At 36.2% G+C, this 72,089-nt stretch overlaps 3 protein-coding genes and 1 long non-coding RNA gene across 7 annotated transcripts in view; 3 read left to right on the plus strand and 1 right to left on the minus strand.

Annotated features, from left to right (window-relative positions):
• The window catches only part of mst1ra (macrophage stimulating 1 receptor a), a 17,196-nt gene extending 14,815 nt beyond the window's left edge, over positions 1–2,381 (plus strand). For all 3 annotated transcript variants that reach the window (XM_051897835.1, XM_051897836.1, XM_051897838.1), the window contains exons 18-21: positions 451–560; positions 748–913; positions 1,126–1,262; positions 1,594–2,381. In XM_051897835.1, coding sequence (XP_051753795.1) covers positions 451–560; positions 748–913; positions 1,126–1,262; positions 1,594–1,804 — 624 coding nt within the window. In that variant the 3' untranslated portion in view covers positions 1,805–2,381. The remainder of the gene's footprint in view (positions 1–450; positions 561–747; positions 914–1,125; positions 1,263–1,593) is intronic.
• Positions 2,382–19,053: 16,672 nt separating this feature from the next.
• On the plus strand, positions 19,054–42,343 carry camkva (CaM kinase-like vesicle-associated a). 2 transcript variants are annotated; one of them, XM_051898051.1, is made up of 11 exons: positions 19,054–19,307; positions 36,314–36,421; positions 36,652–36,783; positions 37,010–37,084; positions 37,563–37,701; positions 37,970–38,090; positions 38,590–38,665; positions 39,013–39,149; positions 39,243–39,321; positions 39,407–39,494; positions 40,155–42,343. In XM_051898051.1, exons 2-11 carry the CDS (start codon positions 36,327–36,329, stop codon positions 40,404–40,406), a joined length of 1,194 nt encoding a protein of 397 aa, XP_051754011.1. In that variant the 5' UTR covers positions 19,054–19,307; positions 36,314–36,326; the 3' UTR covers positions 40,407–42,343. The 2 variants fall into 2 exon arrangements, with proteins under 2 accessions (XP_051754011.1, XP_051754012.1); XM_051898052.1 differs by lacking the exon at positions 19,054–19,307 and adding an exon at positions 26,679–26,868.
• LOC127514834 (uncharacterized) lies at positions 37,653–38,663 on the minus strand. Its single transcript, XR_007930712.1, has 3 exons — positions 38,517–38,663; positions 37,962–38,086; positions 37,653–37,799 (listed from the first exon to the last, which is right to left on the minus strand). It is a non-coding gene; the product is annotated as an uncharacterized LOC127514834 (long non-coding RNA).
• A 1,734-nt stretch (positions 42,344–44,077) lies between the features above and the next one.
• Positions 44,078–58,988, plus strand: LOC127514232 (RNA-binding protein 5). Its single transcript, XM_051896878.1, is given in 24 exon segments — positions 44,078–44,166; positions 44,855–44,883; positions 44,886–44,964; positions 45,616–47,161; positions 47,508–47,597; positions 47,775–47,844; positions 49,194–49,267; positions 51,761–51,832; positions 51,963–52,251; positions 52,369–52,526; positions 52,639–52,739; positions 52,893–52,956; positions 53,251–53,335; positions 53,426–53,490; positions 53,601–53,724; positions 54,344–54,441; positions 54,532–54,828; positions 54,927–55,073; positions 57,074–57,145; positions 57,400–57,636; positions 57,864–57,938; positions 58,137–58,213; positions 58,316–58,367; positions 58,459–58,988. Coding segments are annotated over 24 exon segments (4,068 nt in total). The 5' UTR covers positions 44,078–44,092; the 3' UTR covers positions 58,552–58,988.
• The last annotated feature ends 13,101 nt before the right edge of the window (positions 58,989–72,089 follow it).

Genomic DNA, 72,089 nt, shown 5'->3' on the forward strand with positions numbered 1-72,089 from the left:
AAGCACATTCATTTTATACAACAAGTCAATGTCTGGAACAACATACCATATATTAAAGGGTTAGTTCACCCAAAAATGAACATTTCTTTCATTATTGGCCGGCTCCTGCGTCAGCATCACACGCATGTGTCGGCCAATACTGAGCCGGTATTCAGGCGTAAACACGGAAGCCTTCACTGTGCTTACTGCATCAACTGCGTAAGGATAATGACAGGGAAGAGATTTGTTTTTGCACACAAAAAGTATTCTCGTCACTTCATAAAATTAAGGTTGAACCACTGCAGTCACGTCGACTGTTTTAACAATGTCTGATTGGTCGATAGAAATGTTTCTCCAGAACCAACAAGGATGGTTATCCAGAAACATTTTAATCTTTATAAAATCAGGTCACCTTACTAAAATGTTGCACTAAAAAATGTTGCCCCATACAAATATATCCTTCATGTTCAGAGTCCTACAGTGAAGGACCTAATTGGCTTTGGGCTTCAAGTTGCCAAAGGAATGGAATATCTTGCAAACAAGAAATTTGTGCACAGAGACCTTGCTGCACGCAACTGCATGTAAGTAACCAGCAACCTTAATTACCTTAATATCATAATGTATCTAGTATGTGTGTGTGTGTGTATATATATATATATATATATATACACCAAATTGTAATCAATAGCTTTTTTTGTTGTTCTAACAAAGTACAATGAGTACGGACAAATAAATTGCTAACGGATATAATGAAACTGCTTTCCCTAGGCTGGATGAGTCATTTACAGTGAAGGTGGCTGACTTTGGCATGGCACGTGATGTCTATGATAAGGAATACTACAGCATCCAGGACAGCAAGAAAGCAAAGCTGCCAGTCAAATGGATGGCTTTAGAAAGTCTACAGACACAGAAATTCACCACTAAATCAGATGTGGTAAGTTTAAACGTGGAAAATCTTTTTACCATTTCAAGAATCCGGTTTTTAAAATCACATGAATAATTGCCTCACTTCCTGCAAGGAGAGAATTAGGGTAAAAATGTTTATGTAAATGTATCAAATAGAGGAATTTCTGTTTCAGCAAGATGGTATGACACTACATTCTTTTTATAACATACATAAATATTTATGCATTTTATTCCCTCTAGTGGTCTTTTGGAGTGTTGATGTGGGAGATGATGACAAGAGGGGCCAGTCCGTATCCTGATGTGGACCCTTATGACATTACAGCATATCTGATGCAAGGCCGTCGACTGCCACAGCCACAATACTGCTTTGATTCCCTGTATGATTTTACGTGTATTTACCTGCCATTCATTTTCATTTCATGTAGAATCAAAAATGTATTGAGATTCACTGATCACAACTTGTTGATGTCAGACAGCCACAAAACTGCCTACATTTACATGTCAACAACACCCATTTTGCATTCAGAAAATTGCCCAAACACATTGAAATGAGAAAGCATGATAAATAGGCTATTGTTAATCATAAACACCAGAAGACCTAATGTTAAAAGTAAAATGTCAAAAATAGTAATAAAAAAGTAAATTATTTAGAAATTATTATATACTATATTTTGGTATGTCATATATATATATACTTTTGTATTGTAGGTGGTCCATCCTAATACAGTGCTGGCATCCTGAGCCTGAGAAGAGACCAGGTTTCCCTACGCTCGTGCAAGCTATTCAAGAGATCCACTCCAACCTAGAGGGGGAGCATTACATCAACCTCCAGATCACCTATGTGAATCTAGACCAGCCCCGGCCATACTCCTCACTCTCCCCGGCCCCACCCGCACACTCAGACCACTCTTCCACCTGACCCTGGTCCCAAATGAAGTCTGAGCTGCCTTCATCCTGTGGATTCAAAGGCTCATATAGTCCTGTGAAGTTTCAGAACCAAAGAGCATGCACTGAAGATGATCTGCTGTATTTGGAGAATCCTAATGTGTGTCCAGCCGAAGACAATGCACATTCTATGTGTGCCTCTATAATAGTCATGCTTTTATGAACTAGTTGCACAGCAGAATTGGTGTCTTGTCTTTGGGATTTTAGCAATTTCTGGGCAAGTGCACTTTTCAAATGAATGCAAGTCTTTTGCCGTGTTATGTTGATTGTCAGGTTTTTTATACTTTTTTTTAAAGCACATGGAATTGTTTAACAACTGAATCATCTGCTATTCATATAGTGCAACACTGTTCTATCCATACAAAATGCGATAAGATTCCAGCAACAAGCCATTTTTATGTCCACACTGCCAGTAAAAATTATAAGAGCTATATGATTACTTGAAATACGGTTCCATCAGTTTCATTCTACTACTTTTTTTGTGATAATTTGTTCATTGTAAATAAAGAGTAATGTTTTTGACATTAAATTACAAAGTATTTTAAACAACATTCTTGCATTATTATTATAAATGCAGTCTTAATGATCTTACAAAAGTTGTATAAAATTCTTGCCATTCCTCAAGACTGTACCAAACTAACAGGGAACGTTCTCAGAACTTTGACTAATGTTCTGTTCAAAGTTATGATTTTTTTTTTCAGTAACGTTAATAGAATGTTAATTCTAAGTTGGTCTTTAATAATGCTCTCAAAACGTTAGAAGAAAAACATTTATACATCGTTCATGGAACATTTTTTCTGCAGTATTTTAGTTTGGATGTTTGTCTAACTTCTTTTTTTTTTTTTAAATGTAACTACTTGTTTCAGAATATGTAGAAAACATTCAAAAGTAACATCACCATAATGTTTGAAGAATGATAAAATTGAATGTTCCCTTAATGTTCGCATAACCAAGACAAATGTTGTTAAAACTGGACGTTTTGAACATTCAGAGAACATTGAGAAATGAAATGTTTACATTACTTAATGGGAACAATAGAAAAATATTAAAACATATTTTGTCTAAGCTGGGTATAACGGAAGCTAAAATGTGATTAAAATGGTAGACAACTTGACAATTTACTCCATTTAAATAAAGAAAATTGTTAGCTCTCAAGTCTTTAACGAAAATGGTTGATTCTACTTAAAATACATCAGTTAAGTTGTGCAGGCTATTGAATAATGTTAACCAAGATGCAAATAGCTAAGCAACATTGTTTTTAGCAAAGTAATAGCTAATAGCTCAGTGACCTACAGTAGCTGTGACAAATGTTCTGATAATAAATTATTCTATAGGGATTTAGGGCATGTACTTGGAGGGATTCACGTTCCTCGTCACTGGAGGTCAGTATATACCTACTGTAGGTTAATTTCCACATATAATGTTAGTATCATTAGCATCAGTAGGTTGTGTTGAGGTTTGTCCTCGTACTGGACTGCAGTGAGTCATAGTTGTCACATTGGGAAGAAATGCAACACTTAAATGCCAGTGTCATGAAATGCTGAGTCATTTCTGTCTCTTCAGTCTAACTGCTTGCCTTGATCTCTTTAAAATCCATTTAAATTTAAATCATATAGTAGAAAGTTATTCACAAGTGAGAATTAATGTCAACATGATATGAAAATTGACTCTAGTGCACAATCCATAAGTGAATTGTTTTAAAATGCAGTAATTTAGTGCTGAGATTTTGTGATGAAATAATAGCAACAATAGATTCAAATTAAAAATATGCAGGCTCCATGTCTGGCTCCATTCTGTTATGAAACATTTACTTTTCAAGATCCAAACAACCTCTGATGAATAAATTCAAGTCATGTCCTACTTTTTTTGTCATTGAATATACTTTTTTTTGCTCATAAATGCATCATGTTGCAAAGTAATATGGGTTGTAAATGCCATTCCATGTTCCAACAAACTGAAACATTATTTCAAGCACAGTTCAACTTCCTCAATAAGGAAAATTACTTGATGCAGGCATTGAAACATACACCTAGAACTCTATATACGTCTCTAACTTCCCTTAAACAATTTGATTGCATAGCTACCAGCAACTGTCCTTCATCTCAACTCACTTTGAAGAGACTGTGTATTTAACTCTCATTGATTCCATCACTCAGCCTTTGTTAGAGACCAAGCAGAGTTTGAGCAGACCTTGGCAAATGAGGGAGAAGGAGAGAGATAAGGGCTGGAACTGAATGATGGAGGGTTGCTACTGTTCACTGAGCTTGTTAGTGGAGAGATTCTGGAACAGTCACGCATGGCGGAGCTACATGTACTGCCGGCTCTCCAGAATCCCTCAGACATAGACGTTTCTTTAAGCATTAATCCAGTTTACATGGTTTGTCCTCTCTGAAAGAGAGGGATGAGAGAGTGAAAAAGTCTGGCAATGATTTTTATGGGTGATTTGAGATTAACAATATTTTTAAAAGCACTACTAATTTTTCTACCCCAAACTTGGTGTCTCATAGTGTTTGAGCAACATGAATGATACCAACTTATTAAGAGAAGTGTGCTATCGCTTTTCTAAGCAATCAAACCTTAGAAATGTTAACCTTAAAAATGTTTTCTTAGTCTTTGTGTTTTCATGTCTCCTTAATTGGTGTGCTTTTATTTTGAAGTTTGGTGTCTCTTGTCTTGTCTGTGCATGATTCCTCCATCCATTGATAGTTCAGGTGTTGTTGGTCTATGTTTATTCATACCCTGTGTCTAAAACTTGGAAACATCAGAGATATACAGAGGTAGGATAAATATGAACACCAAATGTAGACTTTGAGAGTTCTACTTTGACTTATTAGGTTATCAGTCACAATTTTGTCTAAATGAATGGCTACAGCAGATTAGAAGATTCCATGAAATTAAAATATACATAAATCCTGACCAGTGAGCAGTTTAAACTCTCTTCTCTTTCTACAGGTGTGCTTTATTTATGTCTTGTTTTCAATCCTCCTCGAAACCAGAGTATTGTTTGTGTTTTTTTCAGTGAAGTGCTGGTGTCTTTAGGAAGCTCATGATGGTGAGGATGTTTCAGATGTCAGAGCCACAGCAGGCACCTGTCATCTATTGGACAGTGTGTTCTTCCTCAGCAGCTTTGAAGCTTATCTGTACGTGTACGGTATGTGTGTGCTTGTACTTTGCCAAAATGTGCTACACACATAAAATCACAAAAAATGGACAACAGAGCCACTGTAAAAATGTTTTTATTTTTATTAAAGAACAGCTTTCTGTTATATGTTTATTTGTGTGTGTGTGTGTGTGTGTGTGTGTGTGTGTGTGTGTGTGTGTGTGTGTGTATGCGAGCTTGTTTGTGTGTGTGTGTGTGGGGTGTGTGTGTGTGGAGTGTGGGTTCAGTAAGATTTTTTTTTTGAAAAAATAAATACTTTTATTCAGCAAAGATGATTTAATTGCTCAAAAGTGACAGTAAAGACATTTATAATGTTACAAACGTTTTTAATAAATGCTAATAAATTTCAGTTCAAACAATTCTGTAAAATGTATAACAGTTTCCACAAAAATATTAAGCAGTACAACTGTTTTAAACATTAATAATCATCAGAAATGTTTCTTGAGCACCAAATCGGCATATTAGAATGATTTCTGAAGGATCATGTGACACTAAAGACTAAAGTAATGATGCTGAAAATTCAGCTTTGCCATCACAGGAATAAATTACATTTTAAAATATATTAAAACAGAAAACAGTCATTTAAAATTGTCATTTAAAGCATAAGATATAATATTTACAAACAGTTTGTGTGATATATATGTAATTGTTAAACTGTATTTTTGGTTATATTTTTATTTTATTATATTTTGTTGTTGATTTTAATGCCTTCCTGTTTTAGTATATGTATCTCGACTATCCAAGCTCTACCATTAACCGAAAAGTCACGATTTTGTGCATTCGTGCTTCTTTACCCTGACATCTTATTTTCTGTATTCAGTTTGAAGTTTAGCCTTGAGTCTGTGTGTTTCCAGCAAACAGAACTGCAGTGCATTCTTCCATCCTCCTGCCACTGCTCCTCTGCATTGTCGCAAAACATCTAGAGAGATTATGTAAAGTCTTTCTGAGGTCACGAGGGTACAGATTGGTATTCACATGAATGCTGTTGGGTTGAATATGTCTGTGGATGGGAATTAATTGAAAAATGGTTACCATGCCATGAAAAACATTTTTTTACCCACAGACCCAAGGCTACATGCGGCATTGGAGTGATTGCTAAAGTAAGCCATTTTGATCTCTGCAGATCACATTGAGTGTGACAGAATGTTCTGTCATGAAAGAAAGTTTGAGGTCTTTTGTTAATGTTTCACCTATTACTATCATATCAAAATAAGAAAATTATTTTACTTTAGCATATTCGCAAAGAAATATTTATTCCAAATGGTTGTAAATGGTACAAGTTTGCTAATTTTGAAGTGCCATGTAAAGCTGGATATCTGGCAGTTTGTTATTTTATTGGAGCTTGATTGTCTGAGAGTTACACCAGACATTTATTGCAACAGCTCCTTAGTAAAGGAGCAAAACAAATGGTAAATGCAGTCATTAAATAGACTCATTGGATGTTGCGTGATACATTACATCGCAGAGAGCTTGTATGTTTCAGGAAATGCATTCTTAATTAAAGGTGCAATGTGTAAAATTTGGGAGGATCTATTGACAGAAATGTAATATAATATACATAAGCGTGTTTTCAGTAGTGCATAAAGACCTTACATAATGAACCATTATGTCTTTATTACCTTAGAATGAGCCATTTCTAGCCCATACACCACGGGTCCCCCCTCTGTCAAGTCGGCATTAAGTTGGCATTTTTCTACAGCAGCCCTAAATGGACATACACTCTACAGAGCGCGTTTAATCACTATGTTGTTCTTCTTCTAAGCCGTTCGTGTTTTTAGAGGCAGCTTGCATCGTCATTATGTTTAATATGCACAAAGTAGTAGTAGTAGTAGTAGTAGTAGTAGTAGTCATCTGGTTTATTAGAATCAGAAACCGTTCTTTGTAGAAGTAAGAAGAAACCTCATTGCTTCACACAGGCTACTCTGCTGTCTCAGATGACGACATCTTTGTGTTGTGTCAGCCAGACGGCCACCGTAGCTTCTCTGAAAGGGAGGGGTGCGAGGGGTGTGCACCGTTAGTTGCAGTTCGCAACCTTACCACTGAAATTTACACATTGCACCTTTAACTGTTATATGTATTTTGGAAAATAAACTATTTAAACCTGGATATATATATATACAGAATTGACATTAATATGAATATAATCTTGTTTAATTATGTCTATGATTTTCTGTGGTTTGTTTGTTGCCATTTTTTACTTGAAAACACTAAGGATGATGAAGTGTACATTAAGGGGAAGTTTGAAATTAACTTATGTTATATCAGCTGCTTTTATTAAAGGGGGGGTATCACACACAGTTTCTGCCAGTCTCATGTTAATCTTGAGTACTGATAGAATAGTATAGCATCTTTCATATCGCCGAAAAGTCTTTCGTTTTATCATATTTATAAAAGATACATACGCTGTACCGAGTCTTTCCGAAAACAGCTGAGTGCCTGAAGGCGTGTCGTGTGAGCGGAGCTAAAGAGTGACGAGCACGTGCAGCTTTTGTTTTCAGCAAAACGACTGTATTTAAACACATACAATACACCATCACATTATCCATGGATAACTTTTGAATCACTATAATGAATATAGCGTATAGTGAATGATGAATTTATGAATTCACTACGTTCGTGTTGTTTACATTATATGCACTTAGGCGCCTATTGCCAACAAAACAGACATTTGATGCAGTTTTACAATGTAATGCGTGAGCACAAATCTCTCAGCTCCACTGAACACTGGGTTCTTTGGGAAGCAAGGTTGTCTTTCCCTCACAACCAAAAACACACTTCTTTGGTGACATTGTTGATTTCAGGGTCTAAAAACAAGTGACAAATCTTTCTCAAGCAAGTCCTGTGCAGGGCTGCTGATGACTTCCGTAAACCCGAACGCACGTTGATAGGTGTGCTCTTGCTCTTTTGCTCTGGTCGACGTGTGCACGCTCTTCGGGGAAAAGTGCCCATACAAGGAATTCCGACCTTTCTGATGTCACACAGGCACATACTCGAAAAAAAGATCCCGAAATTTGGAAGAGTATTTTTGGCACGGAAATACTCTGTCACACATCCTACTCGTGTTTTGAGAATCCAACTCTTTAACAGTGTAAATAAGTCAGAATGCATGAAATAGCATTATACCCCCCCTTTAAGTGAACTCTCCATATTAGTCCAGTGGGTATTTATTTAGTGGTATTATTTAAAAGAAAAATTTTAGGCCATTATCTCTCCATTTCTTCCAGATATTTGATATAGACTACTTCAGGTCTTATTAAGCCAAATTGTTCTAATGGGCCCATATCATGAGAAATCAAATTTCCCTTGATCCTTTGAGATAAAAGAGCTTGATGTGCTATAAAAAATATTCTAAAGTATGTTTTCAAATCTTGAGCTAAAGAAGCAAAATTGGGCTATCCCTTGTTGTCAGAGTTCATTGATGTTTGATCTTGACAAACATTTTTTTGAGATTTTTGTTATTCCCTATTTACATAGATAGCTGTACCTCTATACTTTTTACTTAAGTACAAAATAGCTGATGGCTGCTGATGAACGGACTTTTAATCTGACTTTAAATGAAAATGGTCATGAAAAAACTAAAGTATGACTTTGCTATGATATGACCCCTTTAAAATTTTACTTGAAAATTCATACTGACATTATGCTGACCTTTGGGTTTGATGAGTTGCGACACGGCCAGCACTTCACTTTCCTCATATTGCTTGTGCAGCTCAATTAACATGCCTGGGTATGAAATATGCATCAAGTCGCTTCATCTATAATATATAAAAGCACATATTCACATGCTCTGCTATCTGTAGCCATGTACTTTTCAGCGTGTGTACTGCGAGTTTGCTGACGTAGACAAACTATACACCAATGATCTGCTCGCAATTAGCAGATATATCTGACGAAAAATGTGCTCCAAAGGTTTTGATGAGGTGTATTTGTTTGACCAATAGATTATGCAACAGTGGTGTTCCCTGTGTATTTGGATGTCTTGTTGCTCATTTTACAGTTTCATTCCTTTTCATTTTTCTGGCTGGGGCTGGTTGTCACCCAGGGAAAGGCAGAAAATAGCATGGTTTATGAATTGTACTGTTTGGTTTTATTTGTTTGCATTTTGCTATTTTAACAGGCTATTTAATGGAAGACAATGAATATATAGGCCTATATATATATGTATGTATGTATGTATGTATGTATATATACATTACCAACCCCAAGAATTTTTATGAAGTGACGAGAATACTTTTTGTGCGCCAAAAAAAAACAAAAGAACGACTTTATTCAACAAGGTGATGAGCGATTTCAAAACACTGCTTCATGAAGCTTCAAAGCTTTACGAATCGTTTCGAATCAGTGGTTCGGAGCGTGTATCAAACTGCCAAAGTCACATGATTTCAGTAAACGAGGCTTCGTTACATCATAAGTGTTTTGAAATTTCAATAGTTCACCACTGGGGGGGCGTGACTTTGGCAGTTTGATACACGCTCTGAGCCACTGATTCGAAATATTGTTGAATAAAGTCATTATTTTGTTTTTTTTGGCACACAAAAAGTATTCTCGTCGCTTCATAACATTAAGGTTAAACCACTGTAGTCACATGAACTGTTTTAAATGTGTCTTTAGTAGCTTTCTGGGCATCTGAAAGTGTTAATTGTATTGCTGGCAATGCAGGCCTCACTGAGCCATCGGATTTCATCAAAAACATCTTAATTTGTGTTCCGAAGATGAACGAAGGTCTTATAGGTGTGGAACAACATGAGGGTGAGTAATTAATGACAGAATTTTAATTTTTGGGTGAACTAACCCTTTAATTTAAAATCTTACTAAAAAAATACATAATATATATATAGCTTATATGTTGCTTACATTTTTACATTCCTGTTGTTTCTTCTATATACCTCTAGCTATTCCAAAAGAATTAAATACTAAGACAAAAGTGACTTTGACAGTGTATCTCTCTCCTTTTCTGTATTGGCTGTCTCCATTTGCTCTGTGTTTATAAAATCTCTTCAGTTGCACCCACCCCGGGCTCTTGATTTTTTTTTTTTTTTTTTTTTTTTTTTGCTCAAAGCTGATATATTGCAGAGTTCTATGCAATACACCTGAGTTAAGCTTAGGAGACAGCTGTGCTTTTCTATTTCTTCTTGACAGAGGTAGTCATAGAAACCCTTTACTCTTACTTCAGAGGGCTGCTACTAGCAGCTGTGAAACTCTATGTGAATCGTCGTTATTAATACAACTTGATTTACCATCTGCAACTCCTAATACAACAGACCAAAGGATCCTGTAACATTGTAGATGCTCTGTGTTATTTTTTTCCAGATTCAGCCCACAAAAGTGCATTCATTCTTTAGATTCGGTGTGTGTGATGACTTAACGTCGCTCTTAGGCTTTCATATGTTACCTCAAGGCCATTATTGTTGGTTCTTTGTTTATTGTTTATTCACCCAAGAATCAGCTTGATTGTGCTAAGCTCATTCTGTACCACTTTATTGTGCTCTGTTGGCTATAAATTTAGATGGGATTTGTGTATCATAATATACATGCATCTATTATTTTGTCAGTTTATCAGCAGAGTGGAAGCTTCCAGAATGCATTTCGGACTAAAAGAATAAGCTAACAGTGCTATTTTTTAGTGAAACCAGTCATTGTTTTGTGTGACGAAGAGGGAGAGAAAAAGCAGGCGGTGATATATGATCTTTCCGAGTGTTTTGCAAAGATGAAGGCAAAGGTCAAACCTAAACCTAAAATTACAATTATGCAAAAATGTTTTTTTGCATAATTTTTAGCTGTCATCTTACAAAAGGTCAATCTGCCTCCAAATATTTCAATAAGAGAATATTATTAGTTTAAATAACCATATGCTTGCCTTTTAAATATGAAGAATGTGCTATAAAAAGCCTTTCAGTTAACATTTTGAGCAATTTCATGAAAACATTGTGCTTACTGTAATGGTACCTTTTTTCTCTTGTTTTGTGCTGTAATTATTTCAACAGTCTCTGTTTTTTTATATCTAATGTCATAAACTACATGCTGAGACAAGCTAACAAATGTGACATGCAGTTAAACAGATAACAGATAGCAAGGCGCAGCATGTTTTAAACGAATCAATTTATATTTCTTGCTACTGTGCATATCCAAAATAGATATCTGCTGAAGTACATTAACTATTGCTGGGAAATCTGTTTGCCCAATAACTGTTAACAGAGCAAGCATGCTAAGTTTGCTAGTTTATAATGTAATGTTTTTAATTATCTTAATTAGGGGTTTTTCTCAGCAAATATAAGTATATGTAATTCATTTTATTAAGCAATAAGAATATTTTGCAATTAATTATAGTACAATATTAAACTGATTGACAGTTTGAGTATTTCTATTGCAGATTTTAACATTAACCACCATTATTTAAAGGTGCAGTAGGTATTCTGGGAAAATGCTAACTTTAGCCTGCTAGCATTAAAAGCGTGTGTCCCACCCTCCCTGCAAATTGCAGTCCAAAGCCACGCCGCCTCAAAAACACATGAACGTGCACAGACCAGAGGCGAGAAACAACGTTATTGGATTACATCATTCACTGGTGAGAAAAATTTACAGTATAGTGAGTATCAGCACTGCAATAACAAACGTAAACAACTTTTTAAAAACAGAATTAGATGCAGTAAATGGATATATTGGACATTTCTGACAGCTTTGAGCACAAAATAAACAACATCACTGTCTTTATAACCAGAAAGGTGATAATATTTCAGCAAAAATACAATGTAAACACCGTGAGAATATTTTAAGTGAACACAAACTATCTTTTGTGCTAAGGACGGCATGCACAACACCCGCAGGGACGCTGAGGGTATGTTCATTGGAGGAGTAAACAAAAATGTTTTACTCATTGTTTGTAGTAAGACTCAGAAACAATGGTCGAAACATCTGGTGGTGGTGGCCTTACGAATCCATGCAGCAAAGGTGTGGATGTTGTAGTTTGCTTGTAACTTTGAAAACATAAATTTAGTTCCCTATTAGATGGGTGCTGCTGTTGTGGAGCTCATTAGTACACAAACTGCATAAGCTACATTATGTGTTACTATCAAAACATATCAAAATCGAATCATACCATGTACCTACCTGTTCAAAAGTAATACTGCAACCATGGCATCATCTTTTAGACCCTTTGACTCCCGCAGTTGTCTCCAGCATGGAAAAGCAACACCGATATAAAGTTGGGGATTTAGCTCTTTAATGATCCAGCCTTTTTTCATTTTAGCCCTTTTTTAAGACTATCTTTCTTTTGGTCAATACTTTTCCAGTGCCACTTGTTGTCGGTTCAGAAGGAAATTTAGGAGGTTGTTTGTCTGTCACTCTGACTCTGCACAGCGAAGAACTGCACTGACGACGTATAATGCCTGTGTGAACAGGCTGCGAGTGGTATGCAAACACACGTTGACCAACAGGAACACATGCTTTCACTTCTTTCGGACCGAACGCAATGATTGAACGAACATTTTATGGTCCTACGCCTTCCACAACAGACGATATATGTGATTGCTATCAGGATATGAGGATACTTTCAACTAGCATAACAAAAATGTTTTTGAAGAGAATCATCAATTGCACCTTTAATATATTTATTTTTAGTATATTTTTATTAATGAAAAACACTAAACACTAAAATCAGCAAAGTGAAGTGAACAAACTGATGCAGGTACTAATCAAGCTTAAAGTCACATGTAATCAAAATATTATTTTATTTTATTTACTTATCTTATTTTTTATGGAATATTGCAGTATTTGTTATAAATGAATTATCTGCACATCTTTTTTTTTTTTTTTTTTTTTAATTCATGTGCCCTCATAATCTTTAATCAAAATAACTTCCCCTCCCCCTTGCAGCAACATCTCTTCTCTGATGACATGCTTACTTATGCGAGGGCGGGACAACCTGTCACTCACATGAGATGAGCAAGTCAAGTCAAGTCACCTTTATTTATATAGCACTTTTTACAATGTAGATTGTGTCAAAGCAGCTTTACATTGATAACTGGTACATTATTTGGCTGCACAGCAGCTCTTAAAAGAATAGTGTCAATGCAGGCAGATCAAAGCACTGTTGAATATCAAATGTCAAGTCAAATGTCAAGCAATAGCAGACCACAACCATACAACCATCAAATCAATTCCTGATGAAAAAAATCAAGTCCCACCCAGCATTATTCTTGTTTGAGAAGCCGTTTCACTCAAGAAAGAAAGAAAGAAAGCATTTACTCAACTTCATGTCATCCAAAGCTTTATGAATTTGGTTTTTTTTTTCTGAGAAACAAAAACAAATATTTTGATGAATGTTTTTCCATACAATGGAAGTCAGTGGTCACCAAAACATTCTTCCAGAAATCATATTTTGAGTTCCATAGTCATACAGGTTTAGAATGTCTTTAAAGGTTGATGAGAACATGCTGCTCACCGGTGTCTTTGTTGTTCATCGGCCTTGACTCCTTTTAAAACCCATAGCTGAGATTTCCATTGAGCACAAACACGTCTAAGACTTGAACAGTGTGCTCACCATCCGCACATCATCCACACTCTCAGTGTGTACTGTATATCATTTAAATGTTTGAATGATTAGAATGTTTCCGTTAATTAATGTATCTAAACTAATATAAATAATGGGGCTTCTTGTCAAATATATAATGCTTTTAAACAAATAGTTCTTGCACAATCTATTTGTGCCATGAACAATATCTGGTAGCACTTTATTTGGTTACACTTTATTTTACAGTATGTGTACTTACAGTGTAGTTACCCAAGAAAGTACTGGTAATATAAGGTAACTACATGGGTTAAGGTTAGGTTTAGGGTTATTATCTAGTTATAACTCAGTTATTGTAATTGTACATAGTATAGTGTACATAGTGTACAAGTACATAGTATCATACAGAACAGGGTTATAAAATAAAGTGCTACCCTTTATTTTACAGACCTGTTCCACATGTAGAGACTGTCTTATTATAGTGATTACAATAACTGTGTAATAACTAGGTAATAACCCTGAACCTACCCTTAAAACCCATGTAGTTGTCTTATATTACCAGTACTTTCTTAGGTAAAAACGCTTTAAGTACACAGCAAAATCCCCAGAGTTAAATCAACTCTGCGCAGAGTACATATGGTCCCTCTCTAAATAGTGTTAAAGTAACACTGAAGCAGAGTTAACGTTAATGAGATAAATAAGCAATTAATTAAGTGATGATTGAGCATTAGTGATGAACACCTGCTGTTAACAAGAATCACAGAAGAAAAGAGAAACACAAAAACTACAACTGACTTTAACTCTGTTTCAGTGTTACTTTAACACTATTTAGAGAGGGACCATGTTCTCTAAGCAGAGTTGATTTAACTCTAGGGATTTTGCTGTGTACATGTAAGTGCACGTACTGTAAAATAAAGTGCAACCCAATATCTAATACACTTTTTGTACTATAAGTAGATTATATGTAAAGTATACAGATTGAGTCATAGTTAAACCTCGAAGACCTACAGTACCAATGGATGATCAGGGCAGAGCAAATGGTTAATTCCATTACTTATACTCCATGTCTGTGCTTCCAGACACACACACACACACACACACACACACACACAACACTCATCTTCCAAGGACCCTGATTTGGTTTCTGTGCTTATCACCATGGCAACCTAGCTTTGACGCTGAATATGTTGGATGGCCAACAGAATTCTTTAGAAAATCACGTTGCTGTATCAATTGATTTCAAATTTGTGCAGAAAACATATATTTGCTCTATTGTGAGTTTGTGCTGAGGAGAAGTGAACCGTCACCGCTGGGAATCAAAATGCCAGCTAACTCTCAACGCTAACTGGAACTGACAAATCACAAGGTAATCGTCTTATAGGCAAACCAAAATATGTGATATTACATTCAAACACGTTTAAAGCAAAATATTTTGTGTTAGTATTCCACAGAAAAGAAATAGTGCTCTTTAGTGGCCTTTTGATCTGGTTTGAGGGTCTGGTGTGAGTGTGCTAAGGTAGGTAGTGCTGTAAGAAACAACATTATTAAACATTTACAGTCTGCAGAGAGACCAGCTGCATTGCACAGACAGGACAGAAGCACTTATAAACGAGAAATCTCTCAATGTCCGTCATATGTTGCTTTCACTCATTCAGTGAGCAAATCCTTCATTCATTCCTTCCCCTTGGTGCATTTCATCTACACTTAGGAGGACGCAATTCAGCGAGCCTTTCTGATTGGCTCTCCACAATCAAAGAGCCATGCCTGAAAATGCATCAATAAAGTCATATTATCAAACAAACATGTCTGAATTTTATATCTGAACTCGTAAAATAACCATCTGAATCTGTTCACAGATCATTCTGGTCTAAGAGTCAAATAAATTTCAAAATATTTATGCAACGTTAATGTTAACATTCAGAAAGATGTGTCTTCTGCTGTGATGGAGAATGTGCCACTCTTCATGGCACTGGACGTAACTGGGGCATCTGTGTTGTGGTAACCATGACAACGTGAGAGTTTGTCATCTACAGTGGCAAAGCTCTGAGGGGATTGAGCTCATGATTCTGAGTCTGTACCACACACCCGCCCACACAAACACACACGTATGTGCACATGCAACATACTACAGTTCTGGTTTAAGCCATGGTAAAAGCATCTGATTCTTATGGGCTGTTATTCAGAAAGGTTGCAAGTTCGAATCTCACCACATGTCTGCTTTAGAAGGCCCTTTTCAAGAAGACTGTCCCTAGAATAAGTTTCAGTTTGGATTAATATGTCTGCTAAATATCTACTTGACTGTGTATTTAGGTAAAAAGTAAACTTTTTTTCCTAATAGTAAATATGCAAAATATTTCATGATAATATCATTTTATTCTTTTCTACTATTCTCATTCTACTAGTCTGCTAGATAGAAGAAGGACTCTCTGTCAGGCCTCTAATTCTTTATCACTTTATTGCAAATGCGTCTCCCTCCCAAACGATTTTTATTCACAAAACTGTGATAGAGGCGGTTTGTTCCTAGCAAGCCGAGGCTTGTTAGTTGATACGTTTCGCTCTCTCCTCTGCGCTCTGTCATGATGCTTGTAGAAAAACGAGACTAGACAATCGTTGTCAAGGTAACCAATCATCTTTAAAGAACTCATAATGCAAATAGCATTTGAAAACTAGGGTCAATGATGTTGGAGTTAGCTGAGACCCTTTTCTAAAAATATTTAGGAAAGAAAAACATGTTGCATCTCTTTCTGATTCTGAACGTGCTATTTATAGATGTCACCAAAATATTGGTTTGGAATGAATTAAATGTTCAGGATCCTGAAACATAATCTAAAATCAGATATTTAAACAGTACATAATTAAGTTCGAATGTTATTAGATTTGTATTTTACATTCTGCATATTTACAGTTTTCGACCCCAGTAACATCAGGCAAAGGAAATTCACTTCATTTACATTTATCTGAATGTTGATTATTGCGCACTGTCCCTTTTGAAATAGATAGAGAGATAATAGATGATAAATAAACTAAATACATAAATATTATCAGCATTAATATGATCATGAATAGGAAGTGTGATGCAAGAATGTGATTCAGACTTACTAAGACTCAATCCACACAAAGCTTGTAACCTCAAAACCTCAAACTAACCTTTTAAGCAACTTCTTTCCATTCAAAGTTTGTCATTTCTCTAGGCTGACATTCACTTTTTTACGCTGTCGCGCTGTGCTAAGTGACAGTCCAGATGATTAAATTAAACAAATGTCATAATTAGCAAAGTGGGGCAGAGACACAGCGAGAGAGAAAGAATGACAAAATGTCAGGTAAAAAAAAAAAAGAAAGAACAGGCAATTAAATCACAATTAATATCACTATTATAAAATCACTATTATTTTATTAGCCTAGAATAGGCTTTTTTAAAAGAGTGGGTTGGAATCTTTAAATATTAAACACTGATATTTGATTTTTTGTGTGTTTAACTACTGAATGTGCCTGTGTGTCTCTCTGTCTCCCTTGTTCACACACACATACCGACACAAGGCCGTCTGTGAGGATGGCGTCACTAATGAAACAACTTTGGTGCGCCACATCAGAGTCCACCCACGTTGTTGGAATATGGCGCAGGTGTCCAGCCCCCAACAGGCTATACGAACCAGCTGACTCACAAAGACTCCCTCACTAGCTCTGTGTCTGGCATAATCAATTATTTCCAGAGGTAAAGCATTTAGCAATCCACAATCTTTGAAGTTACCAAACCTGAGCATTCACCTGTCAACTTCCAGCAACTGTCATGAGGTAAAAACTATGTGATATGTTTAATTAAAAAAAGTTTTAAAATAAATGAATACTTCTGTTTAGCAAGGAAGCATTAGTGACAGTAAAGACTTCTACAGTGTAAAAAAAAAAATCTTTTTCAAATAAATGCTGTTCTTTTGAACTTTCTATTCCTCAAAGAATCCTGAAAACAATGTATCACAGTTTCCACAAATATTACTGTTTTTACTGTAATTTTGATCAAATAAACGCAGCATTGGTGAGCATGAGATTTCTTTCAAAGAAAACAAAAAATACAAAATAAAAGCATTTTCAGCAGGCAAAAGCAGGAATTAATCCCAAACTCTGTGGAAGCATGCATAAACATTATTAAAACTACTGAAAGCATTGGCACACCCCAGCTATCACCAAATTTATGAAAAAAAGATGATGACACTAGTAATTATTTGCCATTTAACACAGGTTTGACTGAAGGTTCACTGTTTTTAATGGTCTAAAAACTGAGAATTATAAGAACACTGAGCAAGATTAACACATTATTTATAATAAGTTATGTGTGAGAAGAGCTACAATCATACTAAGCCAAAAGAGCAGAAACAGATGCCACATACACCACAATTACACCCATGCAGTTACAAAGTTAATTTTAGATAGGCCTACATGCCTTTTTGCAGAAATAACTGTAATTGCAAGAGGCGTTGTTGAAAAAAAAAGAGTATTATGCAGCTGTTTCTTTTTGCACTTGGGTCATTCCTGTTATGCGGCACCTTTGAAACTCTGTGACTTGATTATTTGTAAATATGATTATTCTTGTGTTGAAATAAAGAAAGCTTTTATATAAAATCATACATAAGATTTTCAGAAATATGCTCTGGTCAGACTCAGGCCCTTAAACTTTATTAAATAGGTATAGCTTGATTTATCTACTACACAATAGTGACGTGACGTGTCAAGTATGGTGTCTCATACTCTAAATTTGTGCTCTGCATTTCACCCATCCAAGTGCACACACACAGCAGCGAGTATTGAACAGACACACACACACTGTGAACACACACCCAGAGCAGTGGGCAGCCACTTTTGCTGCGGCGCCAGGGGAGTGATTAGGGGTTAGGTGCCTTGCTTAACCACACCTCAGTTGTGGGTAATGAGAGTGGAAGAGAGCGCTGTTCATTCACTAGTCCATGCACCTCGACTTGTTCGAGACTCAAACCCACGACCTTCAGGCTACAAGTCCAACTCTCTACCATTAGGCTGCAACTGCCCAAGAAAGTGCAAAATAGCAAGAAAGTGAAGTGGATAGAAAAATAGATTTTAAGGTTTTTTGCCTTTATTTTACAGGACAGTAACAGTATGAGTGAGAGAGAGAGAGGGGTGTCCCAGATTGGACTCTTTATAAATTGCTAGTTCGCTTCAACCAAAGTAGTAAAATAAAATGTGTGCCCTTTTTACTTTTTATAAGATATTATGACAAATTCTAATCTTTTAAAGCGTAATATTTCATCCAATATATTAAGACATGCATGAAACAGAGACATGAAAATGTATTGCATAACAGGGATGACCCAATCAATGGGAGAATTTTACTCTTATCGTTTAACCCGCAGCTGTTTTCGACCATTTTACCGTTTTGAGGACTTGCGTAGGCTATACTCATAAATAATCAAACCTATAATGTTAATGAATGTTAAAACTTTACGTTTTGATACAAAAAGATTGTATCCCCCACTGTTTTATCACCATGTTCTAGGGGTTTATAGTTGTGTTAAACCAGCATAGCGCAGTTTCATCTGCAGCGCTAAACTCTATACTGCACCGCTACCTGAGAGAAAGAGAGAGCAAATGAAAGAGAGAGAGCAAGCGAGCGCGCGCTCCAAGTGCAGGTTTCTGGGTTGGCAGCAGAGCGCGCGAATAGAGCGTGGCACGCGGAATATTGGCCAAAATTACCACGAACTCAAACATCAGGAGACTCTCTGGGGGGAAGCGATCAAGAACGCCATCCTTCATAAACCTATTTCTCCTAAACGCTCAAATTATCCGGTAAGTCTTCGTGGTTACATTAATTCAACATATAAGGTTGGCGCTGAATGCGTATATTTTGTTTCCCCTTACTGATTTTACCCAACGCTTTCGTAGTAGAATGTGTCAGTTAGGTTTAACAGACTGGGTCGCTATTTTTCTTTTCTGAAGCAAATTCACCTGTGACACCGCCTGTAACTAAAACTAGCGGATAGCACAAACTCTTTCAACAACTTTAAGAGGTTCCGCGCCCAGTCATGATGCTCGTATTTACATGTATTTGCGGTTTGAACTTCCGTCAGGTGAATTTTGTCAGTTAAGTGTTAATAGGACGTAAAGAAGTATGCTTACATCAAACCTAAATCAATGCGTATGTTGTGGTCAAGTGGACACTGCAATTTCCTTCGTTATTTCATGACAGAAAAAGTTCTGTAATTCATCAGTTCGTCCTCAGTTGATTTCTTTAATGAATGTTGATGTTGAACCTTTTTGCTAGATGATAAAAGTGCAGTTTTGGAATGTGCAGAAGTGTATTTTTGTGTGGTATTGCTCAACAATGTGATATGTAGCCTAATTTGTTATACCAGGTAAATACTTACAGGTAATAGACGTTGTGAAGGATGCTCACACTCTTGCGGTTAATAGATTTGAAATGTAGCTTTTATTTTTGCAGTGACAGTCCATGACACCAACCGTAATGACATTTTGAGGGTTTTGTTTCAGCCTCTGTAACAACATCTGTGTTTTTGTTCTATATATCTCAAACTTTAATATAAGTGTCATATTTATGCTCAGATTAAAGTTGTTAATAAATATACTACTCATATTTACGCTCACAAAATTGTGTAAATTAGTGTCAAGGCTACTGCTGTTACAACCTAGCACACTACTACTTTTTACTTTATTGTGGTGATCAAATTTAGTTCATTAATAAAAGATGTAAGATCATCATAAAATTAACTTTATTCATAAATGTGAACAAATAGGAGACATTTTAATAATATAAACCAAATATATAACCTAGTAACTCTAAAACAGTGTGTTTGTATGTATGGTGCATAACCAATATGCTATTTTGTCTTGTCTGGGAGTAAAAAAAAAATGTGTCCAGTAGACACAAAAGTGTTTTAACATGTAGATGCAAAGCTTTTGTAGATGTTATATATTAAATTAAAGATAACTTGCTTATTCAAATGATACTAGTTCTGTCATTTAACATGAACATGAATACAAGAATCCAGGCATTTAATTTTATTTTCATACCAGTTCAACATTGTTTAATTATAAAAGCCTTTATATTTTGGTGGTCATGAATATTTCATCCTAGTAGCTAAATTGTGTAAATTAAACAGATTGTGATGTATATATATCCATATAACCCCCCCCCCCCCCCCCCCCCCCCCCCCAGTAATGGAGCTTAACTTGTATTTAACCTAGGATATTTCTTTTAAATACTCTCAGCCTGTAATTTAGTGGTCACAGTATTGTTTCAGAGGCAATTATTTCTTATGTAACAGTGATTGTTGCACTAGTTTACAACAACACATTTTAGTTGTTTAGTTGTTGCATTCTGCTATTTTCTTACTCATGAAAGAGGAGGAAAATAGTATGAATATTGTTTTAGTTATCAAATTCGGTCAGTTTGTATTGTTTTTGTCCACCTCTTAATTTTTTGTCTTTGTTGTTATCTGACATAATTTCGCCATTATATATCCATCTGCTCAAAGGAGTCCATCTGCTAGAGTTGATGATGTTATGGCATCAATAGATAGAATAGCGGAACTGACCTTGCTCTCTGTGGCTCCCATAGAAGACGCACAAAGAAGCCCGGACACTGTCTTTGTGTCAGTGTCTGTACAATATGTGTGTGTGAATGCAACCCACGGGCTAAAACACCACCCACCACCTCTGTTCAAAACACCATCCTGTTCTCCAGAGCTCTTAGCAGGGCCCGTCATCCCTTTATATAACATAACACCTGGCCCACCTCCACCCCCAGCCAACACCCGCACTGCACCAAAGGTGATGAACAAGAGCACCCTCCCCCTCCCCACTGCAGTTTTCCCTAAACTGAATCAAAACAATACACTTCTATAATGGCGGACCACTGGCCACAGTAGTTAGAGGTTTTTTTTCAACAACCTGTTGATCAGTGATTCAGACAGAGGTGGCCAAAAAAATATAATATATAATATAATGTTGCAGAAATATTAGTGCTTAGAGTTTTGGCTATTTCTGACTGATGTTTGTTTGTTTGTTTGTTTGTTTGTTTTTGTTTCATAAACTACTATTCAAAAGTTTGGGGTATAAATATAAATAAATGTATTTTTATTCACCAAGGATGTGTAAAATTGATCAAAAGTGACACAAAAGACGTTTATAATATTAGTAAATATTTCGATTTCCAACAAATGTAATTCTTTTGAACTTTGTTCATCCTAAAACAAAAAAGGTCTTCAAAATTAATAATAATAAGAATGTTTCTTGAGCACCAAATCAGCATATTAATGATGACACACTGAAGACTGGAGAAATTACTGCTGAAAATTCAGCTTTGCTATTACAATAATAAATTACATTTTAAAATATATCAAATTAGAAAGCAGTTATTTTAAATTGTAATCTTTTTTTCACATTCATATTTTTGATCAAATAAATGTAACCTTGGTGAGCATAATAGTCTTCTTTCAAAAACATAAAAAAATCGTACAAACGCCAAACTTTTGAACGTGTATAATTTGTAATTTTGTGGAAAACAGAAAATCATTGGCTGCATCTGAAATTGCCTAATATAATATAGGCGAAAACAGTATGTGACAAAATAGGCATGTTCGAATTCACAGTACTCATAAAAGACTAGGCAAAAGTACCCAGATGACCTACTACTTCTGGATTCTGAGATTCTGAAGTGTGCATATGATGGACACTTTACTATCCCATGAGGCCACGGGAGAGGATTTTTGAATGGTAGTGAAGCGTCACATGATAATGACAACATGCCGAATGTAGTACGTCCAGATTACTTTCATACTATACACAAGTAATAACTTATTTAAAATAAGTACGTACTCAAGAGAGTATGTGATTTCAGAGGCAGCAATTGTTTAAAGGTGCAATATGTAATATTGACAGCTAGTGACAGCTAGGGCTGGGCAATTTTTCAGATTTTTTCGATTTTTTCGATTAATTCGAATTTAATGTTTTGCCTCTATTTTAATATCTTTTAAATCGAGAAATCACGATTTTTAATAAAAATGTTAGCAAGCATTACAATTTGACATGTTGACAATACAGCAATGATAACCGTATTAGGAGAAGAAAATGATCCGACCACATGATGGCGCCGGCGCGCCTGATTAACCGCTCTTATGTGACGCTCTATAAACGTAGAACACATCACTATTCTTAAGCGGCTGTTCATTCAGAAATGCGTTATTGCGTTATAAAAATGAGACGCAGGCAGTGGAATGAGGAAAAAAAAGGCAAAGTTATTAAACCCGAGTTGAGCTTTTTTTTTTAACTTGACCGCCGTGTTTTTAGAATGCCGTTTCATGGGTGAGACGCTGCAAAAGACGCGAGACACGAGTAAAACACCCAAACATGTCCGTTTGTAAATTTATATAGTGATTATCATTTTAAAAAGCTCTAAAATATTTCATTGACTAAAAATTGTCATAAGTGCAGTCTTTATAATTTTTGAAACCTTTAATAAATACATTAAATCTTGGACATTGGTATTTTTTCATAGGTTTAGACTTCATGTAAAAGCATAGGTTGTATTGAAAATATATTTATATGAATAGTGCCAAATACCTTTCCAGAATGCATCAGTCAGTCTGCTATTTTACAACATATTAAAGCAATATATTTTCTACTAGCTACAGTATGCTTGCATTAGAAGTAATAATTATGTAGAATATGTGATAGAAATAAAGTTTTAATTGTGAATGATAGACAGATATATACAAAAAAAAATCTAGCTTTGTCTTTAAGCAGCAGAACTGTTATACCCTGATTTATTCTTAATCACCTACTCAACCCATGACCATATCTATAAAATAAATGCTTAACACAGTGTCACTCTTGCCATAGCCAAGACATTTGAGAACATGAGATCTCATCTGTTTTATTTCTGTCTAAATAGAAACCTCCAGTTGACACTACATTCCCTGGAGCTGCTTCTAAGGATATAAAATAAGAGGACGAGTATCAGTGTGTCTGTGCATGTGTGTGAATGAGAGATGAGAGATTGGAGTAAAAAATGACAGAAACAGAACTGAATCTAGTTTCTGAGTTTTATGGGGGCCCATAAAACTCAGCATCACACATGACACATGCCCTCATGACCTAGATTCATGCCCCCAAGAGTGTCTCAATCTGTCCTGTCTCCTGACAGAAAATACAGTGATTTAAAAACTGATGACTTTATTTAGCATGAATATCAGATGCAATCAATGGTGCCTGTCAATTTTACATTTACATGTTATTTTATGTGAAAACTACATATAAAATACAATAACTTTCACTTCTCTGGTTAAGGACAGTATTACTCGGCTAGCTTCAGGGAGTGACTGTGATTTGACTGTCTGTCCAATGTCAGATACTGTATAAATGGGAATTTAAAATGGAGATGTTAATTAATATTTCACCCACCCACTCATTTCACATAGTCAACATTTCCATTACCAGCTGGGAATGCATTAGCCCATGCAGGTCTAATGGAGCTGGACTTATGGACCTGGTTAGTGGATTTGTTGGAGTCATTAGTTTCACACAAGTTCGAGGGATATGAAAGCACCATAGCTGCATAATATTTCCAGTAGCAGTAGATAATGGTTCTCTTAGAAAGTCTATTTATTTTAGTTTTAACTTTAGCTTGAGTCCAATTTAATTAAATGCTCAGTAGGATTTCATTGATCACAATATATTTCTTTTTTTTAATTGAGGGTTGGTCTTCATTCTGTCAAGAAGATTGAGGGTCTCTGTCTTTGTAAACTCATTTTTCTAATTTAGATTTTAGATTTAATTGTGCCTCTTTTTAGGTTTAGCTGTTACTGTTATTTGAAAACAATGGTTTGGGTTAGCAGTGAGAATATGGAAGCCCAGTGTTATAATGTGGAAAGCTCAGAGGGATATGTTTTATTATATTACCAGCATTCAGAAAATATTGCTTGCTGCTAAACATACCCATCACTGATTCCCAAAACTATCTCCAACTCTGCAAGAGAGCAGTCTGATGTAAGACTTCCAAGTGAAAGCTTGAGAATTTGAGACTTCTCTTGAGAAGTGTTGTGGTTCTCTCACTGCAAGCTAATACTTGAAAAGCAGCCATGGAATAAAATAGAGCAACATCTTTGCTTTTATAGTCTGTTGGAATCCAGAAGCTATTGCTTTTCCCTCCTTTTTTGTTGCCTGGGAAACGGTGTTATCATGAGGCGGGTGCTTGTTGTTAAGTGATCCACCCTCAATGTTTTTCGGTGGAAGCATGCCCAGAACAGGCAGGAAATGAAGTTAACTGAGCAGCACTCTTTGTTCAGTGCAGTGGCATAACACATTTTTCTGCAGTCTGTGAAAAACATTTTCTGAAAGTTATGGGTTAAGAAAATCAAATATCATTGTCTTCCTACTGACGTCACAAAACAAAACCCTTTTATTTTTTCAACTTCTCCACTCCAGCTACCTGTAATATAGAGAGCATTTTTCATGATCCATTCAATTGCTGATGAATAACCATTTAATTTAATTTATTTATTTAGTTGGTTACTTAGTTAATTACTTACAGATTTATTTGGAGGAAATGTTGTGTTGCTCATTGCTTCATTTCATTTCTTCAACCAATAGTTGCATTATCTTTAGTCTCAGCCTCAGACGTCACAACCACGGACCAGTGGCTGAATGTCTGATGCGTATGGCACACAAAATGGGAAACACTTCTGGAATTTCAAAGTCGTGATCTGATTGGTTGAATTCTCCAGGTTTTCCGGGAGACGTGTGTTGTGTTCTTTAACGGTCCGCCAAACAAAACCATCGTGACCCCCTTATGAAAGAAGAAAGTCATCGTATTTACAACTTTTACAACTGTGACAATGACCGCTTATCAGAGTCAACTAAACTCTGGGTTTTCAAAAGTATGTGAAGTTCACAACGCCTTTGTTGCAGTAAACTTGCACGACACTCTTGAATTTATTGCACGCTGGTCTGTTATTGTAGGGACATCGACTTTACATTTTCACTCCCTAAACATGACACTGTGGTTGTTTGCTTTACATGTCGGTCTGACATCCTCTTATGAGCAGTCCTTGACCAATAAAAGCTGCTATGGAGTCCAGACCTTCTGACTTCTGGAGGTCTGGCTACACGAGACTACATTATCTTTATTACATGAATATTTGATGACAGGCATTTTATGACAGCAAATTTGCCCTTAAAGGATTAGTTCACCCAAAAACGGAAATTTTCATCAATTACTCGCCCTCAAATTTGGTAAACGGAAGCTCAAGCATGCTTGATTCTCGCGTGTCACACCAGCATGTTTGAGCTTCTGCAAGAACCAATGAGGTTTGTTCTCGCGCGCCAAGCAAGTATGGTTGAACTTTCATTTACCATATTTGAGTGCTCTATGTATGTTCGCTGATCTATGTTTATATGTGAATAAAAGCTAAATTAAATCTGTATATATAAAAAGCGATCGTGACTTGGATTAAATCGCTTATTTCATATGGATTTATTTTATGAACATTTTGAACTGTCAGAGTTTTGGGTGAATAGACTTTCAATAGAGGGACAGAAATCTCTCAGATTTCATCAAAAATATCTTCATTTCTGTTTCGAAGATGAACGAAAGTCTTATAGGTTTGGAACGAGTGAGTAATTTATGACAGAATTTTCATTTTTAGAAGAACTAAGTGTTTTGTCTCCTGCATATGAAAAAAGGCAAAGACAAAATGCAGAAACCACGCCAACACTGAAACTAAGAAAAATGGCTCCAAATATTTTCGATTGATTTGATATCAGTCGCACCGTTTTCTCTGAATCTGAGCACAGTTAATCCAAACCCATCTGTCACAGGACAGATCATAATCTAGAGACTTGATGTTGTAACTGCGTTTTGCCTTTGCACGGCAGAATAGTACAGTGGGATTTATCCAACACTCTTAAAAGTCATCTCCCACCGGTCAAGGACACAAATCTGAAAGTTTTGGTCATATTCCAAAGATACCTTAGGGACAGATTTTCGTGAGTCCTTAAATGTAGAATTGTTTGCTTGTGTTTGTGTTGTGCAGTGCTGCGCAATGACCAGCTCCCCTCCCCTTGAATCCACCAGCCCAACTACTGCTGGCTGTACTCTAAAGCAGCCGCACTGTACTGTACCACTGCATTTATGTATGACTGTAACCAAGGCAACAAACAACATAAGGAACAGAATGGACAGATTAGCCGACTGGGTGTGAAGCGAATCCAGGGTTCTTAATACGCACATAATTCCTCCAATTAGCTATTCCTCAGAGAGACCACTCAAGTCTTTTTGGGAAGGGAAGGTTCTGACTGCAGCAGCTTGTGGCATTGTGGAGGTATTAGACAGGTAAGATAAGATGCACTGCCCTCTTTGAAGGTTGTATTGTGCTCTTTGATGTTGTCCGTTGAGTCTCAGGAATGTTTTTACACACTCCATATGACCATTTACACTACAAAAATTAAAGTTGTATATTTTAGTATGGATAAAATGTGTATTTATTGTGTAGTGAGTTCCATCATTTGTGTCAGAATTCTCCTTGGTGTAACATCAGAGAAAGATTTTTTTTATTTTTTTATTTTTTTGTGCGTGTGTGTCTTGGTGCTGTACTAAGCCATCTGGCACCTACTGTTTCACCACAGCTTGATAACATTCACCCTTTGAAGAGACCTAAGGATCCTGCTGTCTGCTAGGCCTGTGGTGTCCATCTACAGACCTCTATCACCAGAAATCTGGTGTGTTGCATTATTTAAGAGTCATAAGATATGACATGTTTTTGACCAAATATGAGGAAGTCAGTTCTAAGGAGCTCGATTTTATATGTATCTTCCAAATTTTTGTTATTATTTTTTTTTGTTTTTGTTAGTGTAGGTTATATTGACAATGTACTTGGCAGAAAACATGGATTTACAATTCTAAATTTGGTCAGTTCAAAGTCGCACCTTCCTCAGATTTGCTTTAAACATAATTTAATCAGCTTCAGGTCTCATGATTCTTTTTTCCTATTGTGGAACACAGGAGGAGATTTCATCAAAATGTATAAATATATATAAATATAAACTACTTTTTAAAATACTCATAATCAGACTACAGTTACTTTTTTATGGATTACATGATTACATATTATTTACACAATGGCAGGAAGTTGTTCACAATTCATTGATTCTCCTAATTTTTCTTTTTTTCTTTTATTTCTTTAACGTTTATATTTTTTTCATAATAAACCTGCCGCTTATATATGTTTATGATTCTTCTAGTTTTTCCATCAGTGAGGGGGAGGGGTGTGGAATCGTGCACAGAAATCAGCAACAACAAGAGTATTTGTTTTTGTAATGTTGCTGTTTTCTAAACTCACTTAATTTTAAGTAAATATGTTTTAAAATCACAAGATGTGATTTTGTTTTATTCAGTGTTATTATCAGCAAACACTAACGGGTACATTAGTGTTAGAATTTTAAAGTATTAACTGTACATACATTGCACTTTAAAAAGAATCTGTCGAGGCTTTTGTTGGTGAAAAGAATATTTTTTTGGAATATATATTTTCTTTGTATATGTCAAAATAGTACAAGATTATCCTACAATATATGTGACATCAAATAAGGGTTAGGACAAAAGTAATCTAAATGTAATCCAAAAGTAGTCAGATTACGTTACCAAAAATGTGTAATCTAAGAGATTATATTACTGATTACAAATTTTGTCATATAATTTGTAATCAGTAACTGATTACAATTCATAAGTAATCTACCCAGCTCTGTGTGTATGTCAAACATGTATGTATGTATGCTAAATGATTTATTTATTTGCTGATTTTCCTACATAAATTAGTTAAAATTATGCATATTTGAGACCATTGACATTGTAATCACACAAATGATTTGTTTTGGATCATAAATCAGAGATTAAACTTTTTTGTAGTTTTACTTTAATTTTAGAATTAAATGAAGTCTTTGTGGAAGAAGTAATAATAAAAGAAAATGAATGAAGTACAATAGCTGATTTTCTGGAAAGTGAGTTTCCAGTTTCCATCTCACTGGACTGTGGAGGAATGACAGTTCAAAGATGTGAACTAAAATCTTTCCTTTTGTTCGTAAAGAGAGTTCTAAGGTTATTTTCCCGCTCTTTTGAATAGTTTCTCTTTTAAAATGTTTAATTTAATATTACTTAAAAGTCATTTTGACAAGCTCTCAGAAATGGACAAAGACTGAGATGTCCTTAATGTTAAAAATCTGGAAAAATAAAAAGTAAAAATCTAAAAATAATGCAAATGCAAGGTGCATTCTTCCTCATTTGAGTCATATTATAAATAGCTTACATTATACTGCACATCATGAATCCGGCTATATTTTATTTCACAGTATCATTGTGAAGAATATTGTTGTAAATATAATGTGGTAAATAACACTAGATGTTGTTTTTTTGCGGTGTCGAAAATGATAAACAAGTAAATGAGTTGTGAGCTCACTGTAAATGAGTTCTGTGCTCTGAATGTAGATTAGGTGGGGGTCATATAGGGTTTATGCAAATTTCATTCCTCCTGCTTTATGTAAATTAGTGAGGTCTTTATATATTGTATTACCACAGTTGGCAATAAAGATTATTACCATAAAGATTTTAGGTCTCAGATCTTCTTCTAATGTCCATCATTAGTTCATAGCTCTGTGGAACGGTAAATTTGACAATCTGACTTTGGAAAGCACAACAATAACATTAGAAGGCCTATGTCTGACTGACGGTGTCTGGATGTCTCAGGTTATAAACATGAAAAATTTGGGCTTGATTAAAAGTTTCATACATTTTTATTCTCCCGATAGTTTTGTGCATTATATGGCAAGAGTGTGGAATGTGTCATGTATATAAGGCTGACTGCATTATCCCAGCTTATTACTTGCTAATATTGACTTGAGTTAATTTTTTAACGATTTAACTTAAAACTTCCACTAAGAAAGTCAATAACTGTGAAAAAAGCTGTGCAAAAATTTTATATATATATATATATATTTTATTTTATTTTATTTATTTTTTTAAACTGCTCAGTAGATGTTTTTATTGCCAACAAGACGCACAATAATATTAATACGGATTCCTCTGCAGACATTTTCACTACAATAGATAAATGAAACGCAAGATGGCGGCAAAATATCTGACCACTGACTACCATGACTGAGCAATCAGAATCATGTATTCCAAAGAGCTGTGTTCATAATGTCCATGATTATGCACAAGTCACCCTTTGTCATATGATTTGAGACAGTTCCCTTGTTTTTAATCAAGCCTCAGCTTTCATGGCCAGAGTACATATACAACACACAGCTTAATGCTATGATTGTGCCAAATGAGAGACAAAACAACATGATGCACCATCAATTAGATTACTAAGTACCCATTTCTAAAAATAAACTCATCTATATGAATGTGTTTTGATAAATAATGTCTGTCTCCATTTGTTGACTCACAGCTTATTGATGTTATGTCTCTTCATTTGTTTGATTGCTGCAAGAGAGCATGTTTTTTAGCTAAGAGGAGAATAAAACACACTTGTTATGGCCGATGGAGGCTTGATGGCCAATTTAGAGTATTAAATGCTCAGATAGCACTTTGCTAATTGAGCATAGACACAGGACAATTACAGGACAAATTGGATATTGTAAGACATTGACGTATATGTTTCTCTATGTGAAAAGTATGTAAATCTGCATGCTATTAAATTTATTTTGTTGTTCCTTGCCATTTTGTGTTTGTTTACTTTTTTTTTTTTTTTAACTGCTCAGAAGACATTTTTATTGCTAAAATGTTGCACTTTTTTTTTTATAACTTAAGAGACTTAATTGAGTTCTCAGTGATGCTTTACAGATATTTTTCATTGTTAGTTCATGTTAACCTTGTTAACATGATAAGTGAAGCCTTACTGTAAAGTTTTACCAAAATCTCTGACTTTTGATGTCTTGCCAAATCTGAGCTCAGTTAAAACATTGTTGAGATCTCTTTTGAATCTCTATAGTGGATGCATGTGAGACGCTCTTTTTTTTTTATAAGAGAAATATCTGAGAGAAGACAAAAGTCTACATTTGCTTTCCATTTAATCTCAATGCTGTCTAGGGCAGATCTCATCTGTGTTTTATCTTTCTAATTAGTGCTTTCGGCTTACTGGTAAAACAGTACAGTTAAACAGTCCAGGTAAACTCATGAAAGCACATGAATGAATCCAAACATCATTATTTGTTTCAACAGTGCTGGTCCTGAAACAATTCCAAAATCTTATTTGATGTTAAGCTCAATAGGCAGTTAGAACACTATATAGCTTTGCAGCATGTCTTATAGAAAAGGCTGAGTGACAGCAAATGTAGACACAGCTGGCAGCTCTGCAGAGAGAGAGACAAACAATGCCCAAGGCTTCAAACTGAATGTTCAGCTTTACAGAGCACAGACAGCTTTGACGACGTACAGACACATGCACGCACACAAATACTAAAGCTGGATTGCATAATTTATCAGAAACAAGGTAAAATGGTTATATTTTGTCTATTGTTTTCTAACGCATGAATACAAGAGTCACAGATGACCTCCAAAGCTCAAAAGATTTAGACAAGCACATTTTTTGATATCTCCCTGCTGATGGAAGCTCGAGTAACTCTTCAGCTAGAAACATTTAGAGGAATATTTAATTTACAAATTTGCTCACCAAAAATGTACTTTAAAATATGAATACATTTCCCTGGTGTCCTCACATCTGCCCTTTTCCTTCTGCTGCCAAAGAAAAAGTGCAGCTGCCACTGAGAATTCTTTTATGTGTTTATTGTGTTAATGGGCATTCTGTTGTAAGACTTGTAATGATTGCATTTTTACATGCACCTCAGATGTGATGAGACCCTTTCAGGAAAAATAAAGAAAAATCACAAATATATCTCAGTTGTGTCTCGTAGACAACAGTGAGTTCGAATAGAGAGAAATTTGAGTTTTTGCAATCAAAAGTCAGAGATTTCGATGTGAACTCAAACATTTCTTAACAAATTCTTCCAAGATTATCTGAGCTATGCTTTTCAAATTCATTTTATAGCTCTATACTTCATCAACAGTCTCATTTATATCTCTTTTTGTTTCGCCTAAGATAAAGGTGATGATATTTAACCCTGTAAAGACTGGCATAAGAAAAACTAAACACTGAACTCACTTAACATGAACACTGTAAGCCAAAATGAAGAATATAGAATAGTTTCTATATGCATTTATCATATAAGTATCATATTTGATACATCAGGCTTTTTTGGCTCTGTATGATATAGTAAGAATATGGAGCTCATACTGGAGGAGGGGAAAAAACACCTCAGTTTTTATTCAGAAGCCCAAACTAAGCAAAAATATGCAGTTTTTATAGTGGGGACAAAATATATGATGCAATGCAATACAATGATGATTGAGCGATTCCTTAAGCCTTAAACGTATACCTCTGGTCTTTATTGACCCCGGAACCCTCCCCCTCATTCTTTTTTTAAAGTTAAACATCAGAATTCTTAGTATTTCTCAGTCTATTCATTATAAACAATATAACAAGAAAAAAACTGTAAAAGAATGTTTGTTTCCTAATGAATTTTTTTGTGAAAAATGTACAAGGTCGCTATAGAGACCTGAGGTATGTGATAGTGCAAATAGGTTTTTTCTGCGCAACACCAATTTAATCTCAGGTGACTCAATAAGTGCAATTCCTCCTTATTCCTCAAAGTGGCAATGTCCGATACACAATGATGATGTGATGTTTCACTCATAATTACTGCAGGCATACAACAAAAGAATACACAAGTATCTTCAGCAAAACTTGGAACGGCTCGACGATTCAAGTATAAATATTATAGTCAGTGTCACTTGATGGTTGATCTGGTAAAAAAGCTTTCGGCAATCAAAATATTGCTCTTGAAAACGTTGAAAATGATAGTTTTGAGAATATGGTTGAGATTGTGAATATGAGCCAAATGCTAGATTGTATTGGGGAAATGAGCTCTGATGATGACAGTGATGATGGTAAAAATGCATCTGCTCAAATTGAACCCTTCCAAGTTCCAAAAGGTAACTAAATATGCTTCTTTTTTTATTATTATTATTATTCTTTTGTGATTGTTATTAAAACATCAGGAGGTTTTATGCTATTGTGGCAGTTAGAAATCCATCCATAACATTAGATATATATCTGGGTCACTAAAGACCAGAATATGTAATAATGATTGCCAAAACACTCGTGCTTTTAAGGGTTAAATGTATGATGTATCATAGTTGATACTCACATTTTAATTGCTTATGCAAAACATTAACATTATTACTAAACACAGTCCCAGTTTAGTTTTTAAACATCTCTTCTCCTGTTCTCCAAACTGAACTATCTTTAAAGCACTTCTCTCCCCTCATTACCATGCATATATTGGCCTTGCAAAGCCAGTGTCTCCTGCAATCATAGGGGCCAAGGGGAGATTAATTAGAGACCTTAGTGCTTCTGTGACGGGCAAAGCAAACAGCCTCTCTCTCAGCCTGTAATTTATGTTATGCCTCCTTTACTGTGAATATCAGGAATGGCCTTTTTTTTTTTTTGGTTGATACTCCGTTGCTGGGTGGTAATGATGCTTCAGTCTGCTCTCCTGCCTTTTCTGGACTATTCTGGGAGAGTGTAGGAGAGAAAATAGGATGTTTTTGTACTGTAACATCAAACAAAGAGTTTCAGAGTAAGTTCAAGCCCAACAGAGTTCAGAGGCGTGCAGTGCATGTGAACTATTGTGCTGGTTTTTGTCTTGGTTCTTTGTTAATGTTGAAAGCCTGAAGCCTTTAGAGACAAAATCATGTCACATTATCCGGTGGAGCTTCAGTGTGATTGAGGACTGTCATGGTGTTTGGCAAATTGTTGGGTCAGACCCGAGTAGCGGTGCAATTGTACTGCCAGCCTGATGCGTAATTGCTTGTTTGTGTGAGGCCTTTTTTTGTCGTTTGTTTCAGTATGTTATACTGCAATAGATAATAGCTGTCCTCCCAGCTCTCAGAACAGTAAAGTGACATTTTTAGAAGATTCACCACAGTTTTGAGAGTCTATTCAGGCTCTTCAGAGAAGATTAAACTAACGGAGCATCACATGATGTGCTGCATAAGGGGAATTTAACACTGGTAGGGGACTTTTGGGCTCTGCATGTGGTGCATTTAGTTTGGAGCACTGTGTTCTTCTTTGGTCGTTTCACTAGTTCACTAGTTAATTTTAATGTAAAACGCTGTAGGGTTTATTACAAAAGGAATAAAGCCCTAGGGAACCTTTAAAAAAAGTGCACATTAAAGCAAGTACTTACACAAATGCTAAGCTATAGTGGGGATTTCACAAAAAAATGAAGCCATGTTTGTGATGGCCAGATTAGCCTATATTTTTTATTCTAAAATCAACTGCAACAGAAAGAACAACCATCTTGCTACCAGATCATAAAAAAGAAAGAAAAGTTAACTTTGCAGTTTTTCTTCAAAATATAATTCGCTCAAAGATTTCACTTGGACAATATCATAATACAGAAATAAAATGGGTTGTGAATGCCATTTCATGTTGACTTGAAGGATAAGTTTATTGATTTTCAACCAGCTCTGTGTCGATAGTATATATAAATGAACAGATATCCCCATTTATATTTCAGCCAAAATCTGCCAGATGACACAAAACACGTCATTCTGCATCGTTCGGCAGACTTTTGACAGCTCCCGGGCTTTTGTTAAAACTACAGGTCGAACTTTTGCATTTTTGTATTCCCGCCCAGTAGGTTTAACAGAGAGGTGATGACAAAATCATCAAAGTGCATTATGGGTTTTGAAGTTTTTGGCAAAAGGTAACCCCACAGCCCTTTTCTCTGATTGCTCTATTCATGTACTGATTTAATTGTTGCATAGACAGCCAAGTTTTATTAAAACCTCATTTTGTCAGCAGTAAATTCCACCTTTAAAGGAATTGTTTACCCAAAAATTAAAAAAAATTCTGTCATCATTTACTCACCCTCATGTGGTTCCAAGCCTGTATTGAAGATATTTTCAAAAAAATGTTAATTGTTTTTGTCTATATAATGAAAGTCAGTGGGGTCCAAAACAACACTGGATGGACCCCACTGTCTTTCATTGTATAAACAAAAAAATATCTTCTTTTGGGTAGCAGAATACCCTCATTCAGATTTCGGGGTGAATTATGACAGAATTTGCATTTTAGGTGAACTATCAATTCATATGTTTTATTTTGATGGGACCCAATATCACTCATCATTTGGTATCCAAATGCAAATAAATTAAGACTGCTTTTTTTTTTTATCATTTTATCATTTTTATCTATCTGATTTCGCTTCGGTCTTTTCCTATTGCTTGCTCTCAGATCTGTCATAGATAAGCATGATTATTGCATGTTCGAAGAATCTGAATTTTTCAGAGCTACTTCCTGCCACAAGTGGAAATTGTCACTTTTGGAATAAATTGTAGGCATTACTCATGTGTGGTTATGAGTGTGCTGTCTGCCAAATCTCTCTCTCCCCCTCTTTCTCACTGACTTTTTTCTCGCTCTTAGATAAATGAGAATTTATTCCTCCTCTTTGAGTTCTGGCTTAGACAGAAAGAAAAGCACAGGGTCATGGAGCTCACTTGTAGCTCAATGGAAGAAAAGAAAAAAAAGAAACAACTGTGTGCATTTTAATTGTCAATGAATGAATGTGGAGCGGCATCTCAAGGTTTCACAGCAAAAACTCTTTTCATAATTTATTAAATTCACACCATCATCAACACATCAGCGGCTTTTCAAAACATGCACAATTAAAATGTGCTCTCAAAGGGTGGATCAAAGACACAAATTCTCTAATCATCAACATTATTGTGCATTGAGAGGCTGATAATTTGCTTGGTAATGTTGAATATGTAATGCAGCAGTGTTGATTTGTGCCTTTGCGTTATTATTGCTGTGAAAGTGGCTTATTTCAGGTTTTTGCTTGTATTGTTGTATATGTATACAACGCCGTTCAAGTTTGTGGTTAATTTTTTTCAGAAGTCTCTTATGCTCACCAAGGCTGCATTTATTTGATCAAAAATACGGTAATATTGTAAAATATTATTAATATAATTTAATATATTCTTATTATTATATAATATAATATTATTAATATCAAATATATTTTAAAATGTAATTTGTTCCTGTGATGGCAAAGCTGAATTTTTCAGTGTCACATGATCCTTCAAAAGTGCAGCTTAATATTTTTGTGGTAACTTTGATGCATTTTTTTTTTTTTCAGGATTCTTTGATGAATAGAAAGTTCAAAAGAACAATATTTATTTGAAACAGAAAATTTAAATAACAATGTAAAAGTCTTTACTGTCACATTTGATCAATTTTTATTGCATCCTTGGTGAATGAAAGTATTAATTTCTTTCAAAAATTAAAAAAAAAAAAAACATCTTACTGACCGCAAACTTTTGAACTGTAGTGTATTATATTATCATGCCTGGTATGATTTAAAAAGTACCAAAGCATAGTGTTGTTCATTCAGTGCTGTTATATAATTGCAATGTTATCTTATAGTAAATATAATTCAAAATTCTTAAATTTTCAGAAGAAATATGTTATAGCTTGGGTCCCTCCTTCAGTGTGCTATAAATCTATTACCCACCAAACGAAAATAATAAGCTCAATTGCTTAGAAAAGTAATAACACACATCTCCTCAATAAACCGCATGGTTTGAGATCATTCATGTCTGTAGTAATTGATGCATTTGAAAAATTATTAAATAATTTTTTGTGTTTGCTTTCCAGGGCAGGAGCAGCCATGCCATTTGGCTGTTTGACTCTGGGAGAGAAGAAGGACTATAACAGTCCTTCAGAGGTCACTGATAAGTATGACCTGGGACAGGTAGTGAAATCGTGAGTACAAATCTATGGTTACATCTTCCTCTTATTTTCATGTTGTTTATAGTAATCTTTTTGTGTATGCTTGTGAAAATGCTCTTTTTTGCACTTTTCTAACTTAATATAGTTTTTTCTTCATTACAAATTCTTTTTGACATTTCCAAAAATTCTTTCCAGGTTTAAATAAGATTTTGAATCCCAGATTTTCAATGTTGACTCAACAGCACTGTTTTATGCATTACCAGGGAGGAGTTTTGTGAAATCTTCAGGGCGAAGGACAAGAACACACTGAAAATGTACACCTGTAAAAAGTTCCTGAAGAAAGACGGGAGAAAAGTACGGAAAGCAGCCAAAAACGAGATTCTCATCTTGAAAATGTACGTTTTCTGTGCAGGTTATTTACATTTTCCATGTTTTAAAGGTGCTGGCAGATGGTGCTCAGTGCTGAAATTTGTTTAACAAGAGTAGCAGAATGCAGTCGACTCTTTACCATGCAAATGATTTTATTTTTGCAGATAGTCATGATTGCTTTTCAGTTTCTAGCCTGCTTCCTTTCACAGTGTCACAGTTTCTCTCTGGCTTTCTCTCTGTCTCTCCCCGCAGGGTGAAGCATCATAACATCCTCCAGCTGGTAGATGTCTTTGAGACGAGAAAAGAGTACTTCCTCTTTCTGGAGCTGTAAGTGCTTTGGGATTTTTGTGTGTGAGAGGGAAAAAGAAAATACAAGGATGTGAATGAATACTATTTGCTTCCATTGTGTTTAGATTTTAAAGAAATACTTGAATCAAAATTGAAAATTCTTTTATTTACTCACCCTCATGTTGTTCCAAACCCATGTCGCTTTCTCTCTTCTGTGGAACACACACACTATATATATATATATATATATATATATGTATGTATGTATGTATATCTCCCCTGAATGGATAGGGATGTGGAATATAGAATAACAGAATAACAAACAGTATAATGGTTGAAATGTTGACAAAAGTTTTCATTTGTTTTTCTTTAGGTGAACTGTAATGCAATTTTTTTTGTAACTTTATGATTTTTATCTATAAACCAAAAAGTGCGCATCTTTGTGCAATCATCCTTGTATTGCAAGCACAAGTTTTTCACGCTCACATGTAAATATCTGGTTTGCCTTTTACTTCAGGGCCACAGGAAGGGAGGTGTTCGACTGGATCTTAGACCAGGGCTACTACTCAGAACGTGACACCAGCAATGTGATTCGGCAGGTGCTCGAGGCTGTGGCTTACCTGCACTCTCTCCACATCGTTCACAGAAACCTAAAGGTGACTTGGGGCTTTACTTCCATCTAATGGTCACCACATGGTATTGCACCAGAATGCAATCTCAGACTTGTGTCAGGAGACAGAGGTTGATTAAACACCTTAAAAAGTGAATTCACACCAAAAGGAAAATTCTGTTATCATTGACATGTCTTTTTTTTTTTTTTTTTTTTTAATACAATCCTAAAAATCCTTATAAATGCTTTGCAATGTGAAGTTCTTGAGGTTGAATATAATTTATTGCTTTTACTACTGTATCTCACCTCGTCAGCTGGAAAATCTGGTCTACTATAACCGTCTGAAGAACTCAAAGATTGTAATCAGTGACTTTCATCTGGCCAAACTGGAAAATGGTCTCATCAAAGAGCCATGTGGCACACCAGAGTACCTTGGTAAGGAAAAAGTGTCAAATTTTCAGATGTAACTGCACCATATATTATGAATTATGATTATTAATATAATATATTTATATACTTATAATATATTAGGGTCAATGATGTAACACTAATCAATTTAAGTTATTTAAAAAATATTAAAAATACAATGACAATGAATTCAATACACCTTTTTTAATTTCTGAATTAAAATGTAAAAAAAAAAAATGTGTGGGGCTTAAAATCAAAAATATATTTTTGTGTAAAATGTTTTTTAAATAATTATTAAAATTTGTATTCAAGGTCTCAGGAAGTTATTTAAATACCTTTACTTGATGGTTACACCACTTGAGCCATTACATCATAAATGTTTTGCAAAAATGTATGAAACCAACATGGATACAAAAATTACATGTCCAAGAACTATTTTTAAATATACTTCACCTTTTCATCATGTTGGGCATATTTATTTGACCCATTATCATAATTCAGGCTTTTTCTTCTTTCTCTCTTATAGCTCCAGAGGTGGTTGGCAGACAGAGATATGGCAGACCAGTGGACTGCTGGGCCATCGGGGTGATCATGTACATCTTGTGAGTTCATGAGTCGACATCTATACATTTGATTCATTGTATAAGACAGTCCAAGATGTTAATTTCATTGTGCTCTTGAACAAGACCTTTGTTTATTAGTAGACCCCACAGATATCTATTTTGAAGTCACTTGCCTGACACATCCTTGGAGTCATTCATGAATTCATCAGCATGTACATTCCATTCCATTGAGTGTTAGATGATCATTGCCACTCTGTAAGTGCACTGTATTTCCCGCATCTAATTCTCTCCCTAATATCTCCTAAACAATCAATTGCTCATGTAGTTCTATAGTCCTAAGAATCTTCTTGCCCTAGGAAATTAGGTCATATTATCATTTTCAACAGACTGTCAGGAAACCCACCTTTTTATGACGAGACAGAAGATGACGATTATGATAATCATGATAAGAACTTGTTCCGGAAAATTCTGTCTGGAGACTACGAGTTTGACTCACCCTATTGGGATGACATCTCAGATTCAGGTACAATACTCAAATCACCATACAGTAGGTTTGGAATGAATCTATGGGGTTCTGATCAAAACACAAATTCAACTTAACCATTTTGAATTGCAGCAAAAAGCCTAGTTGCATGTTTAATGGATGTGGACCAGGACCAAAGACTGACTGCACAGGAAGCCATCAACCATGAGTGGTAAGGAGCCTAATATTTGCAGTATTGTTTAAAAAGTTGTCTAAAAATAACCGCTGTGCTTTTTTTGTGTGTGTTTGTTGCTTAGGATATCTGGAAATGCTGCCTCAGACAAGAACATCAAAGATGGCGTTTGTGCTCAGATTGAGAAAAACTTTGCTAAAGCTAAATGGAAGGTAAGATGATCTAGTTATGTCTAGTCATTGTGTTGTGATACACTGCCATTCAAAAGTTTGGGGTCAGTTTTTTTTTTTCTTTCAAGAAATTAATACTTTTATTCAGCAAGCATTAAACTGATTAAAAGTGACAGAAAAAGGCATTTATAATGTTACAAAAGATTTCTATTTCAAATAAGTGCTGTTCTTTTGAACTTTCTATTCATCAGAATAGAATCCTGAAAAATGTATCACGGTTTCCACAAAAATATTAAGCAGCACAGCTTTTTTTTTTTTTTTTAAACAATGACAGTAATATGAAATGTTTCTTGAGCACCAAATCAGCATATTAGAATGATTTCTGAAGGATCATGTGACACTGAAGACTGGAGTAATGATGCTGAAAAATTTTATCACAGGAATAAATTACATTTTAAAATATATTCAAATAGAAAACAGTTATATTACACAATATTACTGTTGTTAACGTATTATTGATCATCCTGGGTGAGCATAAAAGACGTCTTTTGAAAACTTACTGACACCAAACTTCCGAACGGTAGTGTATACGCCAAATTCCGATGGGTTTACTTACTAAAATGACATTTTAATTTATTAATAATTTAAGTTATTATTAGTTAAAACATATAATAAAACATTATTATTATTTTTGTTATCCAGAAAGCTGTTCGTGTGACCACCATGATGAAGAGACTCAGGGCTCCAGATCAGAGTGACTCTGGAGCCTCTAGTCCTGCACTGGGAGCCTCAGGAGGACCTGTTACCCCCAGCCCCACCCCTGTTCCAATGGCTGCCACACCAGTGCCTCCCCACAGCACCCTGGTAGGCCCAGATCACCCCGAGGCCCAGGGACAGGAGGCATCAGCTCCAACACGGTGTAATGGAGAGATGTTGACATCCCAGCAGCGTTAGTGAGGAGACAAGGGAAGGATAGAATGGCTGATTACATTCAGAGAAATATAGTAACAAATAGAGCAGCACCATATTGAAATCTAATGGTGGAGCAAAGTTCAATTGTGCTTAAAAGCTTGATCGCCATTTTACATTTTCATTTGTGCAAAATGCTATAATCTACGAAGACTTGCAGACCCATAGTAGTCTAAGGCCCGGTTTCACAGACAGAGCTTAGCCTAAGCCAGGATTAGGCCTTAGTTCAATTAGGATATTTAAGTAACTTTTATAAATGTACGCTTAAAAAAAAAACATTACTGATGTGCATCTTGAGACAAAACAATGGCAATGACATATTTTAAGATATGTCAGTACAAGTTGCTTTCAGTTAAAACAGCTCAAACATGCATTTTAGTCCAGGACTAGCTTAAGCCTTGTCTGTGAAACCGGGGGTAAATGTATTTTCTTAAATAGCTTTATCGAAGAAATATTGGTTGTTACTTCTCAAATAATAAAGTGATTTAATTTTCTAAATTTGCCATTGTTAATTCAAATCAATTCAATTGCTGCCATTACAGTTTATTTATTTGGTTCTTAGTGTTACTAAGTTTATGTGGTTCAAATATTTTCAGCTTTATTTGTTACATACCTGAAACTTGCATATATTTTCCCACATTCCTTGGAACATTTTTTATAAAATACAACCAAATGAGATTAATCTAAAAGCATTAAAGAAGATAATTCACTTAAACACAAACAAAATTAATATTATGCTTTTAAATCTGGATAAAAAAAAATGGTTTGACTTTGATTTAGACTTTTATATAGACTTTCTCCAATTGTCTGTTCGATGCAGAAGAGCACAGCTGCTGAATTATAATATATATCAATATTTTGTGTCATAATATTGGCTAACTAGCAACTTAAAACTGCTGCTGTACTTCATTAGTGTACAAATCATATGTTATGTTATCAATACTATCATCATATCAATATAATTTGGTGTTTTTGTACTGCTGAATCATGTTTCTTTTTCTTTCGCTGTACAATCTTACAAGAAATTATGTAGCTCTTTTTATTCAATCTGCCCTTATGTCTGTATTCTGAAGAGCACTGCATTTTATATGGAGTACAACTGGTTTCATTGAGTCTGATACACTGAGACCTACGGGTTTCTAGAACTTTCTGTAAATGTGCAGTACAAATGAAGCAATATGAATATTGCTGTAATACTGTGAAACTGCTATACAGGTGATAAGATGTTCCTGCCATATTTCATACAGGTAGCCAAGCAATTTGCTCTTGATGGTTGTTTGCGTACTCAACATGATCTTATAGCTGTATATTATGTCCAGTTAATGTATTCTGCCAAAATCCAGCTTTTATTTTTACTGTCCATGTGGAGAGAGATGAAACAAAATGTCTTTAAACTGCAAATCCCGCTGTAGCTACTGTCCATTATGGCCTATTTATTTGTTTATTGTTGTTAGTTTTAATTGTCTTTAGCATGACCCATGGTGATCACAATCACATGTTTATTTTTAAGCATTTGCTAAATATAATCCTCATTGTACAGTATAGCTTCACTGAGTTTTATCTGTTAGTATTATCTCAGTAATGTAAAAGGTACTGTAAGGACGTACATTTTGTTTGACCGCTATGTGCATTAGTTTGACTTCAAATGAAAATCAGATCAAATTTTCTCCTGTTTATGTTTTCCTCTTTAGGATGCACTGACTGCAGGCTCTGTAAACATTGAAATATATTTTCTGAGAAAAGTTTTCGTAATAGAAGACAGAGCAGAAAAATAAGTGATTGTGCAAAATCAAAGTTAAATATGTGTGATTCATCATTATCATGTATCGGCTCAGCCTAAAGTATTTGTCACTGTTTATCTGTGGCTTCTGTATTTTGTTACTCGATATGCAGAATAAATGTTTTTGGACAGTGTAAGTATCTATGGTGCTTCTTATTTCTGGTCTAGTACTAAATTTAAACAAAACATGAATGTATCTCTGAAGGGAACTGACTTGAGAAATTTTTTGATGGCATTTTCTTTTCATCTTCCCTCCATGTAACTCCTAGTGTTTGTAAGCAGCGCTGCTTTGTTTACTGAGGTTACCGGGGAAACCGCTCTAATTAAGCTGTTCCATAAGCGCCACCTACTGACAGAGAGTGGATTTAAATTTTCATTCAGCCTGGCTGTGGTTTTTGTTTGTGAAACTCAGACCACATTTTTATGCGCTGTTGTAAATTTTTACCTAATGTTCAAACCAAAATTACACCCTTGAATAATTGGCTTTTGCCACTAATGTCAAAGCAAAATTTTTTTTAAAAAAAATCTGGAAATATTTATTTCATATTAAGTTTTTTTTTTTACCACCCACTTGAATGAAACAGTGATTAATTTTCACAGTGAATATTGGGTATTTTGGTCTTGTGGACTTACAATGGCTGCCGCGTGCGCGTGTCCGTTAAGTCCACGAGACCGTAGACTTTAGGCTTGCACTTCCCGATAGCTTTGTGGACAGTGTTCAAGTCCAGACTCGTGGACTTTTCCGAAACCCTTCTGCCTTCTCTGTCCAATTTTGCTTCCTGTCAACATATTTCATATTTCGAATTCTGTTCCCCTCCACTCCCATGAGGTTCTAATATTTATCAAACAAGTTCAGTCTCACACTTCCTGATGGCCTTGTGGGCTGTGTGCTGACCTTTGGTGCAGTTGCGTACAAAGAATCCTAAATTTGAGTCCAGGATTGTGGACTTTTTCGGATCCCATCTGCCTTCTCTTTCCAGTTTTGCTTCCTGTCAACATATTTCATATCATAATAAATGGCAAAAAGGCAATTTAAACTGATGCAGGTTAAAGTCCATCCAAACACAGGATAGAATCAGCATCTTTTAAGTCACTGCATCAACATCTCTCATCATATGGGAGAGGGGGAACGGATTTCGACAGCTGTATATTTGCTGTCAAATTCTGTTCTCCCCCCCATGAGTTTCAAATATTTATCAAACTGGTTCAGACTCACACTTCCCCATGGCTTTGTGGACAGTGTGCTGACCTCTGGTGCAGTTCCTTACAAAGAATCCATGTTCAAGTCCATGCTTGTAGAATTTATAATCTATTAAGGAAATATATTTTCACTAGATTTATATTGTGTAGGTTGCTATTTTTGATAACAAATGCTATGATAAAAAAGGAGAATGTTATAGTTTGACTTCTTATGTTACATAGAAGTAGAAAATTATGTCCAACTGTTAAGCTTACAGGTGCTTAAATAATATAAAACATCACATAAACCATGATGCAATTTTTGACAGTTAGTATATCACAGTTTAATATTTTTTATCATCATTAAAATGACGAAAGGGAAATTATATGTATATGTAAAGTATAAATGAATTCTATTTAGCATATAAAACCTTACCTATGTGTCCACTGATAGCAATTGCTATAGCTATTGTGTACAGTTGTGAATGTGTATTGGCTTAAAGCATTATGGCAGCAGAAAAATCCATATTTCATTTTTAATACGTTTTTTAAACAGACACATACATCGATATGCATTACATTTGCAATGAATTGCTTTCATAGGGTAATTCATCTTATGTTTGATTTTTATATCAGAAATGCGCATTTAAAAAAAAAAAAAAAAAAAAAAAAACTTCAACTCCCATAAGCCCTCATTCACCGGAAACGGAGTATGTACTCTTCCGCCTCTTTTTGTCGAGACGAGAAACCCAGAAAGGACTCTGCGAAAAGAACACTTCAAGCTAGGTGAGACGTCTTAAAATGGTATTACCGAGGTTAAAGAGAAGACATTTCCATTGTTTTTTTGTAGCTGTTTGTAAAATAAAGATTAATTAAAAAACGTTGTTCCTCTGTATCTTCGTGATATGAGGAAAATGTCTTGATTGAAAGCTAAAGTTAGCACGTTAGCCTTCTTTTATTATGGCGGGTTTGTGAGACGAATAAAGCAATACCCTGCCTTCTTGTTAATACATATTGGAGTTCTCAAACTAGTAGTTTGACACGATTTTCATGTCTATTACTCACAACGATGTATCTGACATCTAGTTTGACTTCATCACCTTTAGATACTCACTAACGTTAGCCAGATGCATTGTGTTAGCATGAGGGTTTGACAACGTAACGTTACTTGCTTTTCAGTCTGAATCTATCAATCCCAAATTCCCAGTCCTGAAAATGTATATTAAAACGATTTTCGTAAGACCATGTCGTGTTATTATGCAGATATCACATTTGCATTTGATTGCATTTTCGTTCTAGAACGTTTAATGGTTAATGAAATGCGTTATGCCTTCAATGACAAAATAGCGTTATTTTCCTTTTCCAGTTAAGTATATTTGTTCGAATGGGGCTTTAAAGCCAGGACGTTAAGTGACAATAGATTAAATGACATTAATTTATTTGTCTTTAATGATCAATTTCTTTATTACCCAAGTGAAACGACGTTCTGCACGCGAAACTCGTGCTAAAGGGAAGTTTCAAGGAGAGGAGGAACACAATGTGGAACGGTTCAAGACCTGGACCACGAGGAGGAATGCCCTTTCGGTAAGAAATCTTAAAGGGTTAGTTCACCTAAAAATGAAAATTGTCATTAATTACTCACCCTCAACCCGTAAGATTTTCATCTTTGGAACGCAAATGAAGATTGCTTTAAAAAGTTCAGAAAGAGATTGGAAAACTAATCCATATGAATCGAGTGGTTTAGTCCAAATTTTCTGAAGAGACTGGATTGCTTTTTATGATGGACAGATTTAATTTAGGCTTTTAATCACATATAAACATAGATCAGCAAACATAAACAGAAACTTACACGAACCTGAATGACACTAGAGAACAAATCTCTTGCGGAAGCTCAAACTTGCTGCGTAACACGAGAATGAACCTCATTAGTTACGCAGCACGTTGGAGCATCCAAAAGAAGTTTGTTCTCGCGTGTCATTCAAGGTTCGGTTGAGCTTCTGTTTATGTTCGCTGATCAATGTTTATATGAGATTAAAAGCCCCCTTTAATGTCGCCCATGCCTATATCTATACAGATATACTCTGACAAATTATTTGGACAGTTTATGGTTTTAGAATATGTACATTGTTAATGTGATGAATTAATGTGATCTTTGTGAATCTGAGGAGGTCAAAGTATGCTTTGTGAAAAAGTAAAAATTGCTAGGTTCCACTAATGTGTCTGATTTTACTGCAGTGGGGAACCTCGTGGAGGCATGTTTGAAGGCAGAGATGGCCCAATACCTGACTTCAGAGGTCGAGACGGCATGAATATGGAGAGGTCACCCATGGACATGAGACGGTTCGACTGCCCACCCGATATGAGAGGACGAGACATGGGTCTTCATGACCGAGGAAGAGAGCCTTCCAGAGACTTTTTCAGGCCTGGAGATGAAATGGACATGAATTTTCGAAGGCGCTTTGAAATGGATCAGAGAAACAACCTTCAGAATTCTCCAGGCTTTATGGGTCAATCCAGGCCACCAATGGATATGGGCGGCAGAGACATGCAAGGTGGTAATATGAGGGGTCCGGATGACGGATTCATGAATATGAGGGAGAGATTCCAAATGGATATGCCTGGGCTTCCCCCCATTGACATTAGGAGGAGACTTGCTATGGTGGCTATGGGCGGAAATGGAGATATTGGGGACATGAGAGACAGGGAGAGGTCACGAATGGGTGGCATTGATGGATTCAGCATGGACATGCCATCCAGAGACAGACCGATGATGGATTTTGACAGACGAGGTGTCACTCCTCCACTTAATCCAAGAGGAAGGTTTGAATCCGATATGGATCTGAGAAACCGCATGGGATCCTCCAGTGATTTTAGGGACCAGCCTCCTCCGATGTTTCGAGACAATGATGGTGTTCCCATGGATATCAGAGGAAGACCTGATATGCCTTTGGGTCGCGGTGGCCCAGAATCCATGATCAGAGCCGACGAGTTGACCCTCAGGGACAGAGAATTTCCAGAGCCGATCGACAACCCCATGGGCTTCAGAGGGAGAGAAAGTGAATCGCTCACAGACGAGTGGCACAGCCACGGCATCAGAGACCAAGACTCTCTTCCACCGATGATGGGCAGAACGCCGCCACTTTTCCAGAGAGAGATGCAAGACAAGTTCTTCCCTAACCGTGGAAAAGATGTAGACCTTGGAGAAAGGTCTCAGTTCAAGGACAGAGACCGAGACAGGCAGTCTGGGTTTCTGGGAAAAGATGGCACAGTCTTTAACCGAACAGAAAGGGACTCCAAACACCAAAACTGGGACAAAAATATTCCTAGTGATTTCCCAGGCAGAGATCCAACTCAGAAGCCCTCTCTTCTTCCAATGGATCCTCCTTTAAATGCCCCAAGTAGAGAAGGTGATAAACCCTGGCCAAGTGACCGAGATGAAAAGCCTGACAGAACTGCACCAGCAGGAAGTAGACCTCCATATTTCCAAGAAAAGAACCCACCAAATCAAGAGCATCATTACACAAGCGATCGAGTGCCCTTTAAGGGTTCCAGTGACATGGCTTCAGATCAGGGAGCACAAAGAGAAAGCTTGGTGTCCGGGCCAAAGGAAACCCAGAGCAATAGAGGTGAGCGACAGGATCAGGATTATAGGGACATTGATTACCGCACCAGCTCAGGGCGCAAATACGACTACAATCTTGGGGATCTTCAAGGACCTGAAAAAGACGTGAAGGAATCCAAACTGGGTCCAGCTCAAAGACCAGACGACTCTGGTTCTCAGGTTAGATTTTGATTTTGTTTAATGGAAAACAAGAATATCTTTATTTCTATTACATCTACTAATCCGACTTGCATTAAGTATATACTTATTTAAAAAAAAAAAAAAGTAAATTAATTGATTTTAATTTTTGCTTTTAATCGCCTTAATTTTTTTTTTTAATCCCTTCTTATGACATAGGGTAATTTGTATGACATATAATGGTTAATATAACATTTCTTTTCACAGCTTACGTAATCGCTTATGGACTTGCATTTAAAACTTAATGTACATTTAGACGTGCTAGTATTACAGATTGATTTGTGAATCATCTGAACATTTAAACTCTGCTGTGAATTTTAAAACAAAGGACCAGGATTACAGGAGTGCAGGTGTCCAGGAAAAAGTCTCAAAAACCATTTCCATATCTGGAATTCCTAAAACTGCCACAATGCAACAGGTGAGTAAGATTTTATTATACAGACTTTGATCATTGTCATCCTTTCAGAAAAAAATGTTCTTAAGAGATTTAAAAAAAAACAATACAAATTACCGAAATGATTGTCAAAGGAAGTGTTTTTGTCTCTGAATCTGACTGTAGCATTTTTTGTATTTACCCTAATTCTTTCTTTTATAGATTTTGGATGCTTTTGCAGTTCGTGATGGTGTGCCAATGCAGGGCATGAAAATAAAAGACGTTGTGCCAGGTGAGATTTTGTTTGCTGTAAACATTGCCAACCGATTCGCAACCACATTTCGCTATTCGCTCTTCGAATCTTACGCTCACTGTCTCTCTTACATCGGTTGTACTTTCTGCATTTGAGTCGCTTTTGCTTTCTAAAGAAATGCTCATCAGTATTCCGAACATGCTACAGGATCTCTTGATGTCCCCTTTCCCCATGTTCTTGTGCGGGAGGTTGAATATTCTCTAAGCAGCTTCCATCTTTAAGGTGGTATGCGTTTGGAGGGAATTTGGATTTTCTTAAACACGGATCCCTTTATAAACAAGTCATTAACTGTTGAAACGCAAATACCAACCAGCCCTACTTTGTGATGAGGTGAAATGTTGCTGCAAAATACTCTTCTCTGGGTTAGTTTGACAAAGGTTTCAGTGGTTTTTGAATATGCCAGAATAGTTTCCAATATACCAATATGCTGTTCAGTGTTCAAAAACTGAAAATATAAGGGAAATTTTTTTTTTTGGAAATGAATAAAATAATTATTATAAAATCATTAAATATTGTAGTCAATATACTTTTACAACTTAGCTCAGTTCTAAATTATTTCTTCAGCTAGAAGAATCTTCCATCTCTGTAAAATGCTTTTTAGGCTTCATAAATGACTGCAAAGGTCTTTTTTTTTTTTTTTTTTTTTTTTAATTACTGTATTTAATTACAGAATTTTCTTTTATTTCTCAAACATGCATTGATGTTAACGACATTATGTGTAGCCATGGCATCCCTAGAACTTCAATTAATTATGAGTGAATACAGCAACTTTTTTTTTTCCGTAATTTTATTCAGAATTTATCTAATAAATCAGTCCAGGTTTTAAAGATCCAATATATTCCATGTGATCATATACACTTCTTTGATTTATTATACTTTATTTTTTAATTGTTCAAACTGTTGCAAGTTTGTTGCTGTTGCATGTGGGTCTTTTATGATGTGTTTTAGGTGTAATGTGATTAGCCATTTACTAGCAACTCTCAGTTTTAGTTACTGTAGTGTTAGATTAAGCTCTATTACACTTTTGTTCTCTTTTTATTATTGCTACTATTTTTATTTATTTATTTATTTTTTATAAATGTATATCTTTGCCTCTGAAGTGTCTCTGAGTTGAGGCTGTTGTGATTCTTTGTCACTGACTTCAAACAATTAAAAGCAAAGTTGCTAATGAAATAAAATGTGCCAAAACAGGCAAAAAACATCCTGTATGAATTCGCTTTATGACATGTCTCGTGAAACGAACCACTGCTTTTTTTTCTCTTGAAAATTCTCCTATTTACCTGCATTAACTAACGCAAACCCATCTGTATTTCAAATGCTGTTCCCAGGTTACAGCTACGATACGGCCTATGTGGAGTTTTTAAACCTCGAGGATGCTGTCCACTTCATGGAGTCCAACAAGGTGGCCCATCCTCGTCCTCATCCAACGGCTCTGTCTGCTAACAGGAAGAAGGCTTGGGCCTAGGGAGGGGGAGGTGGCTGGGCTCTGGGTGGGAATGGGGTAGATGGGAAACCTTCATGGAAAGACCTTTCCCACTCATTAATCATGACCAATTAAAACACGCCACTTAGTTTGCAACATTAGTTTTCAGACGTAGCAAGTGAGCGTAGTTGAGGAATCCAATATTCTTTGATGATTGCGTATTAGCTGAGTAATTGTTTTCGACTTCTTACACAGAAGAAGATAGTGTTATGAGTAGTTATATGGCATACTTACTTTGGAATTGGATTTGCAACTGTGCAGCAACCATTTCTTTTCAATTGACATTGATATTTCTTTCAACGTTTTCAACAGTATATTATTTTATTTTACCTCATTTGACCAACTTGATGTCATGGTCTTACGATCACTTTTTACTTGCTCCCACTGGCACATTCTGAAGTGGTAATGAAGCAAAACTAAGCATTCTTCTTTGGCCTCCTGTATTTTCTTAGATTACAATGATTCAACGTTGGATTTTCAAGATTTCTGTGTTGACTCAAATGCTCTATGTAGCTTCCTTTTTGTAGATTGTCATATTTTGCTGACTTAAAGGGAAATGGTAGTTGCTGTTTTCCCCGTTTTACATTTCCATTAAATAGGTTGTTTTCTACGATTGCAGGTGAAGCTTTATGCTGTTATGCACACAGCAGCAGAGTCAGTATTATACTTGTGCTGTGTCAACACTTATCTTTCATCCTTACGGAGTTATGGAGTTCCAGAACTGTGCTCTTTGGTTCTGCTTTTAGCCCAAAGTGTTTTATTCCTCTTTGCCTGGATTGTGATTTCATCATCTTGAGTTTGGGCATCTTTTCTCTTCTAGCACAACAAACTTGTTCTTTCCATTCCTGCTTACTCCAGCTTGACTGACTTCATAGTTGTTGTGTATCTGGATGTATAGAGATCCATGCTGATGTTTGTTTGACATTTCAGACTTGGAAAATCTAGACTTGTGTGTAGTAGTATTCCCGCATTTCTAATGAAACTTGTACTGTAAAAATAAGGCGAGTGCAACAACTAAAGTTTGCTTGGGTTTGTGTTGAAAGCTATTTGGCAGTTGTGCTGAAACTTGAATTCCCATTGAGTTGTTCTGGTTGTATCAGCATATTATTTCCCCCGTTTTTTGTTAAATGTCTGCCAAAGTACCTTTCAGAAAAGAATTTTGCTCAGGGTTCTTGTTCTCCTGAAACTACAAACAATTTCTCTGCTGGCCAGCTAGCAGGATAACTTTTAAAAAAATGTGCTTTTGTAAAAAAAAAAAAAAAATCTACAACGAATCACTGCGACAGTGGTCCAGCAAGACGGTGGGTAAGATGATGAAACGCTGATCACATAACACCGTTAGGTCACTTACCTAGAATGTTCTTTCAACTTAAAAGCTGAAGAGCTTTTAAAGATCTATTTTTTTTTTTTTTTTTTTTTTTTTTTACATTTGTCCATAAACAGTAATTTTCTTTGATCAGGCATGAACTGGCGACAGTAGGGAGTACCGGGACTTTTCCCGATGGACCTGTCAATTTATGGACTGTCTTTTGAAGCCCTATTTATAAACGGCATAAACGTATGTGATTTAATAGGTAAAAGGTTGATGGCCTAGCTCAGAGGTAGGCAACATCGGTCCTGGACAGCCGCTGTCCTGCAGAGTTTTGCTCCAACCTTGAAAAAACCTTACCTGCCTGTAGCTTTAGTAATCCTGAAGACACTGATTAGCTTGTTGATGTGTGTTTGATTAGGGTTGAAGCTAAACTCTGCAGGACAGCGGCTCTCCAGGACCGACATTGCGTATCCATGGCCTAACTTATATAGAATGTCACTGCTGTTTTGCGCCATTTTCACCCTTTCTTAAAATAGTTAAATTCTGTGGCCGTCCAACAAAGTATTAAACTGAATTGTGTCTTAGTGGTTAACTTTTGCCAAGCTGCTCCCCTGCTATCTGTCTGCACAGTCTTCTTACTTGCAAGAAGCCAAACTTCTCTCTTTATTCATCCTGTTATGGATGATGAATGTGCAGTTATTTGTGCAGTGGATCTGCTTCTAGTATATACTTTGGCATTACTAGTAATATTTTTTCATTTATAATTTCAGGTTAGCATTCACATTGTGGTAGTACAAGGTGATAGTACTAGGTGATAGACCATATATAACCACAATACGATTTTACTATACTTCCAAGTTTTGCTTTTAATTTTCCACAATGTAGTGTCTGTATTAAAAAGGCAGATGGGGAAAAAACTAAAGTATAAAGCAAATTTAGTCCAAACCTGGGCATAAGAAAAGCCCAGATCAGACCTGCCTGTTTTTATGGCGTCAAATGGGTTTGCTGGGCATTTTTGGAAATACCTTTCTTTAAGTTGGGTTGGTTTTTTGGGAAGGTGTCAATCAATTAGCATTAAAAGATTTATTCCTGTTTTTTAGGGATCTGTTAAGGTTGGTGACAAGACTGCTCTGCTCAAATATATCCAGCCCGACAAAAATGTGAAAGAACAGGTGAGTTTCCTTTTTGGTAAAGCTTTGTATTGATATGGTAGAGATTTGTATTGATTTTAACTATGATGAAACTCATACATTAATGTGATTGAAATACTTAAATGTAATAATTATGTCATTTGGATTGCAGTATCATGAACCACCAACTAAAGCTGTTCCCACCGGCGATGACGGTTTGTTACCAAATCCAGTCTTGCCAGTGAATGTAAAGGAGGAAACCGGTGCTGAACCTGTGCAGGATCCCGCCTCTCAAGGTGTGTGGCAGAGAAGCTCCAATTTGACTCCGGAAGCATGGCAACAGCAAGTGGACCAGCAGCTACAACAGCAGGAGGTGGAGCAACAGGCAGAGGAATGGACCAATCAGAGAGCATCACGGCAAAACCTGCAACACTCCGATCCAATCTTTAAGGAGAGCAAGAGTAAGTGATGTCAACTGTAAATTACATTATCTAAAGGAAAAGTAAAAAAGAAAATGTAAAAAAAAAAAAAAAAAAAATGTTGGCAGATTGTTCTAAAGTTTCATGTCTTATTTTTAGCAATGATTATTAAGAACATTTTGCCCACCACCACCGTGGAGACAATTTTGCAAGCACTCGATCCGTTTGCATACCTGGATGAGCGCAATGTGCGTCTGGTTAAAGGGAAGTCACCTGGATCCAAATGCTTCTGCTTTGTCGATATGGATTCGCATGAGGTATATTATTCCTTCATACAATATTATGATTCTGACTATAATATAATATTTCAAAAAGGTCAACAGTGTTGATTGGTCCATTATAAGCTATACCACTCATTTTTATATACAGCATGTGACACGATTGGTGGAGCTGCTCACCAAACCCCGCCCTATCATGATTGATGGAGTCAGAGTTTATGCTGAGGTTGCAAAGCCTTTAAAAAACCAGAAGTAAGTCTCATCTTTGCTAGAATATATGAAAGTGATGAAAGAATATTCTGTTTTTAGATTTTAGAGGTAACATTTTCTAAATCATAAGAGAAGAAATGTGAATTGTTATTTGAGCTTTGAAGCCTTTTAAGGCAACTTGTCTTTTCACTGCAGCTATAGGAGGGACAATGATAAGTCAAATACTTCTCTCCTGGGTTTCCCTCCAGATGTTATGATGGTAGGTCATTTCTATGCATAACATAAATTGTGATCAGACAGCTAGGCACTGTTTTATAAGTTTGAGCTTTCTTTAACTTGATACAACATTTTAAAAAAGCAGCACCAATTGCGTAAGATGCTGAAAAACAACAAAATATATCAGGCGGGTGGAGTTCACTTCCGTCTAGTGTGTTTTAACATTGAACAAAAAAACAAAATAGCCTAGTGGAACATGTCTTGTGTGAACAGTCCCTCTTCTCATCAGATATATTGTATTAAAGTTTTCATACATAATTTTACTTTTTTTTTATAGCAACAACATCAATATCAGCAGCCACAGCAGCAATATTATCCTCAGCCTTCTCATACGGCTATAGGTGTTTCACCTGCTGTGCAAGGTATATGGTCTTTACTTTCTCATGATTATGGTTTTGAAATTGATTGTAGCCTAGTATATTTAGGTATGTGTTCTGTGGGACTTCCCACAGGTAACCCAATGGGAGCGGATGCCACATTGTCATCAGCTGCAATACAGAGTTCAAGCTTTACACAGGTGATTTTCTTGTTATACTAGCACAAAGGCGCATTTTTGAGACAGGGTGGCCAATTTAAGCCAGGAGAGATTGGTTTTTGGACTGTAACTGACTCTCAGGCTGTGCACAGGGTGTGATGTATTCCGAGACAACAGCAATGGTGCAGTCAGTCCAGACAGCTGAGCACCAGACTGCAGCTTTATCTGATGCTACTCTCCCTGGAGCTGCGGAGTCCACTGATGGCTACAGCTACGGTATGGCACTGTTCAGTTTAAAGATTAACAAGTTTTGTGAAGCATTTGGAAACGTTTTATATTTGCCGATGGCATTCATTTGAATTTGGATGAGTCATGGTACTTTTTGTTATTCTTTTGTTAGTACGATGTTTATTGTGCTAAAATATACACAAGTTTTGTTTATGAATATATGTACAAATAAAGCAATACTGGGAAATATGCACTATTTTATTTGATTATTATTAGTAATAATAATAATTGTCATGTATTAATACTTAATTATCTTATCTATATTCTAAAACATATGTTTTCAAAACATTTGAATACAATAAAAAATGATTTATTAAAGCAGACAGTTTGAACCTAAATGAATTGAACATGTTTGCTACTTAATTTTAAATCAGAAATGCTATTAAAACACCAGTCTTGACGTTGTCGCCTGTACAAGAAAGGCTAGGATTCTGAAACTAATGTTGTGGTCTTTAAGAAACTTGATGCGTAATAAGGCACAGCAAATCATCATAATATTCAATAATGTTTAAAATATTGTGCATAGATGTATATTTACTGTATTCACTAGCCCTAGTTGAGGATCTTTTTTTTCATCTTGTCTGATAATCATGCTCTGTTACTGCAGGATCTGAGGCTCCGGATTTGTCAGCCTTCCTTTACGATGCTACATCAGGCTTCTACTATGACCCTCAGACTACCCTATACTATGATCCCAACTCAAGGGTAAGTACAGAAAATAGCACTTTGATTCTCCTGAATGTGTAATATGAATAAAATAGAATGTACAGTTAATGTTTATTTTTGGTTGTGTAGTATTTCTACGATGCTCAAAATCAGCAGTACCTGTACTGGGACAGTGCCACAAAAACCTACATCCCAGTCCAGAGCTCTTCCAATGATGTTCAGGAGCCACCCCCTGAAGTTGGTGTTCCCGTGGCAACTGTTGCTGAGGTTATAGCCACACCCATCACAGAGGAGGATGTGAAGGTGGTTCCAGAGGCGGCTCCAGAGCCCGCGGCAGAGGTGCGGACGGAAGAGGAACCTTCTCCACGTGCAGAAAAGAAAGAGAAGGAAAAGGAGGAAAAGCCCAGAAGTTTAGCAGCTTTTAAGGTATTAACATCTTTTTTTATTGCATCACATGTTCTGTCCCTTTTTAGAAATGACAAAAACACTGTTAGATCTGTGGTAATTTTGGATCTGCTCATCAGATAATGAAAGACATGGAGCGATGGGCGAAAATCCAGAACAGGCAGAAAGAAAGCGTCCGAGCTCCTTCACCTCTCCTCAAGTCTGGAGGAGACGACCAAAGGCCTTCAAAGGCTGCTGATGCAGCCTTCGCCATCTTTGAAAGGAAGGTCAGATAACTTCATTTATTTTTTTATTTTTTTACTTTTTCTCCTGTCCAGATTTGGTATGACACTTTGCTAAGGCAACATACCTATTACTATGGCTCATAATCAGAATTTAAACAAACCTAAAACTTTACATATTAAGTAATATTTGCACACACTCTTTGTGATTTTCAATTTTTAGCTCTGACCGATTTTAAATTGTAATTTAAAATCATCCCGGAAAGGGGTCATACCATTGACATTACCAGAGTGGTTGAATTAAATATGCTACAAAACCCCAGCCATTCAAGGCTGTGCATTTATTGCATAGATGGAGCAAAAACATAATCTAAGTGTTTAGAATGCATGTGCAGACTTCAGTTGAGTGATAAAATTTGCCCTCTTTAATGTTCTTAAACTGAATTTATAAAGCAAACTGTTTGCTGAATTATCCACAACATTAACAACAATTCACACCCTGCTAGCAACCACATGTACAAACCACTTTTTCTTCAAAAAAATTTAGTGACATTTAGTGTTTATCATAACAAATAATCATTACCTTTCACTAAAACAGGTTGGGTTGTACATGCCATGTTCTATTTTATCTGTCAGCAAAATATTGTAACATATGGTATATTTAGTCTTATGAAGTGTTTTGGTTTGCAATTTCCCATAAATTATTTAATTGGTCTGCATTTGAATATCTACTTTCTCTCTCCCCTCAACTGTTTTCCCCTGCAAAATTCACTTTTTCATGGTGTTTGGACATAAATGTGTGTTGGCAATGTGTCTACACAACCACCCTATAATGATAAAAATCCACCCAGTGCTTTTTTTTTTTTTTTAATCCCCACAAATCATAAGCACTTTGTCAGATCAAGCCGTTCACAGATTCTTGTCAAAGTGACGTAAATTTAAAGTTAAAGGACAGTTCACACCGCACAGATAAACGCCAACGAACACATCTGTTGGAGTTTGTTGGATCAGGACACAGCCTCCGAAATGAGATGCAGCTAGTGTGATACCCCTGTCGGCGTCTGTTGCCATTGGTCGGAGTTTGTTTTCGCCTGACTGAGCTTGTTTAATCGGTGTTTGTTGGGTCGGGGAATGTCTGAGCAGTGTGGTATGATTTTCCAACAAACTCTGACCTGGCCACGAACCGTTGCCATAACGATGAGCAAGTCCCTTGCAAAGACTGCTGTTTGATCGCGCCGGCGCCTCGCACACACACCAAAGCACTGCAAACGTGACATCGCAGCTTGCTCATTATCAAAATAATACAGTCGAACAAACATATGTCATTATTTCTATTTAGAACCTTCTCACTATAATTCATAACTGCACGTTTATAATAAACAATGCATTAAGGCGATTGTCTTATTACAAACTGTGTACATTTTATGTAAAGATAACATGGTAACATTACAATAAGGTTTATAAAGGTGTTAGTTAATGAATAACAAGTAATTTTCAAATGTATTTTAATTGTTTTTGAGCATTTATAACTGCATAAATAAGAATGGTGAGTTCAGTGCAATCAATACCTGCCAAATAGTGTTTACAGCCCACTCACGGAAGATAGGGGTGGGGTGAACAGTAGCTCATTATCATTTAAAGGGACATGCACCGAAACGGCTCGCTGTGAACAGAGCTGTTTTTGACAAGGTAAAAAGGGTGTTTTTTTACACAACCATTCAGAAATTTTAATCAAAGTATGTAATAGACTTTTCATGAAGACTATAAAGAATAATACTAACTTGTGGAATATTGGCATCTGATGTCCCCTTTAAACTTTATCCCATTTTTCTTCTAATCCCTATTAGCATCCTCGTTTATAAAGAATGGAAATGCAATTGGCCAGACACGTCATGTTTTTTTTTTTTTTTTTTTTTTTTTTTTAATTCAGTAAATTGTCTGATCCTACCCATCTGTCATTGGTCTGTAACCGCCTAATAAAGCCAAACTTCTTTTAAACATTTTAATGTCTGTTATTTTTTCATACTGTTCCCTTATTCATATAGGTCACTGGTGCAGATGAATTATTCAAGAAGCCTCTTGCTCCTCCAAAGCAAAAAGAGGAAAAATCATCAAAGGTGAGAGTTTACAGTCTTAGTCTCAACAACACACACACACACACACACACACACACACACACACACACACACACACACACACACACACACTTCATGGATTCAGTCTCAGTTTTCCCAAACAGCTAAAAGGGCACACACATCACCTTGACCCTGACTGATGAAGGTTATTTGATAACCCACACTAAAACAGATTTACAGTGAGTGTCAATGTAGATCAAAGAAAAACTCCCCCTTCTCCCTCTGTGTGTTGGCAGCGGCCCATGGGCTCTCTCGGAATGTTGGCGGCCGACTATGGGGCAGGCAGCGACGAAGAGGAAGAAGAGAAACATGAGAAGCAGGAAGCTGCACGACCTGCAAAGAGCCAGCCACAGGCGGACGAGAAGGAGGACAGGTTGACAGACTGGAAGAAGATGGCGTGCCTTCTGTGCAGGAGGCAGTTCCCTAATAAAGACGCTCTGATCCGCCATCAGCAGCTCTCAGACCTGCATAAGGTAACAACTGACTAAAATTTGATGTATGTCTTTGAGGACTTTTGATGTAATGCAAGGTCTCACAAATCGATTATTAATTTTATAGAGAAGAAATTCGATTACATATTATTATATGTAGTATTATAATTATTTATATTAACATGTAATATATTCATGTAATGTTTTTATTGCTTTAATAACTTGTGGGTGAGGTTTTGACCTCTTCATTGTTGTTGTCTGTATTTTAGCAAAATATGGAGATTCACCTAAAAATCAAAAGGTCAAAGAGAGAACTTGAGGCTCTAGAAAACCAGGAAAAAGAGGTATCATTTTTTCCTGTCAATTATGTACATCTGAATCATTTGTCATTTTTAGTAGAATTTTAATCATTTCAGGTCAACTTAAAAATAAATATCATAAATAAATAAAATTTTACTTGATTATAAGTATATTCTCCATCGTTTTCTCACAATAGTCTGAAATGAAATGATTCACTTTCATTTTGAACCCATGTCCTTTAGATGAAAATGAAAGAGTCGAATGGTTCACCTGAAGCAAAAAGAAGAAAGCCACAAAACACATGGGCTGGCAGCTCGAGGTTTGTGATTTTTCTGAATCCTAATACATTTTATTTAAATTTGGCATTGATATGGACCCTCATATCCGAATTGTAACATGGCATATCGTGGTGTTGTTGCAGGGACAGTCATAAAGGCAACGAGAGACCAGGCTTGGGCTTAGAAACTGCTGAGGTGAGTGTCTATTGAGCTACAGGACGTTTAAGCTATGGCAGTTGAGGGTCATTGAATTCATTTACTCTTTCTCTCTTGTTTCTTACCAAAGCGGAAGAAAAAGGAACCCGTTGTCTGGAATCATGCCACGTACAAGCAGGCAGTTCGGAAGGCCATGTTTGCACGTTTCAATGAGCTAGACTGACGGTGAAATGAATGAACACAAAAGAATTTGTGAATATACAAACACACAGCCAGCTGTGTGTTGTGTGGTCTGTTGGCAGCTCATTCCAGGCTTTACTCTGTGAACTGATACAAAATTCCTGGAGAAGCTTTTTGTGACTGACCCCTCATTTTGTGGATATGGTGATGTGTGCCTGTGTAAAATGATTTTTTATTTCCTGGCAGCCAAATGTACTCTTTATGTTTAATCATTTTTTTAGCTCTATTCTTCAGGGCTTTTTTTTTTTTTTTTTTAATATTTCCTCATTTGATAATGTTGTACCATGTTTTTTCTCCTTTTTATGTAGTAAATTTAACTTATATTTCATTTGTAAATGAAATATTTGAATTAAGGGGCTTAAACATTACTGTAGTTTGTCCTTGGGTTAATAAACTGCCTCAATGTGAATTGAAAATGTACAGTTTGTCTGTTGTCTTTATATACTGATTTTTTTTTTATTTGTATTATTTTTACATAATAAATAGATGCATCTTATTTTTTCTGCTTGTGGGGGTCTCAAAAGTTTCAGGAGTCACTAAAAGAGGATAGAGCCTTTTTCCTACACCCTCCTCCAGGTGGCAGTACATTGCTATTTCAATTTCACATTAAGCCGCACCTCAGAAATGTCTAATGCTGAAAGAATGAATCTACACATGCAGTCATGAATTTCGTCAATACTTCATTAAGCCTTCCCCCTTGGCTTTATTTTCCATTTCTTGTGGTTTCTTTTATAGCAGAGTGCCTCGAGTTAAACTTGAAAGTGATGCATTGACAGTAACAGTGCTTTAGTACACTGCATGCAAAGGCAGAGATTAAATTTCAAAGTTCTGCAGCCTTCACCGAACCTTTTAGTGCTTTGTTAAAAAAATGTTGAAATCATGTAGTTTGTTAGAGCCAATAACCTCTGTGCAACACATGATTCTTCATGTTTTAAGCATCTAACTCAGGGGTGCCCAATCCTGTTCCTGGAGATCTACTTTCATGCAAAGTTCAGCTCCAACCCTGATCAAACACAACTGAACCAGGTAAGATCTTTGGGAGCACTTGATAATTACAGACAGGTGTGTTTGATCAGGGTTGGATCTGAACTCTGCAGGTAGGTAGATCTCCAGGAACAGGATTGGGCATCCTTGCTTATTTACAACATTTAAGTACATTTATGTGCACAACATGAACTTTTGAAGGATATGTTTGGATGAGGTACTATAGAAGTCAGCAGCAAGTAATACATCAGCAGAACAATGCAATAAAGATCCCTCACCCTGACATTCAATGAGTGTTTGATCCTTTTCTTGGTGGACAAATAGTCTCTGTTCGTTGAGTTTGAGCTTGTTGAAAGAGAGGAATGTGGACTGTTTGTTTTGGTCAATCATGCTTGAATGATTGATCAGGCGTAGGACCATAATGACAAAAAAAAAAAGAATAATGCACCCCAAAAAGGTTTCTTTTACACTTCCATCTCCCTTTTCAGTCACAGATAAAAGCTGATAATACTTGTGTTAGGATAATATATGGACACAGCGTCTAGCTCTCCACAGAGCAAATTTTAGTACTCTGTTTTTTATCAGACTCTGCTTTGATGTGTAAATGGCTCTTGCCTGTAGTCATGGTATAATGTAGAGCATGTCAAAGGTCGGCTTGCTTTCCTTCCTCCTCATGGTTGTTGTCATCTGTAATTGCTTTTTAATTAGTCATTCTTTAAGGGAGAGAGCTTGCAAATGTCCGTTTTCAGCCAGCTTCTTTTGAAGGGGAGAACTTTTGTCGTATTGGATCTTCTCAGAGTTTGTTCCCATACATACTTCTTGGCCTGTTTCTGTGTCTATGGTTTAAAGAAGTCCAGAAACTGTGTCCCAGGGTGAGACTTTTAAGATTATCGTTTAGTTCAGTGTGAAATTTTACAGCTAAACTAAGATTAAAATGTGCCCAAACATTTTGTTTCATAAAGTAATAATATAATAATATATATATATATCTTAGGACTGCCAAAGTTAACATGTAATGTATAGTAATATTAATATTTTTTAGATATTAAGATACTTAATATTTTGAATTTGCATTCAGTTGTTCAAGAAAAACAATATAGTATGTGGCCTTTATGATATCATAAATTGTTTCACACAATATAAAAATCTGTATACATTAAAATATTTAGCTGCCTTTACTATTGGTATTATAATAGATATTTTTAAATTACAAAAAGTAATTTCTAAACGTTTGTTTCTAATTTTCCACCTGGAATGCTTTAGTTTTTTTCCATGTCTGACATTTGGACCCTGCTGATTGTCAAACAAATATGTTCCAAATGTTTGAATGAGCATCTGTCAGCAAAGTCGAAAAACAATGCATAGTGTTGGCTTCATGGTTTGACCTTCTTTCCTCTTTATTTGCCAAAGGTCTGCAATGGCTTAAGGGAGTTCCAGTCCTACCAGATTTTCTGCATGTACAAGAAAAGATTCTCCTCTGTATCTAAGACTTTGCAGTCCTCAGTATTTTTGTAATCCATCATTGTATTCTCGCTTGTCTTCTTGCACCTTAGTGGCCACATGTCAGCACATCCACGCTCATTACTGCAGAGCGCATCAAATTACCTTTGGCCTTCAGATGAGTCCAGACCATTAGAGTGGAGATACAGAGGGGCCGGTGAAGATGAATGTGGGGGTCTGGGGTTTTGTACCCACTGCACGTGCGGCTCGAGTCCTCAGAGGCAGCAGGACTGACAGTGGAAAGCGTGCGGGGGGCCTCATTATCTCCAGCCAAAGCTTCATAGAGCGGGAGCTGCATGGGTTCTCTGATCAGCCTTGAGCTGGCCCTCAAAAAAAAATACACAACACAGTCAATCCAACAATAAAAGACAAAGCAATTATTTTATCATTTTTATTAAAGTCATAATACATTCTGTTTAGAATTAGGATTTAGTTTCTACGTAATATGGTTGTTTTGGGAGGTGTGTGCTTTGTGGTTGTTTTTTACTGTGGCACATTTTTTATTTCACATTCTCAAATTACTGCCACAGACCATCTTGATGTGCAAACTGATCTGATTACATTTAATTTCTATATTTAAGTACAAAAAAAATATCAATATTAATTCCCCATAAGATAGGCGCCAGATTCATTGGACCATTTCTTCCGTTCCTCATCCGTCAGCTCAAACACTGAAGGAAACTCAAAGAAAAACCCACAGAAATCTCAATTTAATAAGTAGCCTACTGTGCAAATGTTTACATTCACTTGTGATTTCCAGGCGACCGCAGTTTTATTTTGCTGAAAATGATCCCACCACAATGTGTAATCATAATTATATCAGCACGATCTAACTACATTAACCACTAGAACCCTTAATGTTGAAACTGCTACTTGCAATAATTTCCATCTGAAGAAATAGTGTACAATTACCAAAAACAAACTCTAGTCTAAGTATCTAAGTATGCACGTTTAAAATACACGGGAATATCAGAGCTGCATCTGCAATCCTGTACTTTTATAGTATGTACTTAATCTGTATTCGAACTTCTGTATCGGTGATTAAGTACGTTAAGTATGCAGGTGAAGTACATACTACGGGTGCTTCTCAAACGGAAGGCTGCATCCTAGTGTTGCTGTGTCCTTCCTAGTCCAGTCCTTCTGAGGCTTGTAAGCTAGAGTCCTCCTCAGCATTAAACGCTAGAATGAGACGGTCCAGATCCAGCACAAGCAAGCACATAACTTTTTTTAAAAAAAATGTATAACGCTGCAAATGACTAACGTTAATAGCCCTAGGCTTACTGTATACGGCAGCCACGGGGTGCAAAATACCAAATGTTCACGAGAAACAACTCACTGGACAATGCAAATGATTGTTAATGAATATTTTGAATCACTGAATTTTAATTTAAGTGTCAATACTGGTAAGCCCATTATGTAAGTGTTTATATTAGACCAAGCGGTGCTTTTCGCGCCAAATTGCGTACTTACGTCACTTGTCCATGCGTGTGTCTTCATATCAGTAAAAAAGTAGAAAAGTTGCGCTGGCTACTTTGACGCATGTGGGAATGACATATAGGCTAGTTGTCACAACGAGCCAGAGAGGTTGACATGGAGCACGCAAAATCTTGAACCTACGGGGAATCACCTAAACGCAGAACAGAGGAGCTTCTGCTTGCAAAATGATCAAGGCGACAGAGCTCGTAATAAAACGAGAATAAATATTGGCTTGGCTTTTCGGAGATGCTTTGAGCTGAAGGATTTGAAATGTTGTAAAAGCGACGCGGAGATGGTGTTTTTAGTAGGTGAGTAATATTTATTGAACAGATATTTCTGTTATGAATTGCCAAATGTAGCTTTCTAACAGAGTTCATTGTAAAGCATTATCTATTGTGAAGGGTCACACATTGTTGTAGAGCTGTGCTGGAATTTTTCACAGAAGTACCGTGTCTATGGGTACAGCTACAGTAACGCCTTCAGCTAGTACGCTTAAAGGTGCAATATGTAATATTTTCTGTCCGTTAGAGGCCTATTCAAAACAAAGGCGTATAAGGCCGTTAAGACTAAACGTGTTGAGCTATATAACAATAATTAGTTTTCTGTCTATAAATATATCAAAACAGTTGTTCCCTTGTCTATTAAAACATGTAAATATTAAAGCGTCTTTGGTGTTTCCATGGTTTCTACAAAATAAAACCAGAAACCGAGGGTAATACGGGTATGACACAATTGACACACGTCCCGGAGCCTTGGTTAAAATTGCAATTTTCTCACGATTTACAAATAGTTGTAAACATTTGGGATATTGTAAGTGCTCAACTGAACAAATTATATAACACTGGCCTAGTGGTTTTTGGATATTTTACTGCAAAACTCTTACATATTGCACCTTTAAAGGGTTAGTTCACCCAAAAATAAAATTTCTGTCATTAATTACTCACCCTCATGTCTTTCCAAACTGCAAGACCTTCGTTCATCTAAAGAACACAAATTAAGATATTTTTGATGAAATCCGAGAGGTTTTTTTTTAATCTCCCATAGAAAGCAACGAAATTACCACATTCAAGTTCCAGAAAAGTAGTAAAAACATCTTAATAGTCCATGTGACTACAGTGGTTTGACCTTAGCGTTATGAAGCGAGGAGAATACTTTTTGTGAAAATACTTTATTCAACAATTTCCTTTCTAAACTGTCATTCTCATATGGAGTTTACGTTGAAGACACATTGCAGAGCTTCCGTGTTTATGTCCAAACGCTGGCTCAGTATTGGCCGGCTCCTGTGTCAGCATCACACGCATGCGTCGTGGTGCTCACATGAACAGCGTCGGCCAATACTGAGCTGGTGTTCGGACGTAAAGAGGAAGCACTGCACTGCGTCAAATGCGTTGGAGACTGACAGGGTAGAGACAAAATTGTTGAATAAAGTCGTTATTTTTGTTTCATTTTTGCGCACAAAAAGTATTCTTGTCGCTTCATAACATTAAGGTTGAACCACTGTAGTCATGTTGACTATTTTAATGATGTCTTTACTACCTTTCTGGACCATGAATGTGGTAATTTCGTTGCTTTCTATGGGAGATTGTGTTCTGAAGATGAACAAAGGTCTTGCAGGTTTGGAACGACATGAGGGTGAGTAATTAATGACAGAAATTTCATTGAATGAACGCTTTAAAGGTGCAGTGTGTAAATTTGAGCAGCATCTAGCGTTAAGGTTGCGAATTGCTCAGTCCACCACTCACCCCTCCCTTTCGAAGCACATAGAGAAGCTACAGTGGCCGAAACAGGCCAAATATGTCGTCGTCTATAACAGCAGAGAGTAGCCAGTCAAGCAATGAGGTTTTTTTCTTACTCCTAACAAAGAACAGGTCTGTCAATATCCTCCTAAAATGTACACTTTGCACCTTTAAGATCCTTTCCATCTAAAATGCTTATATCTCTTAAGCCTAGTAGTGAATGTTTTATGAGCAGTAGGATAACCATATTCATCCGCACAGTCACAAAGAGCTGAAATTTGTTTTTTAACCGCTAGAGGGCAAAAAGTTACATAGTGTAACTTTTAAAATATTATGGGATCTCCTTTAAGCAGTGTAAGAAGTTTTCAAAATCTGTTTTTATTAAAATTTTCAGTATTTTTAAAACAAACATTTTAATGACAGTGTACTGAACAAAATTAAATTAAAATATTTTATTTTTCTAAACAGAATATGGTACAGATTTCCTGAAGTGATTGTTTTGAACAGGTATTAAAACTTTGATATTACAAAAATAAATAAATAAATACTTTAGCTGAAGTGTTTGTAATATATGGGGGCGTTTTGCTCCATTTGGATTCGGATATAGGGTGTGTTTCAGAAAAATTTCATATAGTACATGTTTGTATGTGAATTGCTAAATAAAATATTATATGAAAAAATAGGATGGCTTATCATTTGGTTGTTCCTAAATTAAGCAATGCATTTCATTGCTCATATCTGTGAAATTTCACATCTTTTTTTTTCTGACCTTTGATTTAAAGGGGGACTTGTAATTCAAATCTTTTCATGAAACCATTTACTTGTACAGTTGGAAAAGCTTCAAAAACCGTGATTAAGAAATGAATCAAGTCTTTGGCCAATTGGCAAGCAGCGTTCTGCTCTGCTACATAACTTATAGCTTATTTCTTTTGAATGTATTTATTGTCTTTTTCCAGTTGTCATCAGCTGGTTTTATTGCAGTCATCATGAGGACTTGCAATAGTTTCTGACTCCCTCATAAATCAGAATATTTGCAGTTATTGCCCTAGCTTTGTTCTCGCAGTCCATTTTCTGTAACTGTCAGCTTCATTTAGGCGTAAATATAGCAGTTTGCACTTGCTATGTAATGCAGGACTGCTTATTTGGAAAATGCTGATACATTTTTGCCTCAGATGTATACATCTCATTTCTAATGAAACGCTTTGACTCCATACGTCACTGTCAGACAAGGTGCGAACGATAGGCAGTGATGGTTCAGTAATTTGTTTGTTAAACGATGCTGTGAAGAGCAAATCATTTTTACTGTTGACACGTCTGTCCTTTTCCCAACCGCATACTGCCTTTATTTCCACATTCATTCTGAGGTTTTTTGTCATAAAGACAGCCACTGTCAGAATTCACATTTATCTCATTAGCAAGTATAGTGTCGTTCCACAGTTCAAGACTGATAAATGCTAACAAACCTAAGTAACTTTCTTTGTGTGCCCTGGCTGTTAACATCAGCCTTTCAGCAAGTGAAGCATGTCTTTAACCTTGTTTAGCCTTTTGGAATCAAGTGTAATCTTCCCTGACAGGAGATTAATGGCACCATCTCTCTAGTTTTTACTAGCACCATCAGGGAGGAGTGAGAGGCAAAAATGAAGGGGAGGAAAGGAGAGAATGAAGGTCTGCAGTCTGTCATCATGCCACACTGGGATGAGTTTGGGTGAAAGGGCTTCGCAAAAACATTATGAGAGATGTATGGATTTTGTGCTCTTTTGTTCTCCCCCCTCTATCTGTTTGCTCTCAGTAATCTGTCATTGTGTCATTTACTGGGGGTAGAGATGTCTGTCCCGCTGGCCTACAGAGATATATTGGGGAAATGAAAGATTTTTGCTCACTCCCTTAGACATTTAATTCTAGTTTTGTCCATTTGCCCCATTTTTTTTTTTCAATTTGTGCACCATCTAATGCTCTCATTTCAATTATTTATTTGTTTTATTCAATTTATTTTCTTTGTTCCTCGAACATCTGCTCAGACCAAAACTCCATAAGAAAAAATCTCTATTTAAAGGGGACCTATAATTTCCCTTTTCACAATGTAATATAAATCTCTGGTGTCCCCAGAATGTGTATGTGAAGTTTCAGCTCAAAATACTCCACATATAATTTATTATAGCTTGTCAAATTTGGGTGTGAGCAAAAACACACCGTTTTTTGTGTCCATTTAAATGCAAATGAGCTGCTGCTCCCTAACCATTTTCCAAAGGAGGGCGGAGCTTTAACAGCTCGTGCTTCGGTTGCTCAACAACAACAAAGCTGGAGAATCTCACGCAGCAGATTGTCAGTTACGGTGTTCACCCTTACATTGTTCAAACCGGAATCGGACACTGATGGAGAGACTCAGAAAGAAGTTACAACTTTTAGAATGCGTCTGGACATTTCTCAATGGTTAATGGATACATTTATGTAGTTGCTGTGGAGTTGATTCAACTCATCGACTAGCAGGTGCCGTCATGTTAATCTTTTGTGCAAATCCAGCGTTGAATTGACCCTTGTTTGTGAAGCAGTTTGTGTCTGGTGTAAAATGACGGCATGGCAACAGCATTCTACTACATCAACTCTTCCTCTTCTCTAAAGCAGCCCAACATGGCCTCACCAAAGCCACTGGAAGGCAAGCCTGATACTTTTAGCCAAAAAAAGCGTAACGGCAAACGTACGCAGGGAAGAAGTTTGAACGGAGGGCACTGATGTCACTGACAATAGGCTGAGAGGTGCCGCACGTGATTAAGTTATCCGTTACTCCATTGGTAAGAGGTACAGACCCTCTCATCTCCCTATAATATACAATCTCTGGCCTCACCCCCTTTGTTACGTGTTTCCGGGGCAGGGTTGGTTTGCTGGTCTCCCTGTCTGGTCTTTTGGCTGGCTTTATAGGTGTTTTGGGGGTTTTAGAGACCATATTAAACCAGCTTAGGCTGGTTTAAAAAGTTAGTTTTTTCTGCAGGAGTTAGGGTTTTTTTTTTTCAGCATACAGTCCTAATTATATTAGCCAGATCATTCTATATCTACTCAGTGGATTTTGTTTATGGACCAAGATTTTACAGTAACGAACCAAGAGAGTACTACAAATTTTTTATTGTTAAAAAGTAACAAAACAATTATTTAATAAAGCACAAAATAAGCTGGAAAATTGACTTTTTAGTTTTACGTTGTCATTGTCTTAGTTTTAGTATTTGGTTTATAAATGTCTTCGGAAATGTGATGTTTCATATTTATAGCAGACAGTAATTAATTGCATGAAACACATTGTGGTCTGTGTAAACCATATTTTTTCTTGTTGCAAATTAACCTGCATGCAATGTATTCTGGGTCGTATCTTCTTTTATGTTGCATAGATTTGTTCTTGGTTTTCAAGGATGAGGGCTTGTCACACAACCTCTCCATGTTGGTATTGACCTAAGCAATTCAACTAGCTCCTAGCAACCACATAGCAACAAGTTAAAACAACAATCAGAAGACCTTAGCAGGCATCACAACGGAAAGTTTTGCATAGGCAAGCACCACTTAAAGTTTTTCAGGAAATGTAATAACATCTAGCTGTTAGATGGAAGCTGCCCCACGCATGTTAGCTTATGTATTGGTTTGTATATATTCTGGACTCTGTGGGAGGAAAGAGGTGGTAATGCCCTGGAGGTTAAGCCCAGATGGTAGCATTTCTTCCACAGCCCCAAACAGCTGCTCAATCGTTTTGCAATTCTGCAGTGTGACGACTGACTAATGGCAAAGGCCCATCAGTGTGTGCGCACACGTGAGTGTGTGTGTATGTGAGACTGAATGATGGCTGGGACTTGGGGGTCCCCCACTGTTGCATTTAAAGGTAATGCCTAACCACACCGGGCCCCTAAATGTGCAGCGAATCAAGGTAGTGTTGAAAAGGGCTTACAACACTCGCCTGCTAAACTAAAGCAACGTCCCGTAATTAGCTTCAGACCATTGCCTAAACTTAACATATCAGAAACCAGACCACGGCATCCTTGAACATAGACTGGTTAAACATTCAGTCCCTAGTGGTCAGCTTTTAAGGAAATGTGCTACATTGCCTCAACCTACCCAGTGGTTAAGTATCGGGAATATCTGGTTAGGTACTAGGAGGATTATTCAGAATGTAATACAATGTAGGGTCAGTTAGCTGCACTTATGGCATAATGTTGATTAACACAAAAATGAATTCACATTTTTTCCCAGGTTTTAAAAGCAGAAAAGTGAAGCTTATAATTTTATAAAAGCATTTACATTCATTTTTCTGTTCAAATGTATGTATTATATGAGCTGTGAAGTTGTTTTAAAAAATTTTACAGTAATTTTAGATTTTTTGTAGCCATTATGTTGTACACAGGAAAGGTTGTACGTATTGTGGCTCTACTTTTGAAACCATGAGTTTTTTTAATGTTTACGGATGGATGGATGGATGGATGGATGAATGGATGTAATCAACATTGTCACTTGTGCTGTTGATTGAACTTTTATTGAACATGGAATATTCCTTTAATTTTGTTTTGTGTTAGGGTGTCATGTACTAGATCAGAAATGGAATCTATTGTGCTGGTGAAAGTGGTTTCATCAAGTTTAGTTTTAGTTTTCCTAAGACTTTAAGTTTTTCAACATTAAACCAAAAAGATGTAGGGGTTTGATAATGATATTTTTCTGTGTGTGTTCATTTTTTTCATTTTTCTTGGCAGAGGAGAAAGAGAACCATTTTAGCTTCAATATTAGGATCGCTCTGTTTTATTACTTCACCACACTGAATATTTTTCTGCTGTTGTGAACATGATATAGTTATTCTAACCTTTCATACAGAACGCCTCAAGCTGGAACATTCTCTTCCTTTCTCAGACTACTTTGTTTTGAGAGAACCTTCCTTTTTCTAGCAATGAATAGCAAACAATCAGCATTAATAGGTTTGCTTTGAAAATGTTTTTTTGGCACGAATAAAAACATGGGGGCTCTCCTGGATTAACAATTTTGCTTTCTTGTACATTATTTGTGTGGACTATTTAATGCATTATTTAAAATTTTTAGGTAAATTATACAAATATATCCTCAAAGTTCTTTAAACCCATGCATATTATTATATATTACTTTTCTGTTTTTTGAATCTTCAAAATTCCTTGCCATGATCTTAATTTTTAAAAGTTCAATATTATAAATATCTTAAAAATAAATATTTTTATAAAAAGTATTTTCAAGTTTTCAGTACAGTACTTTCAGCAAAAAAAAAAAAAAAAGTTCTACAAAAAATATTATTATTAATATTATTAACGGATTCGTTCTCTAAGCTGTATTTTTCATCGAGGTTAAAGGTTCAAAAGTTTTTCAGTACACGTAAACATTAACAACTTCACTTTACCTCCTAAACTTTTACTTTTTTTTTTTTTTTTTTTTTTTCACGTTTCTACAAATACAATAGTACTTCTTAAATGTCTCTGAAGGTGCAATGAATTACACCCTCAAGCCATCCTAGGTGTATATGACTATCGTCTTTCAGACAAACACAATCGCAGATATATTTAAAAATATCCTTAGTCCTCCAAGGTTTATAATGGTTGTGAATGGGGGCCTGCATTTTGAAAAAAAAAAAAAATGCATCCATAATCAAAGTAATCCATGCAGCTCCAGTGTTAATAAAGGCCTTTTGAAGCGAAGGAATGCATTTTTGCAAGAAAAAATATCCATATTTAAAACCTTATAAATTCAAATAACTATCGCAAGCTTAGACGTCTCTTGCGGTTCAAACAAAAATGGCTGGGCAACAAACTCAAGCTCCTTTTCACTTATATCAAAATCCTCCAACATTTCTCTTTAAAAGTTCTCATTTTAGACTTCTAATTTGTGACCGGTGTTTTGTTCTGCTCTCTCCTCTGCGCCTCCATGTTCGTCATTGCGTCATTGCGTTCGGGTCAAAGGTTGCTCTTCTGCCTAAATCGACTTGCGCAGTATGCGTATGGTCGTCCGCCAGAAGCTAGTTATTTGAATTTATAAAGTTTTAAATATGGATATTTTTCTTATAAAAACACATCGCTTCGCTTCAAAAGACCTTTATTAACCCACTGGAGCTGTATGGATTACTTTAATTATGGATGGATGCATGCATTTTTTTTTTTTTTTTTCAAAATGCAGGCCCCCATTCACAACCATTACAAACCTTGGAGGACTAAGGATATTTTTAAATATATCTCTGATTGTGTTCGTTTGAAAGAAGGTAATCATATACACCTAGGATGGCTTGAGGGTGAGTAAATCATGGGATAATTTTCATTTTTGTTTGAACTAACCCTTTAAATTTAGTTTTGTGGTAGCCAATATAAACATATAAAATTTCTTGGAAGGTTTACTGTAATATTGTAAGTTTCAGGATTGTAAACAATCACTGTGATACATTAAAAAATGTATCACAGTGTTTTCAATTCTGCAAGGCAAACGTAACAAAATTTAGGTTACCGTTTCACACAAGAAAATTGGAGGCTGACATGCCATGCAAGGTGTCCATAGTGTCATGCATAAATAAATGAATAAACTGCCAATTGCGACATACTGCTGTGAGATCTAAAGTTAAAGCCTATTTACTTTCATATAGTACATGCATGTTCTCTCATCTCATATTTCTTATTTCTTAATTGTTGTCATAGTGAGAGGCCGTTAAAAGCCTATTATAGCATCTCAGCTTCTCTCCTGGGGTTGAAAGGCCAGCATGCAATTTTAGCATAAGAATGCAGACCCTTATGTATGCCATTAGAGTGGTGTACAGTAACCATTACCCTCCATTTTAGATGACAGCAGAGAAAGGCCCCTATAGAGAGGATTCAAAGACCACCATGTTTACCATCATTAGGCTTCATAACTGCACTTGCTTATATATTTATAAAATACTGAACAGCCTGAGGGCTAAACATTCAAACTATTCTAAGACGGAGTTTCCCATGTAAGTGATCTAGACACACAAGGACACTTTGATTATGAGCTTTTCTTGGTAGGAGATGATCTGTTATTTTGGTCATCTTATATCTTAATAGCGTTTGATTCCTTTCCTTTACAGTGCTTGAGTACTCCCTTATCCCTGCAGGATCTGTTTGTACGTTTTCTTAATGGACTCCGCTCTCAAATGCATTTAACATGCAGTCAGTGGATTGTTTATGTAAAGTTTGGTGTCAGGTTGCACTTTGAGACGCATTGTGGGTCCACCTTGGCTGAAGGGAAAGCATACGCTCTACATCCTGTCCGGTTTAGATGAAAACCGTAGTATAACACCGAGATGGCTTTCTTATTTTTGGAGGAGCATATCTTCGCTGCCATAGAAAGAAAGGAATGCAATGGTTGCCACTCACGCATTAGGTCACTGTCCAAAGTTCAAAGGAGGTCAGTGGGTTCTCTTGGCCATGAGAAAAGAGACTACGAAGTGTATTTTTTGGAAACGCTCATTTTTAGATATCTAACATGTGTAATCATTTATTTGCTGGAATGGAACAGGTAGCTGGTTTCTTTGTAGTGTATAAGACATTTGATCTTTCCTCAACACTTATAGACCATCTATTTTAATAAAAAGAAGCTATGTTTTTTGATTATCATCATGTTCCTCTTTCATGTGCTTTATCTTTCATGTCATCCATCTACAATTTACTGCTGTCAGCCTTTACTGTGCAAAAAAAAACTGGCAGTTGTTTAGAAAATCACACTATTAATCATTGTAAATGGGGCATGATAACAGCAATTAAAGCCACGCGAAACAACACCCTTGCTAAGACTTTCTTTAAGCTTCATACATACTTTTCGTAATCTGTGCCAACTT

This window comes from Ctenopharyngodon idella, chromosome 6 (genome assembly GCF_019924925.1).
Source record: "Ctenopharyngodon idella isolate HZGC_01 chromosome 6, HZGC01, whole genome shotgun sequence".
In the NCBI taxonomy this organism is placed as follows: domain Eukaryota; kingdom Metazoa; phylum Chordata; class Actinopteri; order Cypriniformes; family Xenocyprididae; genus Ctenopharyngodon; species Ctenopharyngodon idella.

Coding starts and splice junctions, on each gene's coding strand:
- camkva (XM_051898051.1), top strand. CDS start 36,327: ATGCCATTTGGCTGTTTGACTCTGGGAGAGAAGAAGGACTATAACAGT. Junction 37,702..37,969: donor TCGTTCACAGAAACCTAAAG/GTGACTTGGGGC, acceptor TCACCTCGTCAG/CTGGAAAATCTGGTCTACTA. Junction 38,666..39,012: donor GGGGTGATCATGTACATCTT/GTGAGTTCATGA, acceptor CATTTTCAACAG/ACTGTCAGGAAACCCACCTT.